The sequence below is a fragment of the Mixophyes fleayi genome, chromosome 3 (genome assembly GCF_038048845.1).
Source record: "Mixophyes fleayi isolate aMixFle1 chromosome 3, aMixFle1.hap1, whole genome shotgun sequence".
Taxonomy (NCBI): Eukaryota; Metazoa; Chordata; class Amphibia; order Anura; family Limnodynastidae; genus Mixophyes; species Mixophyes fleayi.
In genome coordinates, this window is record NC_134404.1 from 120,478,922 (window position 1) to 120,530,855 (window position 51,934).

The 51,934-nt window shown below is 42.4% G+C and overlaps 1 long non-coding RNA gene across 1 annotated transcript; it reads right to left on the reverse strand.

Annotated features, from left to right (window-relative positions):
- Positions 1-3,008: 3,008 nt before the first annotated feature.
- Positions 3,009-35,154, reverse strand: LOC142142762 (uncharacterized). The gene is made up of 4 exons (XR_012689320.1): positions 35,076-35,154; positions 34,572-34,730; positions 5,630-5,734; positions 3,009-3,070 (listed from the first exon to the last, which is right to left on the reverse strand). It is a non-coding gene; the product is annotated as an uncharacterized LOC142142762 (long non-coding RNA).
- Between the last annotated feature and the right edge of the window lie 16,780 nt (positions 35,155-51,934).

A 51,934-nucleotide genomic window follows, 5' to 3' on the forward strand; every position in this document is an offset into this window, starting at 1 on the left:
AAAACAAACCATAAAAGAATGTGATCATTGGCATTTACACTACTTATATACAGTTTAAGGCCTCAATTGTATGGTTATACTTTATTTGTATCTGAGCAATTTTGGACACAATGTATAGCCTCATTACCTCCTTTGGTTTAATTATGTATGACATGCTTTCCAGGGCTCCAACTGTGACAAGAGACATTGCAGAGACTAGTCGACAAGCTTATAGGAGTCATGTTTGAGGTCTGGATTTTTGTCTGTACGCGACGCTTCCTGACGCCACCCTGCTGACAACAGTCATAGAATTTGTGGTTAATTGGAGATACCACCTAGTATGCTATTTCAGTGAAGTAAAGCTATTTGTACACTAAGATCCAGGATGCAATGGTTTACTTATGGCTCTTCATTTTTTCCTTTTAAAGTTCCAGAGTGAATTGTACTTCTTGGTAATGAATAATCTTGTAGAAAAATTTAGAAAGAACCAACAGAAGGGTAGTTACAGAAGGTTACGACTGTTCTCAGGGATCAAACTTATCCATACTGATGAAGACACATATGCACATGGACAGAATATCAAGCATCTCGCCAGTTTCACTCTGTGTGGTTCACTGTGTGCTTTGGTTTCCCTTGGTTACCGCTATCCGCTCTTCAGCCTGGCGTTCCTCTATCATAAGACGCCATCTTGCTTAGTGGTCTGTGCATGCGTATCCCTGGGAACCTTCAAAACCTCTGCACCGCAGTGATTGGATTATCTGCAGTCTTTATAAGGGCCCTTCTCCCTTTAGTGGGTGTCAGATCAGCAGGTCTCTCTACCTAATAGGAAGCATTTCCTCTGACTCCTGTTGTTCCTGTCATCGTGGATGGTACAGCTTGTTGCTACTCATAATTCCTATGCTGCTTACTGCTTCTCAGCAACTACCTGTACAGCTCACCACTTCTCAGCATTACCTGTGCAGCTCAGAATACCTGTGCTGCTTACTGCTCAGCAATTATCTGTGCAGCTCATCTCTACTCAGCTATTACCTGTGCAGCTCATCTCTACTCAGCAATACTTGTGCTGCTCACTGATTCTCAGCAGTACTTGTACAGCTCGCCACTTCTCAGCCATACCTGTGCTGCTTACTGCTTCCCAGTAGTACCCGTGCAGCTCATCGCTTCTCAGCAGTTACCTGTGCAGTTCATTGCTTCCCAGCATTATCACTGCAGAGCGTCACTCATCATTTGTCCTGTTCCAGTGTTATAACACCTGTGTGGATCTCATTGCTATTGCTCTCTGCAGCTCATCGCTTCACCACCATATTGGTTTAGCTTCCCTCACAATCAAGACCTGTAGATTCACCGTAGAGTATCGCTCATCATCGGTTCTGTTCCAGAGTTATACACCTGTGTGGACCTCAGTGCTCCAGCGCTCTGCCGTGCATCTCTTCACCTCTACTATTGTTCTGGCTAACAACTACTCGGTGGTTCTGTGCATTCGCTGCTCTGCGCCCCCTAGAGGACCGCGACTTGCGGTGGAGAGCAGCCAAGGCCATATTCCCTTGCGGGAATCCCTGGTGAACACCTCTCCACCGTTAGACTCCGCACCTCTCTGGGGATAAGCTGTCACTCTAGCAGCAATCAGGACCATTCCCATAATCCAGCTTTCATGACACAAAGGCTGCTACTTAATAGCTTGAGGACTGGAGTGGTTTCTAATCCACTAAAAGACGAAGGATAGAAGATAGTTTACGGGGTCCCGCTGGACATTGTGTAAGCCACCTGGCTTAGGGAACCATAAGCTACAGCTCTGGATTTCTTGGCTGCACTAGAAGGTGTCTACAGGATCCAAGATGATGTCACCGATTTGGCATTCAAGTCATACATACCAAGAGCTGGGAGAAATGTCTACAGATTAGACAAACAAACACAGCGGGATGTTGAGAAAGGAGGCATGAAAACTAGTGAAGTGGATGTTTGAGATTTCAAATACTAATAATTTGTGCATTTCATCTGTGCAACTTTCTTTTTTTAAAAAAAGTATGTATCAAATTTGTTATCTTGCTAATACCTGTGACTTGCTGCTCATTGAACTGTTTTATGGCACAGGTCTGCTCTTGTAGCCTAATAGTACAAATGTTTGATTTGCTTTTCTTTGATTAGCTGACCAATGAGCACAGATGTAGTGTATTCCTAAATCAGCCTGACTATATCTTAGCATACACTCTATGGGGAGACGTATGTGGGGTCAGACGTGTGTTTTCTCACAAAGTGTATGAGATGTACAGTTAAATAACACAGTTGGACAAACATTGTACAACATCTGAAGACATCCAAGATTGAGCTACATCTGCTGCGGCCTAACTCTGCACTACTTCTTTAACTACACTGGTGATTGCAAATAGATATTTCTTTAAATTCCCTCAACTTTGTGGCTTTTTTACTCTAGATTCTGGGGGGATGTCTTTCAGGGCAAGCCCTGATTGTCCAGTACCAGTATTTAAGGCAGGGAGGGCTTAGCCTCCCTGTCCGTTATAGCGTTCAGTTTCCCTGTCAGCTAGCCTGCTCCTGTGCTGTGTTTTGTGAAAGCCTTTTGGATTGACTACTGTGTATGACCCCTGCGTGCACCTTGGACCCCGCTGTGTTGCCTGTGACCCTGACCTTTGGTGTGTCATCTTACCATTCTGCTTGCTTGTGACCTCTGACTTCGACTTACGTCTGACCATCCGCTGCCATCTATTCTGTCTTCTGGCCTGCCGCTACAATTCTGTATTATAGACTTGCACTACGTCTGGAGTTAAGTCCTGGGGCATCTGAGTACCGGTGAGTATATAAAGCTCTATGGGAAAGGCGGCTGCTAAAGGTGGCGACCTCCGCCAACCAGTTCTGTAAGTTTGTGAACAGACCGTCAGCCTAACAGATTCACAATGTTTAACAAATTGCTTTTCTTACTCTCCTTTCATGGCGTTATTTTTAGGCCTATATCATCTTTCGCCCTTCCTCCAACACAAACGTTTGTCCACACTGCACCTTCATTACTCCACTTACCTCTTGTTAACACCCATGAACTTTTGTCCTGTTTATTATCTCTAACTGGTACAGCCTCCTCCTGTCATGAAAAAATAAAAGGTCCTACACCTTACAATCCTCTTACCTATCTTTCTCTCTCTCTCTCTGCTTCTATTAGCTGGTGATGTATCAACGAATCCAGGACTCCCTACCTTCACCCACAGACATATATCAGAACACTACCACAATACAGCAAACCTCAAATGCATCACCTATCTCCCCTCTCTTCCAAAGTCCTTTAAATGTGCCCTTTGGAATGCCCGCTCTGTTTGTAACAAATTTACCTCCATATATGACCTCTTCCTCTTAAACAACCTCAACCTTCTGGCAATAACAGAAACATGGCTTATGCAATCAGACACTGCCTTACCTGCAGCCCTTTGAGATGGTGGCCTCCAATTCACCCACACCCCCACATCTGGAGGCAGACAAGGAGTTGTGGTTGGATTACTTCTCTCCCACATGCACATTCACAGCTCTACCAAATGTCCCATCACTTACGTTCACATCTTTTGAAGTCTTTTCTAATTCTCCTTGATCTCTTTGCTGCATTTGACACTGTTGACCACTCTCTTCTCATACAAACACTACAACCCCTAGGTCTACAAGATACTTCTCTATCCTGATTCTCATCCTACCTATCTAATCGCTCTTTCAGTGTTAATTTCTCTGGAACCACCTTCCTTTATCAGATGAAGTACCACAAGGCTCAGTACTAGGTCCTCTGCTGTTCTCTATCTCTACCACTTCTCTTGGAAAACTAATAAGCTCATATGGATTTCAATATCATCTCTATGCAGATGATACCCAAATTTATCTATCCTCTCCTGATATCTCGACATCTGTTTTGTCCCACGTTACTGACTGTCTTGCTGTCATTTCATCTTGATTGTCCTCTCGCCAACTCAAACTCAATCTTTCTAAAACAGAGTTGAAAATATTCCCACCCAACAACAGAAGCATATCTAACATTTCAATTTCTGGTGACAACATGACCTTAAACGCCACCCCTCACTGCCTATGTGTGATCCATGACTCAAAACTATCCTTTGTTCCCCACATCGACTCTATATCTAAATCATGTTACATACATCTAAAAAACATTTCCAGAATGCGCACATATCTTACACAAGCCACTGCAAAAACCTTAATTCATACGCAATCCATCTCCCCGCATTGACTATTGCAATTCCCTCCGTACTGGTCTTCCCCCTAAACAGACTCAATCCCCTACGATCTATTTTGCATGCAGCAACCAGATACTTTTTCCTTGCAAATCATTATTCCTCTGCTGAATCAACCTGTCTGTCTACACTGGTTGCCTGTTTTTTTACCAAATCCAATATAAAATACTTTTACTAACCTATAAGGCCATCAACAAAGTTGCACCAACATATATCTCCTCACTTGTCTCAAAATATCTCCCAACTCAACAATTCCATTCTGCACAAGATCTGCGTCTCTCATCCACTCTTATTACACCCTCCCATTCCTGTTTACAGGACTTCTTCGAGCTGCACCCACTCTACCCTCCCTTGAACAATAAGACTTTCTTCTTGTCTATAAACCTTCAAGCGTTCTCTGAAAACTTACCTCTTCAAGCAAGCTTATGATATTCCTCAACCACTTTCTTAACCTCACTAAATTACCACCAGTTATACAATTCACACAAGACAACAACCCTCTGACAAACATTACTGTGTGACTGGATCATATAGCATAGTAATAATTTTTTTTTGTTTTGTGCTTTTGTTTTTTACCTTTGCAATCTGGCTGGAATGAAATGCAATATGTAGACTTAACGTCATGTATCCAACTCCCATTGTCCCATAGATTGTAAACTTGTGAGCAGGGCCTTTTCACCTCTTTGTCTGTTTTACCCAGTTTGATTATTACTGTGTTTGTCCCCAATTGTAAAACGCTACGGAATTTGCTGGTGCTATATAAATAAATGTTGTTGATCATGATGATGATGATAAAGATCCCATCCCTCAGAAATTAAATTGCTCTGCAGTAGGGAGTAACCTCCCACTTTCATGCAGTTGATTCATGAGATTATAGAACAAGAAGAAGCACATATAGAGGACTGAGATAAGGTTGTGAACGTAACTAATGTATTAGGCCCTAAATCTGAAAAACAGCCCTGAGAAGAGAAGTTACTAAAGAAACTTGAGAACAAATCGACTGACTGTTAGCTTTATATAGAGCTTGCGACATAGAGAAAAAACAGTTGATTAATCCACTGGCCAGAGGTGAATGAGAGTTTTGGCTCTAGTTTTAGGAAATGTTATGACAGAGCTGGACTCTTGGCCTGGCAATGTGGGTGGAACCCGAGAAGAACACCGTCATCCTCCCCATGTCAAAATTGACAATTGGGTAATGAAAAAGGGGGACCCTCTCAAAGAATGGGATTGATTCTTCAAAGGATTTATAAGTACCAACCCCTCATGTGCTTGATCATTTGAATCCTACTATGCTGGATAGTGGTTCACATTGTGTTTGAGAAGTGGTTCAGGGAAAATCTGTTTAAAGTGTTATAAAGCCATTATCTGTATTGACTATCTGGGGTCTGAGTGAGAGAAAAAACCACAAGACGCACCTGTCATCATAGGGAGTTGTTTCACACAGTAACCCAGTGGTGTTGTGAAGTCAGGGTAGTGGACAACAGTAAGTCTTTGACCCTTCATCCATTTTGTTTAGCGACCTACAAGCACAAAAGGGAAGAGAAAATTTGGACGGAAGTTAGAGTTTACTGCCTTTGAACATTTTTCTGATTGGAGTGATGGACCTGAGGAAGATAGACAGTAGTTGAGCTATGACATAATTAAGAAAATTTCAGTTTTGTATCTTCATATTGGGAATTTGGTCTGGCTAAATTTGGGAACATTGAAATCCATTGACATATGATAAAGCATTCAGGAAAAAATCTCGAAGGCTGGCCCCTGCAAATTTGAATGATCTTAGAGACAATTTGAAACGGATATTGGAAAGCAAAGTAGTCATAGAATTAGAGAGTCCTTATGCTTCTTCCATTGAAGTGAGAAAAACTAATGGAAATATAAGATTGTGTTTCTACAGGACACTAAGTAAGAAGATGGTCACAAACTAATAAACTATTTCTAAGGTTGATGAGGACCTTGCTTGTCTTCAAGGAAGCAAGTGGTTGTCAGTCTTGGATTTGGTATAACCCAATATGTAAGCAAGATGCATAAAAATGGCCTTCATTTTCCCAGCAAACCTCCAATCGTTTCTAGGTTTCTGTGGCTACTATCTAATGTATTTAACTCATGGGTACCCACACCCAAGAGAAGTCAAGCCAACCAACGGACAGAAGCCACTGTACTGAGTCAAGGAACTGTTCAGAGATTGGTGAACTGACACTAGCGATGTGGCCTTCAAAGTTTAAAAGACCTACGCTGACCCAACATTACCGTTTGCCCTCCATGCAGAGGCCTCTATCAAAAGGCTGGGTAAGTGCTATATATGAGGTCCAAAAAGTATTATATATTTATTATATAAGCAAAGGATTGTCCCCAAGAAGAAACATTTTCTGGATTAAATTAAGCCTGGCTCTCAAAGGGGCAATTGTTTACAAGCTCCACAACTATTTATATGGACATTTGTTTATTCCCATTGGCAATAATTCCTTAATGCATATGCAGACCACTGCTAATTTAGATGCCACAGGACATCAGTGGCTGTCAGAACTGGCCATCTATAATTTCACATTGAACAAAAAACCCAGAAAGGGTAATATAAAAGCAAATGCTTTTTAAAACACTGCCAGTAAGGTATGTGAAGTTAGTGGAGGAAGATTGGATTGAAGTGCCAGTGCCTAAAGAAAGATGGTTGTGTTGTGAAGGTTGCATAGGTGTTTCCCCAGTCAAAGAGTGCATCACATCATTAAGAGCAAGTGAAAAGGCTCTACCCAGGCAATATTGTTAGCTGAGCCAAAAAGAGATAGTGATTTGCAGAACCTGAGTTGAGCACAAGTAAAGAAAGATTAACAAAACAACCCTTAAATAGGACCCGTGTGGTCGTCTGTGAGTCATAAAGAAAGCTTATATGAACTCCATGAAGTCCAAGGAGGCTGTATTGTTGGTAAAATAGAAGTAGTGTCTGATATTAATAAGGGATCTAATGTATTGAGACTAACCGTAAGTATGGTAGAGTGAAGAGGCAGTCGGTGTTACCAATAGATCATCATTATATGGTTCTGAAGGCCTTGCATGACCCATGGCCACCTGGGAGGGGAGAAAACAACCAGACTCATTTCAAACCATTTCCAGAGGCCAAATATGGAGAGAAATGTGGAGAACAATTGCAAACCATGTGGGATGTGTGTACTTAGGAAGACTATACCTGCTTGGGCTGCTCCATTAAAGAACATCTCTAGCAATGGACCACTGGATCTAGTGTGCATAGACTTTTTATTTTTGGAGCAATATTCTAGTTGTAATTGATCATTACACCTGATGCACTTAGGCGTATCCCACGAGGGACCTGGAAAGTTATGCCAAAGTACTATGGGAAAAATGATTCATCCACTATGGATTGCCTGACCATATTTTATTCTGATCAGGTCCATGATTTTGAGAGCAGATTAATTAATGAACTCTATACTGGGATCATGAAATCTAGAGCCACCCCTTTCCATCGCCAAAAAGATCCACAGCCTGAGAGATTTAATAAGGCTCTTCTCAACATGATCGGTAATTTGAATCATAGCGTAAATCACTTTGGAGTAGGCATGTTAGCCAGCTAATCCATGACTACAACTGCATCAAGAATGAGTCTAAGGGGTACTCACCTTATTTGCTAATGTTCAGATGAGAAACGAAAATGCCCATCAATTTCTGTTTTGAAGTGTGAAGGCAATTGTATGCAAACTGCTGTTAGATACAAATTTCTCAAACAGTCAGCATTAGTGCTCAGAGAGAGAAATAGCATTCTGCCTAAAGGACAACCTGTTGCTCCTGTTACTGTTAAAACCAAAACTTCTGTATGTGCACTGATGAAACAGGCTATATTGAACAGTGCTATTGTCAATTTTACTAAAGTTTACTGTGTTCTTGGAGGTGTGTGATATGCCTTGGGGTGTATAGAGAGTGGGAGTAGTATTTCATGTTACTAATGTATTTAGTTTTATTGCATGATTCCCAACTGTATTATCCCACTGTCAAGAATCCGCTAGGGTGAGTGAGATCCTGCTGGTCTCTACTGGGATTGGCTAGACTCCACCCAGGGGCACGGAGTCTAATAGAGCGGAAGGTTTTCACCTGGGATCCCCGCAAGGGAATTTGGGTTTTGCTGCTTCCACCCTGCAGGTCGTGACCCTCTATGGAAGTTCCCAGTGAGGCGTGATAGAGAACTTACATGAATGATGAGAGTAATCCCCAAGTAGTACTAGGGGCAAGATGAGATGATGCTGGGAGACAATATACTAGAAGTAGGGAGCAGGAATCTGTGGCAGTTACCACTAACAAGTAGAGTAGGTAAGCGGAGATCAGCGACAATACAATGGATAGGTAATGGCTGATAATCCACAGCAAAACCACTAACGAGTGGAACAGGTAAGCAGAGATCAGCGACAGTATACTGGATTGGTAGCGGGTGATGATCCACAGTAAATACCACTAACAAATGGAACAGGTAAGTGGAGATCAGCGGCAGTACACTGGATAGGTAGTGGGTGATGATCCACATCAATTACCACAAACGATTGGAACAGGTAAGCGGAGATCAGCGGTAGTACACTGGATAGGCAGCAGGTGATGATCCACAGCATTTACTACTAACAAGTGGAACAGGTAAGCGGAGATCAGCGGTAGTACACTAGATAGGTAGCAGGTAATGATCCACAGCAATTACCACTAACGAGTGGAACAGGTAAACGGAGATCAGCAGCAACACACTGAACACCATGCGGAGGAGAGGGAAGCTGCTTTTAGGCCAGAAGTAGACACAAAGAACCAGCACTGATAGGTGAGGGATGTCAGGAAAGTACAACCAATGGGAAAACAGGGCAGGTGGAACAGGTGTGACACTAGCACTGCACCGTAAAGAACCGCAGCACGTTTAGTGCTGTCCTTGAGGTCCGGGAGGCCATTGAATGCTGCCGTGCTGAGAAGTGGGGAAAATGCTTACTAGCGTTGGATCAGTCGAAGGCTTTTGATCGGGTAAATCATTAGTACCTGTGGGCCCTCCTTATGTGGTATGGGCTCCCTGTGTGTGTGGTTTATTGGCTCTAGACAATCTACAGGCAGGCCGAGAGCTTCCCTCTTTTGAATGGTTGGGTGGGTCCATCCTTCGCTGTTGACTCTGGTGTAAGGCAGGGTTGCCCCCTGAGCCCTCGTCTGTATGTGTTCGCCATTGACCCCTTCATTCGGAGGTTAGGTGGCAGCACTGCAGAGGGGGTGCAACTGGGCCCGGGTCATCTGCTGAGGGTCGTGGCCTGCGCCGATGATGTCACTGTTGTCTTGTCGAGTCCCATGGAGGCATTGGAGGTGGCAACTCTAATCCGTGGGTATATCCCGAGGCCAGTGGCTCAGAGGTAAACCAGGAGAAGAGTGAGGTTTTCTGGATGGGGAGGAAGGCCAGCAGTATGACCTTACGGACACCCTCCCCCGTGCCAGCCAGGAGATCAAGATCTTAGGCATTAAATTTGGCCCTGGTGATTATGCCAGTCGAAATTGGGAGGCTAGACTGGTTGTAGCTACCCAGAAAGTAGAGAGCTGGAAGAGGTGTAAGCTATATCTGAGGGAAAGGGTAGACTTGATCAAGACCTTCCTGATTCCAGTCTTTCTGTACGTTAGTTACAGGTGCCTCTTGCCGGAGTTTTTATGGACCAAGGACTATGCGTGTTTTTCCAGCTTTTATGGGGGAACCGGTTGAACCTCATTAATCGAACTGTGGCCTACAAATCGAGGAGGGACGGAAGCCTGGGGATGGTAAACCCAGTGCTCTTCTTCTAACCACCTTCCTCAAGTTACATCTGGGGAGTCTCTTTTTAGAGACCCTTCCTCGATGGGTAGAGGTGTTTAGAGTCTGGGTGCATCCCTTCCTCAGCGTCTGGATAGAGAGAGGTGCCGTAAAAAGTTTACGGGTCCAGCATGGATATCTCCCGGCCTACGTGACTCTTTGCTTGAAGGTGACAAGGTGTTGGGGTTTGGAGGTGGGGGAAGTCAAAGACTTCTCTAGGAAGGAGTTGGAGAGGAGAATTTTGTGCTCCCACTTCTTGGAACAGCTGTCACTGAAGGACTGCCCAGGTATTGTGTGTTCCGAGGGGCTGGCTCTGGTAAATTCCCGGAACGGTCCCCCCAAAATATTTGGACATTGCCTGGCTCTCTTTTCATGGGAGACTCTACGTGAGGGGAAATGTGAAATACAGAAATGCAGATAATCGTGATTGCCCACAGGAGGAGTGTCTGGGGGAGGTGGAGACGATGGACCATTTTTTACTCAAATGTCCCTTCAATGTAGAAGTTTACAAGAGGGTTTCTGGTGCCTTGGGCATTCCCTGCCTTTCGGGGCTTAGTTACCCTGAGTGAGTTTATGGAGCACTCAAGGGTAGTTGCTGGAATATTGATTTGACCACCTTTTTTCTAGTCAGCTTAGTAGTCCATCACATGAAATGCACAGTGTCAGGTCTCAATTAAACGGAAAGTCCTCCCTTGCGATGTGGTGGCGGGTGACATTCTTCACGGGGTGTGGAAATGATCCACAGCAATTACCACTAACAAGTGGAACAGGTAAACGGAGATCAGCGTCAACACACTGAATGGATATGGAGAGGTCCCGGATGGACAATACAATCTGGGTCAGAATGTGGCGGGGTTCAAGACCTCCGTAAGGGGGTCAAAGTCTGGGGGCTCTTCATCTATGGCTTTTCTTTCCTGCATCCCCCCGTAGATTTTTGAGTTAACATCTTTATTTTATGTGCGGTTGCATATGTCTAAAAGCTTGGATCAGTTTCTCTTTGCTTGTAGTGTATATAGTACAAGTTATGTTATGATTGTATAATTGATTGTATTTTGATTGTATATTTGGTTGTGGGCACTTAATATTTTATGTTGTTCTTGCTATGAACATTTTAAATTGGTGCTCTTGTGTGTGGGGCATTCTACCCCTAAATGTAGCATCCTATGTTTTGAATTTTTACATAAGTGCCACAACTTGATTCAGTTTGTATGTATCTTGTTGCAATACTTTTTCAATAAAAAGATTAGGAGATGAGAAGCGATTAATGACAAGAAGGTTTTAACAATGAACTGTGGAAAGCATTAGCAATCAGGGGAGCCGAGGGAAGCTGGAGTTTAAAACAAACAGGAGAGATGACTCGAGCAATTTTACAGGGGCCAATGTACCGAGGAGCAAATTTCATACATGGCACTCTGAGACGGATAATTTTGGTAGATAGCCAAACTCTGTCACCAACTCTCACGGGAGGAACGGCTCTACACTTCCTGTCAGCAAACAATTGTAGCGAGTAAAGGATTTCTTCAAAGCCTTCCGAACTTGAACCCATGTGGAGAGGAAATCCTTCCATAGTGAATTAACTGCAGGAATCTGGGTTGCCGGTAACGCCGAAAATTCATGAATTTGAGGGTGTACACCATACACAATAGAGAAGGGGTTCGCTGAGGTAGACTCATGAAAGGCATTATTGTGCATGAATTCAGCACAAGGTTACATATCAACCCAATTGTTCTGGTTAGCCAAAGAGAAAATTCTGAGGAAAGTTTCCGCATCCCGATTGACTCTCCCTGGCCATTGGTTTCAGGATGGCAAGACGAGGAGAATTTTAGGCGAATACCAAGAAGGTGATGAAGAGACCTCCAGAACTTAGAGATGAATTGGTCTTCGCGATCAGAGACAATCTCAGAAGGGCTGCCATGGAGGCGGAAAACCTCCTTCAGGAAACATTGAGCCAGAACCACTGAGGAAGGTAGTCCAATCAGGGAAACAAAGTGTGCCATTTTGGAAAAACGATCCACATTAACCCAGATCGTATTACATTTTTTCATAGTAGGTACATCCGTGATGAAGTCCATAGAAATATGGGTCAAAGACTTAGTGGGCAATGGGAGAGGATGAAGAAGACCCAGTGGAGGTTGACGAGGGGATTTGTGTTGAGCACAAACCGCACATGTGGCTACAAAGTCCTTAACTTCAGATTGATACTTGGGCCACCAAAACTGGCGAGAAAGTAACTAGAAGGTCTTACAGGTTCCCAGATGTCCAGCAAAATGTGAAGCGTGGAACCAGATCAAGAGTCTCTTCCGTAGGTAGGGATGAAAAAATGTTTTCCCAGGGGGAGGAGTGGAGGGAGTAGATAGTTTGACAGCATTGACATTTAGTATCCAGAATGGGATGTTCAAGAATGTCAGAGTTCTCAAAAGGTCGGGATAAGGAGTCAGCTTTTTTATTCTTCAGACCAGGTTTGAAGGTGACATGAAGATTGAAATGTGAAATGAAGAGCGACCAGCGAGTTTGACGAGGATTTAAACACTGGGCAGACTGGAGATAAACAGGATTTTTCTGATCCATGCAAACAGTGACAATGTGTTGGGCTCCTTCCAGAAGTTAACGCCATTCACTCAAGGCTAGTTTTATGGCTAGAAGTTTCTTGTCACCTATGGAGTAATTCCTTTTAGCTGGCAGAAATTTGCATGAATAAAAAGCACAAGGATGAAGTTTCCCTTGACTAGACCTTTGAGATAGAATGGCCTGGCTGCCGTGGGTATGCTGGTGCTTGTAGTTATACAAGCACCAGCATAGCCACACTGTTTTTGGCAACCTGGCTGGCTAGGACTTGTAGTTCCACAAAAAAAATTGGTGTCAGTTTGTTTTTTTAATACTTTATCGCCGTATTACCCTACTACCCACAGCCCAGGGGTAGTAGGAAGAGCCCTAGTGCTATCAGCACTGGGCTGGTTCTTTCTGGGGGGGGGGGCGCTTGTTTTTTTCGGCGGACCCCACTCCCTAGGGAATCCAGCCCAGCGCTGAACAGTCTAGGGTTGGTTAGTCATTATGGCAGGGGGACCCCTGCTGCGTGTCCCCCTGCTATAGTGCCGCCAACCCTGGCTGGTTTGCCTAGTGCTGGTAAAGTGAAAATCGGGGGAACCCCACGCAAAAATTTTCCCCGATTTTCACGGGACCAGCACTAGTCAGGCAGCACTAGGGTTAAGCATGAATAGCGGGGGGACCCCACGCTTTTTTTTTTTTAAACTTTTATCTATTCTTTTACTTTTTACCAGGGCCAGTGTAACAGTGATGTGTTGACAACTCACTGTTACAACACAGGCGAGTTTGCCAAACACAGGAGACTTTGCTAAACTCGTGAGTGTTTACATCGCTCAAAATCGCCAGAGATGACCAGCGATTTTGAACATGAGTCTCAAAATCACAGCTTGATACATTTCCATTTTTTTTTTAAAACTCGCGGGTTAACAGCCGCGATTTGCCGCTGGCAAACTTGCACTTTGATACATTTACCCCCTGGTCTGCTTAATACTTCCTACATTCTCTTGATTGGCTAATTCCTGTCAGCTCTGTCTATTTAAAGCACCTGCTTCTCTACTAAGTTGCCAGATCTTCAGATATACTCTCCTGTTCAGATATCCTCTTCTCTGGCTCTTGTTTGCTACCTGTTCTCTGAAGTCTCCAGCACATCTATCCGCAGATCATCACAGCCTCTGTGACTACTCCACTACTTTGTGGTGACGCTCTGCAGATTATTGCTACCTGTTCTCTGAAGTCTTCAGCACATCTATCCACAGATCATCACAGCCTCTGTGTCTACTCCACTTTCCTTGTGGTAAACGCTCTGCCAGTTATTGCTACCATCACTACCAGCCTCCTGTGTTAATCAGCACACTGCTCTACTGTCTCCTAATCTCTCAGCCATCCTGGAACTCCTCATCCAAAATATCTTCAGTTATAGTCCTGGTTCTCTTTACAGTTTCACTCATCACCTCCTAGGAGAACCACGACCTGCAGTCAGGGAGCTGCAAAGACCAAGTGCTCTTGCGGGAACCTCTGGCAAAAACCTCCCACTAAGTTAGACTCTGCACCTTCTAGGAGGTAGTGCCAATGTGAGCAGACTGTACAGGTACTCCTCTGACCTTACTGGTTGTGACACCTCTGGTCATTGTTCCTTGAGGAGGCCAGGTGTCCTTTTTCAGGCTTCCGCCTCCAGACCTGTATAAACTGGTTCTTTTATGACATCTCTGGACTTGCTATTTGGTGTATGAAAAGTGATTGTCATACGCTAAACCAGCGGTTCCCCTAAGTGGGGTCTGGCAGTCTTACCTGCTCCCCGCCACTGTCCTCTTCAGCACTGAGCACCGCCATCTTGGATTCAGGTCTGCGAATACTCTGCCTCCCACTCATTGGCCTGTCACTTACCCTAACAGAATATTTAAAGCACCTGTGGAAACTTCCTGGTGCCTGTTCTTTGTGTCAAGCACCTGCTATTATCAAGATGTGGCTCCCTGTGCTCTCCTAGCGTTTATCTCTATATTTTATACTGCACCATTACTCAGAGTATATGCATTCTCTCTGCTGCTCCCATCAGCTTGGCTCCGCTCTCCGCACTCTTAGTAGGTACAATATGCTGAGGTATTACATTTGTCTCAATTAGAATCACTTTCAATAAGTACTAGTTAAGGTTATCTCCCTAAATAGTCAACAGGGATTGTAACCAGATTATCTCCATGGTTCCCTGTGTATGCTAAATGACAGGGATGAATTGTTGACTGCCTATAGTGTTCTTATATTTAGGGTAGGGCAGGATACTAAGTCCTTGTTAAAATGAAATGGACCAGATCAAATCTAGTTGTTAAACCAGAATGTCAGATTTAAAGCAATCTATCAAGAGAGAAGCACACAGCATAATACCGACGCACGTTTCGCTCTAGATTGCTTTATCCAGGCAAACACGTTATTCTTTAGAGCGGGGTTTTAAAACTCTCAGTAACCAGTCAAAATGATCTAATGTAAATCTGCAACCCGGTGATGTCAGTAGTGCATGCAACCTCTTATAATCCAGCTGTACAAAGGTCTTTATGATCGTATGAATATTGTTAAAGACTTTTCATCATTGCGATTGAATATGTGTCACCCAGGAATTGGATCAAATATATTTTTGATTCGGTATAGCTATATATTTACGAAGCTAGTGATGGTATATATTCATTTACCAGGTTAATACATAGTGTTTCAGTATGAAAACAATAATATTGTAGAATAAAAATTACATTTAATTCTCTCTGCAGACTTTTAAAAGATGACATTAATTGGGGATTTTTCTACCGCGTTTCCGTAGTATAATTTTTCATTCCGTATCGTTCCTCACTCATTTATTGTATAAAATGTGCACAGATCTGCTAATCGTAGCTATTCTATTATTCTACTTAATTTGTACCTGGAATAAGAGTATTATAAATAAGTAGTATTAATACTAGTTTCCATAGATGTAAATTTCAGTATGTTAATCAAGAATTACACACTACGGCAATTAATCTTTTCAGTCTCCATGATTGATATTCCATAGTTTTCAACTTTGTAAGTCACAATTTGCCAGTAAAGGTACTTCATTACTTTATATCATTTAATTTTAAATCTAGTCAGGTAACCGCATTTATCAAATTCATCAAGATCCATCTGGATCCACAGGTTGTCAGCAATCATCAAGACAAATATAAATTAATATTAACATGAATATTATCTTATGCAGAGGTACATGTCCTGATGATTTGAGCCCCCATTAGTATTACATAATGATTATGTGGACAATTTTCTTATATTTCTGTCAAATAGATCTCAATTTGATATTTTCCAGGTCCAGCCTTAATTACGATCTCAGATATTATAGCATAATATTCCATTTGATAATGTTAAAAAATGTTTCTTGTTTTTTATTTTTTATTTTTATGTTTTAATGCTCTGATGTCATTGCATTTCCGATATATGTATATCTATCATTTCCACGGGTCGCCACCGAACTCGTCCGAACAGCGCGACCACCACCAGCAAACTCCAGGTAAATTGTATAGTGTATTTCTACATGAGAATTAACTTTTCATTTCCTATTAATGTGGATGTATTTCATTTGTATTTATATTTAAACAATTACTTTTATTTTAATTTAATTTGGCACTTTGATTAAATTTGATTTCATTAATATCCTGCATTATTCTATCAGTTGTGTCTGATAACATTCAGATCCTTGATACTTGATGTAAGCCTTAAATTTTCAGTATTCAATCTCATATGCTGGTACTCTTATTATAAAGTAATAATCTAATTTTGCAGTTTCAGTTAGTTATAACATTATTAATACTGCTCATTTACCAAATAGGTGACAGTTTTAATATAAAGATATTTTATTGACCATATAATATAAACAGAATAGGTAACATCCAAATCCACTTTTTAATACACTATGTAGATTTTCAGCTTTTCTTAATTCGATCCCTTAAGACGGTACTTGTCATTGTGAAATAATATACTGATTGTGCAATTTCGGTTAGTTATAGCATAGTCAGTACTCCAATGTTTCACTAAATGGATGAAAATTTTCTTGATGCTATAATATTTTTATCTATAAAATGTGAAAGCAGTTATCTTATTGGAGATATCCATAGCTTTCTTCTTATGCCTTTTTTCATAGAGTGACAACAAACTGAACTTCAATAAAACCACAATTTAGTTCACATTTTCTTAATTTGTGGCTAATGCCAACAGGTTGCATTCACAGAAGTAATCCTCCGGTCTTTAATTTTTTTTAAATGAATACCATGAAGTTGTTATTCTCATTGAGTCTCTTTGGGCTGATTGTATCCAAAAGAAATAAATATTTAGATTCTTTTTTCAAAAGTTCTTTTCTCATATCACCCCCTCTTATACCCAAATATATTTTTTCAATGGGAAACGCTGTTAGGCATTTCAGATTATAATCATGATTTCTAAATAAGTGTTTAGCAACAGTGGTTAATTGTTTCATTTTTGATACATCAGTTCTTGCATTACGAATGTTGCAAACATGTTCCAATATTCGTTGTTACAGTGGTCTGCTAGTCATGCCAACATATTTAAGACTGACTATACAGGAGAGGCAATAAATAACTCCAGGAGTTTTACAATTCATAAAGGTCTTGATAGTGTGTTATCTTTGATATTTATCCTTAAAGGATTGAAGTTGGAGTATACATTTACATGTTTTGCATGTGCCGCATGGAAAGGAACCACTTATCTGTTGTGACATTATGTTTCTCTCTTCCGTTTTTATAAAATTACATTTAACCAGTAGATTCTTTAAATTTTTTTTGACCGTCGCCAACTATTTTGGATTTTGTCCCCAATTACCTCTTTTTAGATCTGCAAAATATGTTTATTTTTATGTAAAATTTCATTGATTGTGCGCTAATGATTATTAAATGTCACAATGAATCTGATTTTATTATAATTTTGCATTGTTTTTTGAGTTGGAAAGAGTAACTTATCCCTATTTACTTGTTTTGTTGCATTATAGTTTTGTTTTTTTTACTAAATTTTGACTATATACACTCCTGATCAATCCCTCTTTTAATTCAACAGCACATTTCTCAAATGTTAGTTAATCACTACAAGTATGTCTCATCCGAAGGAGTTCAACTTTTGGTACTCCTTTAATTGTCACAGGTAAGTGTAAACTATTAGCATATAGGATACTATTATTGGCTGTCGATTTACGATACATATCTGTTGTTATTACATTATTCTCAGATATTAATATTGTTAAGTCCAGGAAGGTTATTTGTAAAGAATTAATCATTGATGTAAATTTCAGATTGATTTAATTGATATTCAATAGAGATACAAATTCATTATATTTGTCTGCTGTTCCTTCCCAGATAGTCAAAATATCCTCAATGAATCTCAACCATGTGATGATATCTTTCATTTTCCGTGGTGAAGACAACCTCATGCTCCCACCACTCCAAGTATATATTGGCATATGTGGGAGCGCATGTCATCCCCATTGCTGTCCCTCTAGCTTGTAAGTAAAAATTCTCATTAAATACAAAATAATTATTTGTTAGTACAAATTCTCATAGTTCCAAGATTAAATCATTATGTTCCCTATTTGTCTTCATTTGTAAGAAGTATTTTACTGCTTTTCATCATATATCATGTTTAATACTTGTATATAACGATTCCACATCCACAGTACATAGCCATACATTATTATCCACATTCATATTTTTTAATTTTCCCAGTGCGTCCATCATATCACAGATGTAAGATGTGTATTGGTAATAATATCTCAGAATTCCGAGTCAGATGAAAAGCAAATCGTCCTTTATTGCATGTATAAATGGATGTCTAGTTCATACAAGAATAGACATACCATGGAAAGCTTACATACAGTTATATAGCCTTTTGTCTGGCATTTGTCCAAACATCATTAGTTATAACTAAGGTATTCAATGAACAAAACATGCATAGATCCAAGATAGTCATCTTTGTCCAAGGACCCCATTAAATCATATTATAACAAGTGATTTGACTTTTATTGGCTCTTAAGCAATATAGTTACAGAGCATCAATTGAGGTAGAGAACTAGTTCATTGTTCAGACTCTTCTAATTCTGAGGGCTTCCCCTTGGGCAAGAATTAACCACAATACATTCAAACATAAGAAGAGACTCAAGTCTGACAGCTTCTACTACTTAATATATATGAGGGACACCATCAGACATAAGTTCATCATGTCTACAGTATGTTATGTGCGTATTGTCGCTAACCAATAACGATTGTCGAACCTCGATTTGTGTTTCCAACGCACAAAGATTTATTCGCAATAAGTGGAAAAAAATATGCTCAAGCGAAGTAATAGTAAATACAGCCGTTACTTATCGCAGGCGCTCTGGATCCAGTGCAGTCATTCAATCCTGAAGTCTGGGGACAAGAAGTCTGCACTCTGGATCACAAGCTGCTGCTTATATACACAATCAAATACAGTAATACAATGAAGATTGTATGGCTTGCATCTATTGGTCCGGGTCTGAGGAATGTCCAAGGGGTCGTCAATCATTGGCTGGTTCATCCCAAGGAATCCAAAGGAGGGGGTCATCTCTGCAGGGGGTATGCTCTGCTCTTCCCGCCAGAATTCCTTAGTCTTAAGTAGTTCATAATTCCCTATCATTCATAACTTGCGTATGCACTCTGCGATTCCCTCGCAGAGCGCACCAAACAGTAGGATATGTAACAAGGTTCATTATGATACCACTCATGATGTTATTCCTTTAACCCGTTCTGTGTATTTCACTAATATGCATGTAACTCTGATATAACATATAAATACTACTATATTTCGACATAACTGACTATGTGTTGCAACTACCAATAATGTGTACTATTTTATAAGTATGCGTGTTTGTGCGAATGTATGGTAAAAGACCAATTACTGTTGCTGCCACGTGTAGTGGATGCGTACGCCCTTTCACGCCGTAGCGTGCCCTTGTACGTCGATGCGTACCGTACGCATCTTTTCAGACAAAGACAACCAAGTTTGCTAGACTTTAATTGAAATGACTTTATCCAATTTGCTGACTTCGACAGTTCCACCCTTTGATAGTGTAATAAACTATCACCCAATCACCGTTTCAAGTTCAGGATTATATAATACTTCTTCACAGACCATGATCTCGGTATCTGGTACCACCCTTTCAGTCTCTTTCTCAGTGTTACTCCCATGAGACCGTTTTCCACACTTCAACACAGTAGGAACACATTTGACAACTAAACCAATTGCTAAGATGGCACCCAGTATAAGGAGAAGGAGCTTACCTACACTAGCAACCATTTCCTGTACCCACTCCCCCAGACCGGAGAACCATTTTGCTGGGTTCAACCATGAGAACCAACCCGCCACCTTTTCCCCGACCTCATATAACGAAGAATTATGGCTCTTTCGAAATTCCCATTTCAGCTGCAAAATTTCATCCATCTTCCGGTCTATAACCTCTTTAGGGTCTTCCGTATTATTAGTAATGTACGTGCAACATTTGACACCGAACTGGGTGGCCAGTGTCACACAGTACCCACCAGTAATAGAGGTGAGATAATTTAGTACCAGTCTATGTTGCACCAACTCCTTCTTGTACGCTTGTAGCTCCCTTCCAGTATACCTGAAAGTGTCATCATACATCTCGGTGATATTATCTATTAATTTAGCTAGGTCTTGGATATATTTAAAGTTTAATGTTCCCCGAGCGGTCCTGGTGAGATCTAGAGCAACCATAACTTGGAAACCAGCAGTTTCACTAATCAATTTTGTAGCTATGGGTTCCTCACCAGGAATCATATTTCTCTTGCCACGGTGTTCATACTGTGTGTGTATGTATGGTGGTGATGTAGTCTTGTGAATATCTACCATTTCTTCATGAGTAATAGTCATGATTTCAGGAACCAGTTTAGCTAAGAAACACAAGCCCTTGAAACTCGGAGTCACCCAGGAATAAGCTTTCCTCCCACAAACAAAATACACCTCATCAGGGAGAACATAAGGAACAGTATGCCCATGAATTATATCACACAGAGTTTTGATAAAACTACCCATGCCTAGTGTCTCCATCTGCTCTAGACACGTGTCGGCATTAATGATATTTTCACATTTATCTGTAGAGACTTTTCCAATAGATACCTTCTTATGTTTGGTTATACGCCCTAACTTGTGACTTCCATCAGCATTCCTGCCTAGTAGTGACCTTGTGAGTCTCTCTCTAAAATGAGTGTGGCGAGCCATTGTCTGATCTGATAGGTCAGCCTCCCAATTCTCCAGGCGCTTTGCATGAGATATGTTTAGGCACAGCAACGATCTGCCTATGGAGTATTGTCGAAGCGTCAGACTAAGGGACCTAGTGTTATTGTACCTCCCTTCTATAGGCCTCCCACCCCTTAATTCGAGTACTTCGGATATGTTTAGCGGGAATGGCACTAGTCCTATGTTATGCTGCCCTTGAGGCACGTGAGAGCACACCCAACACTCAGTTTGGTTTAGCACCTTACCCACCAGGGAGTGATAATCCTCCAAAGGATGCCCGCCTATATTCAGAGTACTGGGGGACTGGCATCGTTGGATGCATCTCTCGTCAACTAGGGAGTTGCAGAACTTGCAGATACAATACTCATCAGACAATAGCCCCTCACACTGCCTCCGAGTTCCTGAGCTAGCAGACCTTTTCATAACCCCTGGACCAAGTTTGATAATGGGCTGCTCAGGATATCCTATTAACTTTTCTTCGGCCTCTATTTCATCCGTATCACTCCCAGAACTCTCCTCCGTCCTCCATCCTCCCTCACAAAAATAGAATGTCCTAGAAAAAGTAAAAACAAGGAAAATCCTGGAACAAAAGAAAAACAAAAACCGCCACTCCATCGCTGGAAAGATAGTTCTGAGGCAACGTCTCTGGTTCAGGTGTCTCAACTGCAGGCTTTAGGTCTCCCGGAACAGGCTCACAAGTGACAGCTCTATGTCGTCGGTCTGAGCCTTGTCTTGCACTTTCTCCGGATTATGGACTCTCCTGCAGTGGGTGGAATGGACCCAAGTGTCTCTCTCTGCCACCTTCAGTGATGTAGTACTGGTCAGCAGCACTTGGTACGGGCCTTCCCAACGGTCTGTTAAACAACCTGAACGTAAGAAATTGCGGATCATAACATAGTCTCCAGGTTCAACATCATGACAGTTCGTCTCTGGCATACCAGGTGACAGCATTTTTAGTTTTTGTTGTTGTTGTTTCAGCTGTCTACTCATTCTTATAAGATATTGTACAGTCACTTCATTATTACACTTTAAGTCGTCTTGTGGACTCACGATCAAATGAGGTTGTCGTCCGAACAGTATCTCAAAGGGGGACAGATTAAGAGGAGGTCTAGGAGTGGTTCGAATGCTGTGGAGGACCAACGGCAAAGCCTCAGGCCATGCCAACCCAGTTTCAGCCATTATCTTACCTAGTTTGTTCTTGATAGTACCGTTTACTCTCTCCACCTTACCACTGGCTTGTGGTCGGTAAGGGGTGTGAAGTCTGCTACTGATTCCCATGAGTTTACACATATTTTGGAAGACATCACCAGTAAAATGGGTACCCCTATCACTTTCAATGATTCTAGGGATACCGAACCTACACACAAAGTCTTGTACAATTTTCTTTGCAGTGAACACAGCAGTATTAGTGGCTGCCGGATATGCTTCTACCCAACCGGAAAACACATCAATACACACTAACACATACTTTAGATTCCTGCACGGTGGTAGTTGGATATAGTCAATTTGTATTACCTGAAAAGGTCCGTCTGTAGGAGGGATGTGGGATGGCTCAGTTGGAATAGTTTTCCCAACATTTTTCCTCAAACAAGTAAGACATGACATTTCTTCCTTACCAGCTTGAGAGGAAAATCTGGGAGCACACCAGTATGCTCTCACCAGTTTGCACATACCTTCTTTACCCAGGTGAGTCAGGCCGTGTGCTGCTTCAGCCAGGCTTGGATAGTATGTTCGGGGAGCTACAGGCTTACCTTGTCCATCCCTCCAGAGTCCTGAGGACTCTTGACCACATCCCTTCGCCTTCCAGACCGCCTTCTCCTGCAGGGAACACAAATCTTGCATTTCAATTAATTTCTGCGTGTCTAATGTCTGAAAAACCATCATAGTCTCGGTCGATACAGTCATAGGTTGCCCTGCTGCCCATTTAGCAGCTTCGTCTGCCCTGTTGTTGCCCAATGACACTGGGTCTTCTTCAAAGGTATGGGCTTTGCACTTTATGACGGCTACTGTTCTGGGTAACTGTATCGCTGTCAGAAGTCCTTTTATGTGTTGTGAGTGTGCCACTGGTGTACCTGCTGCTGTCGTAAAGTTTCTAAGACGCCAAAGGGCCCCAAAATCATGCACTACCCCGAAGGCGTACCTAGAGTCAGTATATATGTTGGCTGATTTACCCTCTGCCAATTCACACGCTCTCCTTAGTGCTACTAGTTCCGCCACCTGGGCTGAGTGAGGTGGACCAAGGGGTTCAGCTTCTACCACATCCTGATCGTCTACAACAGCATAACCAGTACATAGCTCTCCTGTCTCTGTCTGTCTATGGCAACTTCCGTCTGTATAAAACGTAAAATCTACATTTTCTAAGGGGGTGTCACGTATGTCGGGCCTTGCAGTAAAGGTCTGATTCAGGTGTTCCATACAGTCATGCGTGTCAGTATTCTTGCCTAACTCATCATCAACCAGGGTCTCCTCACCTCCCACCCTTTGTGTCTCTTGAGACACATACGGAAGGTATGTAGCTGGATTTAGGGTGCTACATCGTTTGATGGTGATGTTTGAGGGTGCCATCAGGGCTAGTTCCCACTTTGTGAATCTAGCTGAAGAAACATGTCTGGTTTGGGCTGAATTTAACAGAGCTGATACAGCATGGGGTGTATAGATGGTTGAATTATGTCCTAATACTACATCCTCGCTCTTACTTACTAGAAGGGCCGTTGCTGCTACACTTCTAAGACATGTTGGGAGTGACCTTGCCACATTGTCTAATTGTGCACTGTAGTATGCTACCGGTCTGCTAGCGTCACCATGTTTCTGTGCGAGGACACCTGCTGCACAGCCATCAGCTTCTGTACAAAATAGCTCAAAAGGCTTTTCATAATCAGGTATTCCCAATGCAGGTGCTCTTGTCAGACTATCTTTAAGATTAAAGAACGCTTGCTCTGACTCTTCTGTGTGTACGACACGTTCTGGTTTTGAGGAAGAGACTAGCTCCTGCAATGGTAATGCTAGAATAGAAAAACCTGGGATCCAGGACCTACAGTATCCACACATCCCCAAGAAAGTACGAATCTGCTTCTGGCTCTGCGGCAGGGTCATGTGTTGTATGGCCTCAATTCTGTCGGTTGTCAGGTGTCTTAGCCCCTTAGTGAGGCAGTGTCCTAAGTATTTGACCTTAGTCTGACATGGCTGTAATTTATCCTTTGCCACCTTGTGCCCTGTTTGTGAAAGATGAAGCAACAACAATTTAGTATCATGTAAACATGACATAAAAGAATCAGAGCACAACAACAAATCGTCCACATATTGAATTAGAACAGACCCATTGTGGGGTTGAAAGGATTGCAAACAGTCATGTAAGGCTTGGGAGAAAATACTGGGGCTGTCAATGAACCCCTGGGGTAGTCTGGTCCATGTGTATTGCACTCCCCTGTAGGAGAATGCAAAAAGGTATTGGCAGTCAGGGTGAAGAGGGACTGAAAAGAAAGCAGAACATAGATCAATGACAGTAAAATGACTGGCAGACGGTGGAATCTGCATGAGGATGACAGCTGGATTCGGCACTACGGGGAATTGGCTCTCAACAACTTTGTTAATTCCCCTTAAGTCCTGGACTAATATATAGCCCCTCCCCCCACTCTTCTTCACAGGGAAAATGGGACTATTTGCTGTACTGGCTGTACGGATTAAAATCCCTTGTTGTAACAGCCTCTCAATAACAGGATATACCCCTAGTTCCACCTCCGGTTTTAATGGATACTGTGGGATTTTTGGAGCTATCCTACCACTTTTTAGATTGACCATGACAGGGGCTACGTTTGCCATCAGTCCAGTGTCCTGTCCATCTCTGGTCCATAGGGAACCTGGTATTTCCAGCAACATCCCCTTTACTTGAGATGGACTTTGTTCTATAACAGGAGAGTGTAACATTAACCTTGGAGGGGTGTCCAATATGTCCTGTACCTCATGTGCAACCTTCTCGGGTATATCTAGGAACACACCATCTGAAGTACAGTATATGACACATCCCATTTTACATAACAAGTCTCTCCCTAGCAAGTTAGTAGGAGCCGCTGCAGCCAAGAGAAACGAATGCTTAGTATGCAGAGGCCCGATAGTAACTTCGGCGGGTTTAGTTAGAGGATAATGTAACACTTTTCCCGTCACCCCCATAGCTGGAATAGTTTTGCTGGTCACCTGTAGATTGAAAGGAGAGGTTATCACAGATCGGGCCGCCCCTGTATCTACAAGAAAAGTTTGTTTCCTGCCAGCTATGTCAACTATCATTGTTGGTTCTTCACTCTGACTCTCAGTTAACCTCACTGGCTGTAGACTACAGGTATGACCTGACCCCTAGCGCTGACTATTGATTTCCCGCGCAGCATTTGCTGCCGTAATATGCGCGGGTAGATGTGAGTCTTCTAGTCTATGTGAATCCTTTCTTGGAGGATATCTATGTGACCCACCCCTATGTGTATTGAGTCTTTCTTTATTACAATCTCTCCTGTAATGTGCTTCCTCGTTACAGTTGAAACACCTGATCACTTTAGGTTTCCTGTTATATGGGTTGTATGCTGGTGGTCGTGTATGCACCCCTTCTAGAGCCTGTATACTTACCGTCATTAACCTATCACTTTTCTCTTCCCTTTTTCTAAAAAGGTTCTTGTCATGCTCCACAGCAGACTCCCTAAGGAAGTCTACCGTGACGCCTCTCCAATTAGGTAATCTGGTTTGTACTCTCGTCTTTAAATTTTCCCTAAGGCCATCCATCAGTACCCCTACAGCTACCTCTCTGTGATGTGGGTCCTCACTTATGTTGGATATCCCAGTAAATCGTGCAATCGCTGTTATAGCTCTAGCAAAGTAATCTGAGGCAGTTTCACTATCTTTTTGTTTAATGGTGAAAATCTTACTCCAATTTACTACTACTGGAAAACAGATGGCTAAGTGTTTGACAATTTGTTCTATATTCCGTTGGTTAATCTCATCAGTCAGGGTGTCATCTTCCTCCAACAAACAATCTCCAATAAATTTTTGTATGTTAGTATTGGGAGGAAGACACGCCCTCAACACTACCCGCCAATCCTTACTGGTTGGTTCATGAGCATTCCCTAAGTCTTTAACAAATTTCTGACATTTAGCTAACTCTTTTCTAGGATCTGGGAATTCAGTCATAATGGAACGTAATTCTGATCTAGTCCAGGGACAATGCATTGTAACATTTCTTAAAGGAACTACACCATCCTTATCCGGTTTCCCATTGGGAACTGATATTGTGCGGACCGGGAACACACCCTCTGGTACACTAACTTCAGGGGACGCTACAGGATTTACAGGCCCTAGATTTAGAACACTTTCACTCCTAGTGATCACGCTACTCTCACCTATCTCAGCCATTTTCTCATACTTGCGCTGAGCCTCTAGTACATTAACAGCATGGGCAATGGCCGAAATCACAGTGGGTTCATCTTCGTTTTCAGATACACTTGATTGAAACTGATTTAAAACAGGGTACAACTTAGTAATTTTTCTATTTTCAGTTTTAACAACGGCTGTACTTACCCCTCCCGCCACATAAGGTGGCGGGGGCGCGCTTGCGCTGAGTTCGCCACGCTTCTCAATGGTTACATCCACCTTGCGTGCGCTTTTCGCCACGCCTATTTCCGGTTTGCATTCGCTGCTCTGCCACGTGTTACCTTCCATTTGCCACAATTTTAAACAATCATTATGTCTATTTCTCTTTTTCGTTGACTTGATCAACCATATTTTATCTTTTACAGTATTCAGTACCTCTGCATTAAAACTCCCTATTGTTGGGAAAGGCCTATCACAAGCTTTGGTCATCCCGACCCACGTGTCACAATACACAGTTGCATATGCACCATATTTCTTACACATGAGAAACCTCGCTGAACCAATAGGGCCTTCCTTAGGCAGTACACTGACCATCTCTAGCGTATGCTTAGCACCCATGTTGAACAATATACCTTCTACCCGGAACACAGACACACCGCAATGCTCTATTCCTTCCGGCCAAATGTGAAATACAGACACACCGCAATGCTCTGTTCTTTCCACCTAATAATTTCAACTCTGTTGCTATACTCACCGCTAGAGATCTATAATCCTCGGTGAACGTATTTCCTTTAGCCGCGCTCACTCGCTTTTCCCTAATACAGAAATATCACTGTGGGCCCCAAGGGCTATCAGCTCCTCAATACCCTGGCTAAACCACAAAATCTGCTGAGTTTATTATCGCTGGGAGCGCAAAGTCGATACAATCAACCTGCCTTTCCAGTATAATTCCTCCTAGCTGCTTCACCAATTCGCACTAACGGTGCGACCGGATCGCACTGCCTACCAATACTAATTATTAGCAAACCTTGCGATCTATTGGTAGCGCTTTGCGAAAACCCAGTTTTCGCATTCGGTATACCTGCCCTGTATACCGTCCTTCAGTTGGGCAATCCGCCTCGTCAGACAGCAACTGAGCACCTCAACAATAAAACAGTGTATCTACGTTACAACATCACACACTATACACCTTTTCTGCGCAGAAAATCAAAAGTTCCCAACAATAGTAATAATGTCTCAGAGGCTTTCACAAGTAATTATACTATGCATGTATAATAACTATCAAAACGATTGTTTAACCACGTGGCAAGTTTACCGGAAGTTCGCGTACACACAGCAGGAAGTACACATACGCTAAACAATGCAATACAGTTAAAACGCACAATGACAGAAAAAAGAAACAGTTTTCTCTTTTGTCCCTAGGTTCTAGTTAGCGTGCCCTAGATAATGCAAAACGGACATTCGGTTTCACAACACAGAGTAAAATTCAGGTTTTGAACACCATACGTTCTTACCCGTTTATGACGCGTCTCCACCCTTTGTTGAGGAACCGAAATCCGTTGGTCTTGCGTATCATCGGCAACGAAACCTCCAAAGCTCACGAGCCCCCAATTGTTATGTGCGTATTGTCGCTAACCAATAACGATTGTCGAACCTCGATTTGTGTTTCCAACGCACAAAGATTTATTCGCAATAAGTGGAAAAAAATATGCTCAAGCGAAGTAATAGTAAATACAGCCGTTACTTATCGCAGGCGCTCTGGATCCAGTGCAGTCATTCAATCCTGAAGTCTGGGGACAAGAAGTCTGCACTCTGGATCACAAGCTGCTGCTTATATACACAATCAAATACAGTAATACAATGAAGATGGTATGGCTTGCATCTATTGGTCCGGGTCTCAGGAATGTCCAAGGGGTCGTCAATCATTGGCTGGTTCATCCCAAGGAATCCAAAGGAGGGGGTCATCTCTGCAGGGGGTATGCTCTGCTCTTCCCGCCAGAATTCCTTAGTCTTAAGTAGTTCATAATTCCCTATCATTCATAACTTGCGTATGCACTCTGCGATTCCCTCGCAGAGCGCACCAAACAGTAGGATATGTAACAAGGTTCATTATGATACCACTCATGATGTTATTCCTTTAACCCGTTCTGTGTATTTCACTAATATGCATGTAACTCTGATATAACATATAAATACTACTATATTTCGACATAACTGACTATGTGTTGCAACTACCAATAATGTGTACTATTTTATAAGTATGCGTGTTTGTGCGAATGTATGGTAAAAGACCAATTACTGTTGCTGCCACGTGTAGTGGATGCGTACGCCCTTTCACGCCGTAGCGTGCCCTTGTACGTCGATGCGTACCGTACGCATCTTTTCAGACAAAGACAACCAAGTTTGCTAGACTTTAATTGAAATGACTTTATCCAATTTGCTGACTTCGACAAGTACATGAGAAATAGAACACGATATAAAATTCTGTTTTAACCCTTAACCTTCCTTCTGGTATCTATATTGTGGAAATGCAGTAAAAAAATCCCTAATTAATGTCAGCTTTTAAAAGTCTGCAGAGAGAATTTTATTCTACAATATTAATGTTTTCATACTGAAACACTATGTATTAACCTAGAAAGTGAACATGTATCATCAGTAGCTCTGTAAATATGTAGATATACTGATTCAAAAATACCTAACTCTTGGTACTATCATATAACTGGATATTCCCTCTGAGGAAGTTACATTTCGTAATGAAATGCATTAGGGACACTGAGCCAACTTTATAGTTGTTTTCTCTTTATCCTCTACCTATTGTTTTGCATATTATTGCTTTTAAGTCACAGGCTAATATTGCCGGTTTGTGATTTTGTGCATTTGCACACGGAGCTGCTATACTTTTTATCCCATTTGGTTCCTCAAGGAGAGTGCCTGCTCTGATTTACCCTTCCTCTTACCCCCGTTGTCCAGCTGGACTCTCCCATCAGGAATTGTGTGTGGTGTCGGATACAGACCCTGCTGTGAACCGCGGACACGCTAGGTTTGGAAAATCAGATAATCGCCCACACACACTCAAGATTCCGCATAAGCTATATTATTATAACCAAGTTGTTTGTGAGTCACAGACTCGCTCCATGCAGGATTCGCATCTCCACTATTATTGGTCATCTATTACGATCTAAGAGAAGAGTCTCCGTTGGAGCTGTTTCCGAAGGTTGGAGTAAAGCGGCTCACTACATTGCGGTCGGAGATAGTGAGTACAAATATCTTCTATTACTCATGTTTGGACTGTTATATTATTGGGGGTATGGAGTAGAACTCTCATTCGCTTTGGAATATATAATATGACTGAAGTTGGAGCTGTGACTCCATAATACACACGCTCATACAGAGCCATATACGGCTATCAGGACATTACCATCTATCCAAATGGGATATATTATCAGTTTTTGATTGGCAACTACGGCTAATACTAGCAATTGCTCTTGCGGGGAGGTTCTTTAAAGGCTCTTGGAACATCATATTCATATCGTTTACCACATACTGGCTACATCGGGACAGCTGTTATAAATATTCCATTAAGTAGCGCTGTGGTTCTCTATGTATGTCATGAGCAATGTTTTTTACAATTTTTTATATTTTTATATTTTGATTCTTTGTCACAGTGCACAGTGACTTAGTTTATGTCAAGTGTCTTCCTCCTATTATGTTGTGAATTAGCATCAATAGGTATTTTATACATGTGGTTTTAAATTTTTTGTAATAAATTTATGTATGAGACCATTCGTGATTTTTGTTTTCATCTCTTTTCTGAATGTATTTTTTAGACGGATAGGTCTGTAGCACTGCACTTGTATTTGATTTACTATAATATACTTGATCCAATTCCTGGGTGACACATTTTCATCTCAATGATAAAAAGATTTTTAACAATATTCATACGATCATAAAATAAGATTTTTGCTCAGCATAAAATCCATTTCTCTGACTCCATTGGGGGACACTGCGAGACATTGGGGTATAGTAGTGGGTCCAGGTGTCTTGTCACATCTACTAGTTTGATCTTTGCTCTCCTCCCCTACTATGTCCCTCCTCTCCTGTGGATTCCTCAGCTTTGACTAACCAAGTGTGAGAGGAAAGGGGGTGAAACAACCTGGAAGGTCTTAATTTATTGAAACATATGACAATAATTTTCACACACAGAACTATATACAGAGCAAGGGAGGGTGCGCAGTGTCCCCCAATGGAGTCAGAGAAATGGATTTTCCGGTGAGTAAAAATCTTATTTTCTCTTTCCTGCCATTGGGGGACACTGTGAGACATTGGGGTTATACCAAAGCTTCCTCAAGGGAGGGATTGCTCTGGACCGGCTGCGCGTATAATTCTGCAGCCAAAGCTTGCATCGGCCGATGCGAAGCCCTGTAATCTGTAAAACCTGGTGAAGGTGTGGACAGAAGACCACATCGCCGCTTTACACAACTTTTCCGCCGACACCCCGTGCCTAACCGCCCAAGAGACACCTTCTGCCCTGGTAGAATTTGCCTTTAAATTTTGTGGGACGGGCTGTGAGGCTGCAAAGTAGGCCTCTCGAATTGTGGATGAAATCCAGCGGGCAATTGACTGCCTTGAAGCTGGCCTTCCCCATTTATGGATCTCATAGAGGACTAATAGATCTCTGGTCTTTCTAACCTGGGCCGTGCTATCTATTTAGAACTGTAGTGCTTGGACTACGTCCAGTAATTGTAAGGCATCCTCCTGGGAGTCTCGGTTGGACCAGAATCTCTTGGTTCAGGTGGAATCTGGATACCACCTTTGGGCTGAAAGAGGTACCGAAGTACCGCCCTGTCGGTATGGAAAATGAGGAAAGGGGGGGGGGGGGTCACAGCGAAGTGCCCCTAGTTCCGACACTCTACGAGCTGAGGCTAGAGCCAAGAGGAACAATGTCTTCCAAGTAAGATGCCTTAAGGCTACCAAATGTAAAGGTTCAAACGGAGACTTGGTGAGGGCCCCGAGAACCAGATTAAGGTCCCAGGGCTCTACTGGATGGCAAAATGGGGGTTGTGTATGTAGAACCCCCTGCAGAAACGTTTTAATGTCTGTATAATCTGCTATCTTTCGCTGGAAGTACACGGAAACTGCAGATACTTGTACTTTGAGAGATCCTAGGCGGAGGCCCTTTTGTAGACCTTCCTGCAAGAAGTCTAGCAAGCGGGGAAGTTTAAATTTTGAAGTGTGGAGTCCTTTAGACTAGCACCACAGAATATATATTTTCCAAACTCTGTAGTATATGGAAGACGATGAAGACTTTCTGGCTCTGTTCATGGTTGTTATCACCTGCTGTGAGAACCCCCTAGCTTTGAGTATTAGGGTTTTAACAGCCACGCCGTCAAAGCTAGTTGATCCAAACCTTGGTAGAGGAAAGGACCCTGAACTAGAAGATCTGTTCGCATGGGAAGACGGAATGGAGGGGCTGCTGCCAGCCCTAGTTGATCTTAGAACCACGCTCTGCGTGGCCAATATGGGGCTATTAGAATAGCGGGAACCCGTTCTCTCTTTAACTTCTTTAGGACCCAAGCAAGCATGGGGATGGGAGGGAATACGTACACCATCCAAAATCGCCATGGGGCCGTCATGGCATCTGTGAGCTCCACTTGTGGGTCTCGTGCTTTTGAGCCTTATCGCGTGACTCAATGGTTTAGTTTGGACGCCATCAGGTCGATGTCCGGCCTGCCCCAGCGATCCACCAGAAGTGAGAATACCTGCCTGTTTAGGGCCCATTTGACTGCTGAGGTAGTCAGTTTCCCAATTCTGTACCCCTGGTATGTAGATGGCTGAAATCTTGGGAACATGATGCTCTGTCCATGTCATTATGCATTCCCCCTTTCACATGACCGCTGAGCTGCCACCTTGGGGATTTATGTAGGCCAGCGTGGTGGCGTTGTCTGATTGTATTTGTAGGGGTTTTCCTGTTAGGAACTTCTGGGCTTTTGTCAGTGTATTGTATACTGCTCTGAGCTCCAGTATGTTTATCGGCAGTGAGGCTTCCTGAGGGGACCAGAGACCCTGAAGTCTCAGGTGTCCTGTTATGCCACCCCACCCCGACAGACTCGCGTCTGTCCAAGACCAGGTCTGTAGGGATTGGCCCTTTTCCAAGTTGGCCTTGGATGTACACCAGGCAAGGGATACCCTTGTGTGTGTGGACAGGTGAAAGATCTACCTGTCTAAATGGTTCTGAGATCCTGACCACTTGTGCAGAAATTCTGGTTGAAGTGGACAGGAAATGAAACTGCGCGAATGGGACTGCCTCGAATACCGAAACCATTGTCCCCAGGAACTTCATGCAACTGAGAATAGAGACCCTCTTCTTTGCTAGGAGGGCCCTGGTTTTCCTGCACAGCGATAGGGCTTTATCCTCCGGAAGATATATTCTTTGGGTCTGAGTATCGAATATTAGGCCCAGGAAACACATTTGTTGCGCTGGGGCTAGCAACGACTTTGGTATGTTCAACACCCAGCCATGACTCCGAAGGAATTGCATTGTGGTTTCTAGCTGCTGGGATAGGAGTGCTGCTGACGGGCCTTCAAGAGAAGTTCGTAGAGATAGATAATTATGTTTAATCCCTTCTGACGCAAGAGACCCGCCATGATCGCCATAATCTTGGTGAATACCCTGGGTGCAGTTGCTAGGCCAAAGAGGAGGGCCTTGAACTGAAAGTGTGCTTTTCCTAAAGCAAAGCGTAGTAGACACTGGCGTCCCTTCCAAATTGGGAAATGCAGGTAGGCATCCTTGATATCTATGGATGCTAGGTATTCTCCTTGTTCTATACCTGCTATCACTAAATGCAGAGATTCCATACAAAACTTCTGAATCTTTAGTTGTTTGTTTAGCAGCTGAAGATTTAGAATGGGCCTGAAGGTGGCATCTGGCTTTGGTACTAGGAAAAGGTTTGCGTAAAACCCTCGTCCCCTCTCCAGGGAAGGTACCACCTGTACTATCACTTGTGCTGCCAGCAGTTTTTGAATGGCCTAATGAAGCGCTTTGTGCTTGAGTGGGTAAAGGGGAAGGGGGTGACGAAGAATCTTTGTTTGGGGGGCTGGGCTTGGTCTATGACGTAGCCTCGGAACACTATTCCTTGAATCCAGAGATCCATTGTGTATGCCCACCATTGATCTCTGAACTGAAGAAGTCGCGCTCCCACTTGTATTTCCCCCAGAAGGGCTTTGTCAAGCTGAGTTTTTGTCCACTGGGCGCGAGGATCCTCGCCTAGCTGCGCCTCTGCCCCCTCTGCCTCTGTTAAATTCTCCTCTAGAAGCTGTGTACTGGCCTCTTGGCGGGGCCCCCCCGCCTCGGGCATAATTCCGAAAGTACCGAAATCTACCCTGCTGGGGTCTATTGTTTACGGTGGGAAGAGCTGTGCTCTTTCCCCCGTGGTCTCGTGAATAACCCTCTCTATCTCTGAGCCGAAAAGGGTTACGCCATCAAAGGGTAAATTTTCTAATGCTCTCTTGGAATCGGCATCTACTGACCATGACCGTAACCATAGGCTACGGCGAGCTGCCACAATAAGTGCAGAGGACTTAGCATTAACAGATACAGCGTCCATGGCTGCATTCGCTACGTATTCAGACGCCTCTAGTACATGCTCTGCGAACGTTAAGAGCTCCCTACGAGGTGTGTTATCCTTTAATCAACCCTTCAGTCCATAGCTGAACGGCCTTGTTAGCCCAAGCTACGGCCATATTTGGTCTGAACAAACTGCCAATTGCAGTGTATGCTGAGCGGAGCGCTAATTCACACTTTTTATCAGTGTGATCCTCAAGGGCTATCCGCTCTTGAATGAGAATGGCAGAGGATGATGCTAGGCGTGCTACTGGGGTGTCTACCCTAGGTAATGACTCTCATTTTACCGCATCCTCTGGTGGCAGGGGGTAAAGGGACTTGAATCTGCCCGGCATCATAAACTGTTTATTGGGTTTTTGCCAAGCTTCAGATATTATCTCCAACATTTCCGGTGAGTGTGGGAAAGCTGCTAACTGTGCCTTGTTCCTTTTAAAAAGGGACACCCCTGCGGGTGCCGAGGGTTCAGGTTCAGGAAAAATCAAAGGTTGATGCCTAAGATGAGACTATCCACACTATGTGTCGAGGCCGTATGAGAGTCATGACGGCCTTCCCCCTCTAGATCTAACTCTAACTCCCCTTCCTCTGCTGAGGAGAGGTCTGACTCCTGATCTTGGTCTTGAACCGTATCAGAGATAATCCTTTTGCCCCTGTGAGTAATAGATAACAATCTATCCTCCATGTGGGCTGCCTCAACCTGGGAGACTGTGTTTTCGTCAGCCTGACTGTGTATGAGGATAAGTGGAGTAGTGTTTTCACGTACCTCTGTTACCCGAAGCATGACTTTAGTTAGTCTTTCCACGGCTGTTGAGAAGGATCGTAGCCAAAGCGGTTCTTCCACTGCTGTAGCCACCTCCTGGGTTGAACTGTTTTGCGCCTGGGCGTCAGCGGTACAGGCTGCGCAGAGGGAGTTTCTGTCTGTCTGTCAAACAGAAAACTTTGTCTTACACTTGTCACAGGTATAATACAACACAGAGGCTACAGAGTGTCCCTTGCTTTTTGCTGTCCCCTTCTCAGCCATTGTCCTTCTTTAAGTAACACAAGATAACACAATCTATACTAAAGAAATATAGACAACTGGTGGCTGTTAAGATAGGAATCTACCGAGTCTCTATACTAGGTAGTCCTATAATAGTAAAGCACCCTTCCTTTAACAATATATTCTACAGTGCTGTTTGTGAAAAGCTAATAATGCAATGAAATCACAATCCCATAACAACACAACCCTCCGTCTGAACGCTTAATTGGCTCAAGCCTGTAAAGATACCAGACAGCTTTGCACTGTAGTTGAGGAGAGGCAGGGTGGAAGAGTCGGGCAGTGCTGTTCACGATGGTCTCCACGTGAAGAATGTATCCAGTTTGCGGCAGGAAATGAATGGGAGGAAGGAAGTCTGTCTCTAACTCCTCCTCCCCCTTCCTGGCTGTTGCCAACTTCCTGTGCCTCCTGCAATATGGCCACCGTCTCTGCTCGGCACACACTGTACTTAAGGAGCCCAGGTGTGTGCGCCATTTAATGCAGCCTCTCTCACCTCCTAAGGAGTGTGAGCACTGATTTCAGCCCCCCTTTTCTGCTCGTTGCCTAGGGGGCGCGAGCGGGGGCTTGTCGGCATGAGCGGCGGGCAGGGAGGAGAGACTGATGCAGCTTCAGTCCCTTGTCTGCTAACGGGGCTGGGGCTGGTGGCACTGTGTGATCACTATTACTAGGCTCAAGTCATGATCTCCACGATCTGCAGTAATTGTGCCCCCACCAAAACTGCCCCCCTGTAAGCTTGTTTCTAGGAGGATGCCAGCAGAGGTGCTCAGTAAGTGAGCTCAGCTGCTTCTTCTTACCTTGAGCGGGACCCGGAGTGAGCAGAGCCAAATCTTGTTCACTCACCTGGGTCTTGAGATCGAGCCCCGCGATACACCAATAGGGAAATTAAAATAAAAACGTGAATAACCTAAAGCTAACTCAGTATAGATATAGATAGATATACCCTAGTGACCTTTGCTCTTAGTCACTTTAAAGAAACTGAGGAATCCACAGGAGAGGAGGGGCATAGTAGGGGAGGAAAGCAAAGATCAAACTAGTAGATAAAGTGACAAGACTCCTGGACCCACTACTATACCCCAATGTCTCGCAGTGTCCCCCAATGGCAGGAAAGAGAATGATCTTTGTACATCTGGATTATAGGAGGTTAAATGTTCTGCTGACATCACTGGGTTGCAGATTTACATTGGAAGCTTTTGTTTGGTTACTGAGAGTTTAAAAACCCCGCTCTAATGAATAATGTTTTTGCCTGGATAAAGCAATCAACAGCGAAACGCGCATCGGCGTTATGCTGTGTGCTTCTCTCCTAATAGATATGCTTTAAATCTAATATTTTGGTTCAACAACTATATTTGATCCGATCCATTTAATTTTAACTAGGACTTAGTATCCTGCCCTCTCACAAATATTAGAACACTATAGGCAGTCAGCAATTCATCTCCGTCATTTAGCATACACAGAAAATCATAGAGATAATCCGGTTACAATCCCTGTTGACTATTTTGGAAGAACACCTTAACTAGTACTTATTAGAAGTGATTCTAATTGAGATAAATTTAATACCTCAGAATATTGTACCTACTAAGAGTGCAATATTAGAACTGAGTGCAAGAAGTGTTCTAGGGCTTAAGAATGGACCTATTGATTAACAATTTTATTGAATCCCAGATTAATAGGTACTATTATTTTATGAAAGTATGCACACATCAATTTTAATTCACTAATTAACTTGTTTACATATTTTGCTGATTTTAATAGAATAAGACATTTTATCATAAATAAAATAAAAGTTAAGTTTTATTTAATTGGAGTACATATATGGTATTCAATAATCAAATTTGGAACTAGACTATTGTGCACCATATATCAAACCAGTTTCTTTGTTCTCTTTCCTTTTGTAATGTCTTTATTTAACTGGTATGGTACCTCAATGCTGCTGAGAATTACAATTTACCACTGATATCTATAAAAAGAAAACAAAAGAATGTTAAATGAATTATTTGGCTAAGAGTAATAGTCTTTAATAAGAAATACTACTGCGACAACAATTTTTTAAGTGTGAATGATCAGATCCCTGTTATCTGCTCTAATGTCCGCAGTGGTAATCATCCCTCTGCAGCCCATTGCACCATTATATTCACTGTCTGCAGTGGTTACTGTCTATCTGCAGATTATAGCATTCCTGTGTCCTGCCAACTTAGCTATTCTCCTGGTCTGTTCTCCTCCTTGCTGGGGTCCCTAATGAATATTATCTGCCTTGTTAAACTCTGCACCCCTAGTAAGAGTAGCTCCAAGCCAGGCAGATCTGAAGAGCACTATCGCAGTTACCATGACAGTGACATTATTTATAACTAGCGTTCACAATGTGCGAATGCTACATAAATAATACTGGAAACTTTCTCATGCAATTGCGAACAGAATGATATCAAAAATGTTGGAAACATTAATTAGCCTCTTCAGCACTATATATTTTAAATGAAAAGATATAAAATATGTTAAACACATTTAAATGTTGCTATGATAATAATTAAGTTGCAAATACATCGCAACGCAACTGATTGTAGTATACAGAAATGATTGATTACCACAATTACCACATGTTTAACAATTGTCCAATTGTTAAACTTCAACAGTATATATATATATATATATATATATATATATATATATATATATATATATATATATATATATATATATATATATATATATCAGGGATTGTTAGTTCCACATATTGCAAAATATGTAATCTGCCCAACTCATGTCAAAGTCTTCCCTTTTCTAGTCAGTCCTACACTAAGTATAAACTTAATTCATCCTGAATTTTAAATGATCGTTGCTATACTTCAATCTGGGTTAAGGCTTACTTAAACACAGGTTTAAAGGCAGGTTCTCCAATTAGACACCAAGGGAATCACTTGACACAAGTTGGATTTAAAATTGCAAACGAAAGGAAACTGATCGTCTGCACTCGACAAACACAAACCTGGGGTGCTTAAAAAAGGTATGACCACACTGTAAAAACAAAATGTTTAGTAGCTCAATGAAATCCAGAAAAATATGCACATGTATAGTCATTATTATTTTTAAATATTTTTAAATCATATAATATATATGTATGTGTATATATATATATATATATATATATATATATATTATGAACAAATGTATTCGGACTCTTAACCATTACACCGACAGGAACTGTAGTGACATTGCATTCACATACAAATACTTTAATATGGAGTTGTTCCCCCATTTGCAGCGACAACAGCTTCCATTCTTCTTGAAAGGCTTTCCACAAGATGTTGGAGTGTTTCTGTGGGAATTTATGCCCATTCATTCTGTAAAGCATTTAGGAGGTCAGGCACTGCTGTTGGCTTGGCTCACAATCTCAGTTCCAGTTTATCCCAAAGGTGTTCAATGGGGTTGAGATCAGGGCTCTGTGCGGGCCAGTAAAGTTCTTACACTCATCAAACCATGTCTTTGTAGTCTTTGCTTTGTGCACTGGGGCACAATCATGTTGGAATAGAAAAGGGCCTTCCTCAAACTGTTGCCACAAAGTTGAAAGCATAGCATTGTCCAAAAGTACTTGCTATGCTGTAGCATTAAGATTGCACTTCACTGGAGATGAGGGGCCTAGTCCAAATGCTGAGAAACAACCCCATACCATTTCCCTCCTCCGCCAAACTTCACAGTTGGCATAATGAAGTCAGGCAGGTAATGTTCTCCTGGCATACACTAATCCCAGACTCGCCCATCTGACTGCCAAACAGAGAAGCGTGATTCGTCATTCCACAGAACACGTTTTTACTGCTCCCCAGTCCAGTGTCGATGTGCTTTACACCACTCCATCTGATGCCTGGCATTGGCCATGGTGATGCGAGGCTTGTATGCAGCTGCTCGACTATGGAAACGCATTCCATTAAGCTCCCGATGCACAGTTTTTGTACTTACATTAATGCCAGTAGAAGTTCAGAACTCTTCAGCTATGAAATCGCACTGTAAGACTTTCCTCTAGTCTTCAAACCTTCAAGCATTCTCTGAAAACCCACCGCTTCAGACAAGCTTATGATATTCCTTAACAACCCTCTTAATCTCCCTAGGTTACTCTATAAACCACCCTCTACACAGCTAACACAAGACAAGAACCCTCTGACCAACATTGCTGTGTGACTGATCACACAGCCCACTAAATACTCTTTCCCTTTGCATTCTAGCTGGTCCAATGTGCAATATGATGTAGCACGTGCCCTTGTGTTTCAAACTCCCATTGTCCCATAGATTGTAAGCTTGCGAGCAGGGCCCTCTTACCTCTCTGTCTTTATGCGTTACCCAGTATTGTTTTATTAATGTTTGTTTTCAATTGTAAAGCGATACGAAATTTGCTGGTGCTATATAATTAAATGATGATGATCTACCCCATTGCGCTCTGCAAAGGCGCATGGGAGGAGTTGCTGGGGCTGGGAATGCGCAGCAGCTCGCTTTCAGTCAATTTATGTTGTACTGCAGCTGTGGTGCTTCTCTAATGTAGTGACAGCAGCTGCAGTACTGTATTTTTAATGGATGACATTATGCATAAAGTTTTGGGCTGTGTGGCCATTTCTGGATAACTGGAAATCACCCTGAATACTGCTCATGAGTTTATGTGTGAAAGGCAGCCTGGAGCTGTAGCCCTGTCAGTCTCCTTGTTAGTCTGGCCCTTTAGGTAGGGAATAAGGGTGTAAGATGTGTAAAATAAGGCTCATCAGGTAATACTGGTACTACTCCTATTTGTGAATTTGGCTGTAGTCAGGTAAAACCCCCACTTGTGTAACTGTATATAATGTGCTACATTTTAGCAACTGGCGGTACCGCTATTTCAGCAGGTGCTTCTAACTAGTTGCTGTGTCTAATAAACTCACAACTTAAAACTCTGCTCCATTATCAAGAGTGACTGATTAGTGACCCCGAAGTCTAACTCTTTTCATTTTTTCCGGTCTACTACAGCTGTGTATTCTGCATAATCAAAGCAGGGCACCCACTAAGTCACTATTTTACTATTACATCGGAGTTGGTTGTGGGTCAACAGCTGAGACCAGAGAAATTGTAAGTACTAGCGGTTATTGGATTTTAATAAAATAATTTGTTATGCTGTTTAAGCAGTTGCATATGTTAGTATTTATGTTGAACTTACTTCTTTGATTCTACTGAATGGCTGTGAAATATGCTATTTTACAAAATATATTAAGTTTAGTTTTTTATTTTCCCCACACAGAACCTGAAAAAATATAAATGTGCCTAATATGGAAGTTGTGCTAGTTGTAATTTTGTGAAATTTCACAGAGCCCTGAAAAATCGTGACCGTATAAGGTACCCCCCCATCTTTCTCACTTTTCTCACGTTTGCACAAACAGTGATTTAGACATCATCCCCTCTAAAACCAGCAACTGGCACAGCCACACCAACATAGGGAGCGTGTCATCGGGCCACATGTCAGCCTCTTTGGTATGTCAGATGTAGTGGTAATCCATCGCTATCGGCTTCCACCTCATGTCATCATGGACACTCTGCAAGGACGTCCAAGACGGCATGCATTGACTGGTCTGGGGGACAACATAAGTATGCACCGGGTATTGTGTGTGACATAGTTTTGTGAGATATCTCTTAATATTAATATCCAAAGTGAGGTTCCATGGACAGAGGATACTGAGGTTGCTGGCCAGGAGACAACATCAATGCTCATCCTCCAGACTCACAGGACTATGACATTCAAGGCATATGTGATTTCTAATGAATTTTCATGTAATTATCTTAAATATTATTTAATTAATTACAATTTTATGCTTACAATAATGTTATAAATAAAAAACAAATATTTTTTTTAACAGTTTTCTGTGAAATAAACAATGCAAATAGTGATACACACAAAGAAAATTTAAGTACAGACATCATTCTGTTTTTCTGACTCTTATACCTCCTATAATATTGGAAGTGTTAGAGTGCACCTAGCTCAGAGTCACCAGAGCAGCGGATGGAACAGCCTCTGAAGCAGGTGTTATAGTCTCTGGCTCTGCATGCTTAGGCTCACTGGAAGCAGCAGTTGCAACAGGGCCTTTGTTGGGCAAACTGACATGCCATAGTGGCACAATACCCACAAAAGTTTGTAGCATTTTCTTCTGACACTCCTTCTACTCTTTTAAAAGGAGACATATTTCACTTAATGTAGTTTGGACACAGCTGCTGTTTGTCTGCATGTCCAGAAAAATCTTCTGACTATTACTGACAATTTGGTGTTCAGGAGATGGTGATTCTGCACTTTCTTGAGGTTCTTCATCTCCTTCCTCATCCTCACCTTCACTCTGGGGTAGTTCCTCTCCATGTACTCTTCACATAATGAAAACAATTAGAATCATATTAAAACATAGTTGCCAACATTGGCAGCTTGTGTCCCGGGAGGTCCGGGGGGCAGGTGGGTGTGTGGGGGCGGGGCTCAAAGAATTGTGCCGCTAGCCCCGCCCCAAATGCTGTCACCACCCTTTTCGGCCAATAAAACTAGGGGGTGGGGCCACATTGATGCGTTCATGACGTCAATAAGCCCCCCCCCCTCTATTTACTTTCCACAGTCGGACGGAAATCGGGAGAATTGCCCTCTCTTCCGGGAGTCCGGGAGACTGACCCAGGTGTCTCCCGGATATTCCTGGAGATTTGGCAAGTATGTATTAAAATCATGTGTGCTTTAGTCCATTATATTTCTTTTACATTGGTCATCAAAGTTTGATTCTGCTTTCTCCAACATTTACCATGTACAATATATAGATTGTTTAATATTATTGTATAATAGTATACTTCATTACACACATTAATAATGTTACATGTCAAATGCATGCACTTTTTTACATGTGTGTGTAACACCCCTTTCTGTATTATGCATTGTGAGGGTGTATATATATTGAACGATGCAGATGCTTCTAACCTCGGTACTTGGTTTTCAGTGCCTTCACCCGAATCGCTGCTTCCTCTTCTGGGGGGTGTTCAAAAGATACATCAGGGGGAGATTCGGGAAACCCCCTGCCCAATATTAACACTCTGTGACAAACTGTGTGCTGCAAAAGCCATCCAGGCACATTTATTGAAATGGAAACCCTAAATGCAGCCTTGTGATTTTATAGAAAAATATACTTTGGTATAATTTGAAATAATAGTGCGAACAATACAATACAGTAATAAGAAAGTGTGGATGAAAGTGGAGCACCACCTCTTACTATGAACACCAAGTTAACACAATAACTCGCAATAAATCAATAACAGTAACAGCATACAATATAAACATTAATTGTTACAGCCTTATACACATGGAAAAACATATCAGATACCTTACTTGCTCCTGATACTGGGAATATCTTGCGGGGTGAATGTATATATTTTTCCTTATAGCTCTACAATGTACTGCCAAACATACACATCAGCAGTATTCAAACATGGCACACAAATGGAGCAGTGCACTGCAAGTTGGGGCCCTTCTGTATGGATGCAGCATGGCATGGAAGCATCATGTGTCCAACCATTAACTATGTAAAGTGCAATGTGCTTTTGTGCCAACTTTATATATACAGCCATTTTAATTGTGAATTCTCCAAGGGATACATAGTAAAATTGACTGTGTTTTATTTTAATGCGTAATAACTACGTGACTATATAGTGTGTTTAGATAGCTTATTTTAAATTCATGACTTGTCAATGTATTCAATCACTTGATGATATCAAAGAACATTAAATATTTTAACAAGTGTTCACTATTGTAGCTATTTTTATTTGTTCACAGCATAAACGTTTTTTGGAATAGTTAATGTGTGTATTGTGAAATTATATTTACCTGATAGTATTTGTTCTGTGCCTTGTGGGGGACATTCTGAGGTGTAAATATGTCCCAAACCTTGCACTTGTTAGTCATTTATGCAGGCCGATGCTCTGCGCTCATGAGACGTTAGGTACTTTCCTTGCAAATCGTTCTTCCGCTGCTCAGCCACTCTCTATATTGGTTGCCTGTTTTTCAATCCAATATAAAATACTTCTACTAACATACACGGCCATCAAACAAAACTGCACCAACATACATCTCCTCACTTGTCTCAAAATATCTCATAACTCAACACCTACGTTCTGCACAAGATCTGCATTTCTCATGCACACTAATTACCTGTTCCCATTCCCGGTTACAAGACTTTTTTTCTGGCTGCACCTACTTTGTTGAATTCCCTCCCTTGCACAATTAGACTTTCTTCTGGTCTTCAAACCTTTAAGCATTCTTTGAAAACCTACCTCTTCAGGCAAGCTGTCCTGAAAGCCGGATAGGGAAAATGGTCTTGATCTCTGCTTGAGTAGCAGCTTACCCTCAAAGAGGTGCGAAGTCTAACTGAAGAGAGGCATTCACCAGGGATTTCCGTAAGGGAATATGGTCTTAGCTGCTCTCACCCGCTGTTCGCGGTCCCCTAGGGGGCGCAAAGCACATAATTCAGAGAACCGCCAAGTAGCTGTAAGGCAGAATGGAATGTAGCCCTAGGTACATGGAATTTCAGGAACTGAACGGATGCTGTGTGATGATAAGCAGTATAGCCACGAGTCTTGATATTGGAACAGGCTGAGCAGGTAGCACTGCGAAGCGATGAGCTGCAGGACTCAGAAGGACTGAGATATACACAAGTGCCGTAATTCAGAAACATGACAGATGCTGAGCGAAGCGCTATAGTCACGGGTCTAGCAGCGGATTAGGCTAAACAGGTGTAGCTGTGAAGTGCTGAGCTGCATAGAGCAGAAGTGCTGAGATCCACACGGGTGTTATAACTCTGGAACAGGACCAATGATGAGCAATGCACTGCAGGGAGGCCACAGGTCTTGACTGTGGAATAAGCTGAACAGGTAATGCTGTGAAGCAATGAACTGCAGAGAGCAGAAGCACTGAAATCCACACAGGTGTCATAACTCTGGAACAGGACCGATGACAAGTGAAGCTGCAGCAGTTAAATGAATGGCCCAACTCACAAAGTCACGAACAAAGGTAAGTATAAGCAGGAACAGGAGTCAGAGGAGATGCTTCCTATCAGGAAGGGAGACATGATGATCTGACACTCATGGAAAGGAAGAGGACCCTTATAAAGGGAACTTGCTTCATTTACTGCGGAGCAGAGGTTTAAAAGATTCCCGGGGTTGCGCATGTGCAGAATACTTGGCAAAATGGCGTCCGAGGATAGAGGAATATCAGGCTGTACAGCAGATAGCATTAACCAAGGGATACCAAAGTACATAAGGATCAGAATGGAACTAACCGGTGAGATGCGTGATAGTACCTCCCCCTTTTAAAGGTGGGCATCGAACACCTACGGTTTAGGCTTTCTGGGGTTTTTCATGTGAATCCTTCTTATTAGAGCTGGAGTATGATCATTGGAAGTGTCGATCAAAGAACTGAGTGCTGTACAACTGGAGGAGCAGAAGCCATAGAACTGAAGGAAAACCGATTAATAATAAGAGGTTTGATGAGAGAGACATGGAACGTATTAGAAATCCAAAGTGAATCTGGTAATTTTAGTTTAACTGACACAGGGTTGATCACTCGGAGGATAACGGGGTGCAAATTTCGTGGATGGGACTCGAAGACGAATGTTCTTGGTTGATAGCCAAACTTTGTCTCCCACTTTTAGTGGAGGTACTGCTCAACGTCTTCTATCTGCAAAATGTTTATGTGAGATGTGAGATGTTTTCCTGAGACATTTGAGAGTCCGATCCCATATGGACAAGAAATCCCGGTGGAGTTCATTGGCTGCAGGAACTTGAGTTAGGGAGATGGCCTTGAAGCTGGGTAGTTTGGGATATAACCCATAGACGATACAAAATGAGGTGGATGACGTAGATTCATGATAAAGATTGTTATGGTTGAACTCTGCCCATGGTTGAAGATCCACCCAGTTGTCTTGTGAAGCTGAAGATTATAAAAGAAATAAATGTCTCTAGATCCTGTTTTACCCTCTCTGTTTGACTGCGGATGACATGTTCAGGAAAAGATCAACTGAATGCCCAGGAGTTTGCACAATGATTCGCAGAATTGTGCAGTGAATTGACCTCCCATTCGGAGACAATTTCGAGAGGGCATCCATACAGGCAGAATATCTCTTTGATAAAGAGCTGTGTAGAAGAGGAGCTGAAGGCAGACCAGTCAGAGGAATAAAGTGTGCTATTTTTGAAAAGCGATCTACGACCACCCAGATGGTATTGAATGTTTTACATGGCGGAAGGTCGGTCATAAAATCCATGGAGATGTGTGTCTAAGGTTTAGAAGAAATTGGAGTTGGCACAAGGGGACCAACTGGAGACTGAAGAGGAGTTTTATGTTGTGCACAGATTTGACAAGCTGCCACAAATTGTTTGACATCTGATCTGAGAGTAGGGCACCAATAGATTCGGGAGACTAATTCAAAAACTTTGGCTGCGCCAGCATGGTCTGAGAACCAGAAGCAGTGATACCAGCTTAGAAGCATTTTTACGCTGGTTTGAAGGTACAAATCTTTTCCCTGAAGGAGGCGTTGGAGGAGACACCGCTGTGGCTTGCAAAAATTTTGGTTCCAGGATGGGACGGTTAGCGATATCCGTCAGTTCTGGTTCACTTGGGAAAGCTCTGGATTAGGCATCTCTCTTTTTATTTCTTGATGCTGGCTGAAATGTAACATGTAAGTTAAAACGTGAAAAGAAGAGAGACCAAAGTTCCCAGATGCCCCAAAATCCAGTAATGCCGATAAAGGTTTGGGACCAGATGGTCCATGGAGAATTATGGGAATGGAACAAATAGAGGAGGAACTGATACTCGGAGAGAATTTAAACATCCCTAACCTGCAAGTTAGGGTTTGGCATTTCCCTGTCATTTGGAACAGAAAGCAAAGAGATGCCCGGATTCACCACAGTAAATGCATAATTTCTTAGAGAATCTTCTCTGTCTCTCCTCAGGAGACAGCTTGGCTCGACCCAATTGCATTGGCTCATCAGAGGAACTTGGGGACAGAGGAGGAGAAGATTTGTAGACAGCCCGTCGTGGAGATTCTCTTTTAGAAGCTCTTTCCCGACACCTGATATCCACTCTGTGACATAATGAGATAAGAGCGTCAAATGTTGTGGGTAACTCCTGGGATGCCAATACATTTTTGATTTGTTCAGTGAGGCCTTGCCAGAAGGTGGCTACTAAGGCCCCATTGTTCCATAGAAGTTCCGATGACAGAGTTCTGAATTGGATTACATATTGTGTGAGGGGTTTAGAACCCTGACGCAGACTAAGGAGGCAGAAGAGACACGGCCTGGTTAATCAAATTTTTTCTAAATGCAGACGTGAAGTTGGCAGCATATTGCAGAACGGAGTCATTCCTTTCACAGATAGGCGAAGCCCAAGCAAGAGCTTGTACTGACAAAAGGGATATAATATAAGCGACTTTAGAGCGGTCAGTGGGAAAGTTCTGAGGAAGCAGCTCAAATTGGATTGAGCATGGATTCAAGAATCCTCAACAATCTCTGGGTTCACTGTCAATTTTTTGGGGAGTTGGCAACCGCAGAGAAGAGGAAGGACCAACAGGAACAGTGGCCCCGGCCTTGGCTGAAGTAACAGCTCGAGGAGCTGGTAATGATGATTGTAGTGAGTCTAGACATGAAACTAAAGTTTAAAGGCATTGGAGAGTTTGTATTTGAATGACATCCTGACGTTCGATACGAGCCACCACATGCTGCAACAAGTCTTTGGCTGATGCTTCTCGATCAGGATCCATTCCTAGGGGTCAGATCATACTGTCACGAAAGCCGGATAGTGGGAATGGTCTTGATCTCTGCTTGAGTGACAGCTTACCCCTGGAGAGGTGCGGAGTCTAATGGAAGAGAGGTATTCACCAGGGATTCCCCCAACAGAATATGGTCTTAGCTGCTCTCAACCGCAAGTCGCTGTCCTCTAGGGGGCGCAAAGCAAATAATTCGGAGAACCACAGAGTAGCTGTAAGGCAGAAGGGAATGTAGCCCCAGGTATATGGAGATTCAGGAACTGGACGGATGCTATGTGATGATCAGCAGTATAGCCACGAGTCTTGTAGGCGGAATAGGCTGAGCAGGTAGTACTGCAAAGAGATGAGCTGCAGGACTCAGAAGGACTGAGATATACACAAGTGTCGTAATTCAGGAGCAGGACAGATGCTGAGCGATGCAGTATAGTCACAGGTCTTAACAGCAGAATAAGCTGGACAATGATGCTGTGAAGCGATGAGCTGCAGGACTCAGAAGGCCTGAGGTGTATATACTAATATAGTAATTCAGTACCATGACGGTTGCTGAGCGAAGCACTATATTCACAGGTTTAGCAGCGGATTAGGCTGAACAGGCTGAACGGGTGTAGCTGTGAAGTTCTGAGCTGCAGAGAGCAGAAGTGCTGAGATCCACACAGGTGTTATAACTCTGGAACAGGACCAATGATGAGCAATGCACTGCAGGGAGGCCACAGGTCTTGACTGTGGAATATGCTGAACAGATAATGCTGTGAAGCGATGAATTGCAGAGAGCAGAAGCACTGAGATCCACATAGGTGTTATAACTGTGGAACAGGACCGATGACGAGTGAAGCTACAGCAGTTAAATGAACAGCCTAACCCACGAAGTCAGGAACAAAGGTAAGTATAAGCACGAACAGGAATCAGAGGTAATGCTTCCTATTAGATAGGGAGACATGATGATCTTACACTCATGGAAAGGAGGAGGACCCTTATAAAGGGAACTGACTGGTGATCCAATCACTGCGGAGCAGAGGTTTTAAAGGTTTCCGGGATTGCGCATGTGCAGAATACTTGGCAAAATTGCGTCCAAGGATAGAGGAACACCAGGCTGTACAGCAGATAGCAGTAACCAAGGGAAATCAATGTACATAAGGATCAGAATAGAACTAACCTCTGGGATGCATGATACAAGTTTATAAAATTTCTCAACCAATATCTTAACCTCCCTAGGTTACCCTATTGCCACCCTTTACATAATTAACAAAAGACTACAGCCTTTGACCAACATTGCTATGTGACTGGATCATATGGCCCACTAAGCACATTTTACCTTTGCATTCTGGCTGGACCATTATGCAATGTGTAGCACTCCTCGTGTATTAAACTCCCGTTGCCCCATAGATTGTAAGCTTGCGAGCAGGGCCCTCTTACCTCTCTCTCTCTCTCTGTGTCTGTATTGCTCAGTATTATTTTACTACCTTGTTTGCTCTCAATTGTAAAGCGCTAAAAAAATTGCTGGCACTACATACTGTATATCAATAAATGGATCTGGAATGGTAAGCTTTGCAAGAAGATTTAGTAACACCATTATAAAAACCATGTTCTAATACAAGAACATTTTTAAACAGTCATACAATGGGGAAATAAAATGTAACCCCCTGTCACTGTGTGTTGTGTGGTGTGCAAAGGGTACACAGTGCACCTCCTTCTCAAACCCTGGCTAGCTGATGGGCATGGGTGTAAATGATCAGGGGGTCCCTGCACATGCAGGTGTTTCTTTGTAGTTAGTGGGACACAGGAGATGTCACTTTGTGATGCAGTGTAATAGAAGTCACAATAATTTGGGCGCCAGACCATCTCTATAATAAACTAAACTCTTTATTTACACTCCTCTTCCTCCAGCATGATAATCATAATGGTTGCAGCAATAAAGAAAAATATATACATCTCCTTACTCTCTCCAGCACAGTTCTTAATGAGCAATACGAATATGGTTACAAATATCTTATCACTCCTCCTGCACAGTTCTTAATGTTATCCAGATGTTAAATAACATAATTTACAGGTCTCTTACACTCCATACTCACTGCAGATCACACTCCTCTGCAGGGGCACTCACATGGATGCTAATAGGCAGGCAGCCTCTCCTCCATGCAGCTCTGACACACTCTGTGTACCTCTCAACTGCAGCTCATCCCTCCTCTGCGGGGATAATGTCTCCTGTGCTCTGACACGTCACTCTGTGTACTCTCAGCCTCAGGATCTGACACTACAGCTACCATGCCTCTTGTAGCAGCCCTCACTCCAGGGCCTCTTCCATGCGAAGTGTCTCCCTCTCTCTTGGGTTATCTATAGTGACATGGAGTTCTCCCCCTCATCCAGGGCACACATTCCTTGCCCTGGCTCAGTCACCACGCTCAGACTTCCAGGGAATGCTGGGGGAGCCTGGGAGCTTCCACCCCACTCTCTCCCAGGTACCGAGCTACCCTCTCTCCACTCCTGTGTCTCCTCTCTGTCCCAGACTCTATCCCCCCTTGCTGACAGCCCCTCCTTCTTCTCACTCAGTCTCCAGGCTGGGCTGGGTTATCACCATGGTAACCTGTTTATGTAACTTTTCATAAACTATTAGCTTACCCTCTAGGTGACCCCTCCTGAATTCACTGAGGTGCAGGGTTTTACTAACACGCCACTATGGAGTGTTACAAAAATATATAAGGACAGACTCAATTAGCTGCGAGGTGCCTCCGGGCATCACCTCGATGTTAGTAAAAACTCAGACGCAACGTGTCTCCACGTACTGCTCCGGAGACGAATTAGAACCTGTTTAACAGATTATACAGAAGTTCAAATAGGAAAAATTTTACAAAACCCCAATCTCAAAGCGTTACGGAATTTGCTGGCACTACATACTGTATATAAATAAATGTTGATGATTCTGAGGTCCAAAGACAACATGGGTCTACCACCTGTCCCCCTTGCATGCCTCTGGTTTTCCCTAATCTCAGATCTGCATATAAGAGCCACAGTATTACCAGCTGAGTGATTTCTTTCCAGATGCGTTGCTTAGCCATTACGAATAGGAACCCGGTAGTGTGGTGTAACTTATCCACTGCACGCTGCATCACCAGCTGACAATTTTTGACAACTGAAGATCGTCTTGTGCTGCTTTGTGAAATCTAAAATCTGGAATCTTTGATGGCCCTTAAATTTGTAAACTTATCAAGAATTCGAATTTCACAAAATGTATGAATGCTGTTGAGGCCTCTGCCTGGTGTAGTTATGTCTCAGTTGTCAAGAACTTATTGGGTACCCACAAAGCAGACAAATATAAAAAAAAACTGGTGCAAAACATGCTCACAAACTTTAAAAATGTGGGTACGAATATGAGCATAAAAGTACACTTTTTCCATAGCCACTTATACAGATTTCAGTATAATCTTGGTAATTTTAGTGAGGAACAAGGGCAGAAGTTTCATCAAGATTTAAAGGTGATGGAGAAAAGGTATCAATGCAGATGGGACAGAGAACATGATGGTAGACTACTGCTTGAGCCTCAAAGGTGAAAGTCTTGATAAACCACATTAAAGAAAATCGTACAAACAGCATTTTACTGTGCATTAATTGTAACTATCCGAATCAGCTTACTATGTTTGTATACCGAATAAAATTCCATTATTTATTTCATTTGTTTACTTTTGTATGATTTGATAATTTCAATGCGATTTTTAAGTAGGCTCTGCCTGACCATTGCAATTTTTGCATTCTTATTTTTTTCAATGGGGTACTAATTATCTCAAAAATTAGAGCCAATCTAGCCAAACCAATGTCATATTAGGAATCAGCACCAGTAAGTTAGCCCCAAATCACTTTATTATGATTGGCAATGAAATGAGTGTTGACCAGTGAATTTATATTAATGTAGCACCTCCCTACCCTTCGAGCTTGGGAAATGTGGTATTTATTTATTTTTTTAGCTAAAGAAACAACACCTATGCCAATCTTAATTGTCAAAACTGAATTTTAAAAAAAAAGAAAATGAAAAAGATATAAAAATATTTCTAGAAAAAAAGATTTGAGTTAATTTTTTTTACATTTGTTCATTGTTTATTTTTGTTTTTCTATGTAAAATGAATCAGTTAAGGTTAATTAGATAATGCAGTGAAAGGGTTAATATTAGTTAATTTGCAGGAGGCAGCAGTTTTTTATGACTAATAAAGGTAATTAAGGAAATGCACTTACGTGTGTTCTAAAGTGAATTAGTTGCAAATACGCAGGTAGTATAAAAAAAGAGCAATTGCTCAAAAATAAAAAAAAGCCACGTATGTGCAACTAGGCTTACAACAGAATTATGTTATTTAATACCATATTAATTCATAATGTATCATAAGAAACGTGTGGATTTTAATAAGGGCAGGCAAATGCACAAGTTCCATGCTATTTTTAAACACGCAACTTATGTGCAAGTTGCTTTCCAATATGAATCAGGTCTATAGTGACAAACTTCTTGAAATCTTTCATTGATTTGTTCTGGAATCTGAATGTGAAGGAGTGAAGAAAGCCAGATTATAGATGAGTTTGGTTTCACCTACTGCATGCGAGCGTTCGGGTTCCCAGTATGAATACCACAGAGAGTAGTTGTGAGATGATCACATGGGGCCTGATTCATTAAAGAACTTAAATTAAGAAGTTTATTATTTAAGTCTCCTGGACAAAACCATGTTACAATGCAAGGGGTGAAAATTAGTTTTCTGTTTTGCACATAAGTTAAATACTGACTGTTTTTTCATGTAGCATGTAAATATCAACTTTAAATTTCAGTGTACAAATAAGCTATCAAATATTTGTGTGCTACATGAAAAAACTGTCAGTATTTAACTTATGGCAAAACAGGAAACTAATTTTCACCCCTTGCATTGTAACATGGTTTTGTCCAGGAGACTTAAATAATAAACTTCTTAATTTAAGTTCCTTAATGAATCAGGCCCATAGTCTTTATATTAAGCACATATCACACATGTATAAATTAAATGCAGTCAACGGTAAAGCAGCTAGCATACGTCCATAGGAGTGGCAGGAAAAAGAAACAAGGATTACCAGATTTATCTGTAGAGCAGAGGTTATTGAATACCAGGCACCATAGGATTGTAGGTACTGGAAACCAGGTTTAGCTGGGAAGCAAGAGACACTGGATTCTAGACACAAAAGGATAACTGCAGTTTCAGGATACCAGGATAACCAAGATTATTTGGGAAGCTTGGAGACACTGGATACCAAGAACAAAAGGATGACTTCTGGCGCAAGATACCAGGATTACCATATTTAGCAGGTTTA